The following is a 72,089-nucleotide window of genomic DNA, read 5'->3' on the forward strand; positions in this document are numbered from 1 at the left end:
TAATAGTTGAATAAGTTAATTTAACTTAGTTGACTCAGCTAATTCGATTTGGGAGTCTATCTAGAGTCATGTAGAGTGGTTCCTAAATTTTATGGACCCAAGTTGAGTTCTTTTGAGTTATAATTACTTGATTCAATTTAACTGAGATAAATTCGGTTAAAATAGTTCCAACTGATGGAGGAATTAATGGGAGATCCAGTAATGGAGTGTAACCTGTGGTAGTGGGGTGTAACTAACGCTGCTCGACTAGTAAACTGAAGATACACTCATAATTAACTCATGCATGTTAGATCAAAGAAAGATCCAGCTGAGATGAGAGTTCAGGGACAATGTATTATTAGCTGTAAAATCATCTAAATTAAATAGATGGTGCATGAAATCAAAAGAAGTCCTAAAATAAATCATTCCTTAATTAGAAAACTCCCTAATTTTAGCCATTCGAATTGCCTTTAAAATGAGGAATGAAGGCATAATTTTAATCATTTTTTTAGTGAGCATGAATTGGTGATACCAAGCAATAGGAAGCACAAGTTTGTGTGTGGAGCTTGTGAGAGAAAGGTGTTCCAAGAGAAGCTTGTGTAAAGGTTGGTAGTAATATAGATAGAGATAATGCAGAGGTTGCTCGTGCTTGAGAACATCATTGTAATCTTCTTATAGTTTCTGATTAATGAAATATACAGATAGAAGGGATTTTTAGTTGTGGCTTTCCCCAAAAAATTATTTTGTTATGTGTGATTGAATTCTTTCTCTTTTATGCTTCATGATTTCATCGATCGTTAATTATTTCCACTGATGAGTAGAGTAGAATTAAGTAAATTGTTTTAGCATATTGCAATCTACATTTTGAATCTACAAGGAATTTCTACATGGTATAAGATCTATATTTGTAGAAATTTATACATGGTATCAGAGTTGAAATCACTATAGAAGAGGAGAATACGAGTTTGTGTTTTGCATGAGAAATCGAATTTGTTGTATCATACTTCAGAGCCAGCAAGATGTCATTCTACAGATTGAGACTCAAATATGCCCTTGAGGGTATTTTGAACTATATTTCTTGGAAGGACAGGACAGAGGCAGTGTTAGAAGACAACAGACTTAACGAATTCATAGACAAAGATATTCCTAAGCCAACTAATTTTTGGGATATGGTAGAGTGGAGAAAGTGTGTGGCAAAGGCGAGAAGGATTATCCTAGAAGGAGTTCGAGATCATATTGTCTTAAAACTCCAAGGTGAGGAAACTCCATTTGTAATGTGGAAGGCATTAAAAGATCTGTTTCAAAACAATAGTTGTCAGAGGAAGCTGGCACTAAAGGACAAGCTCAAAAATATCAAGATCAAGAAGCGTGGCACAATCCCGAAGTACTTGACCAAGTTCACCCAATGTCAAGATGAGATTGGAAGTGTCGGTGTTATAGTTGTTATAGACGATATGGTGATCCTAGCACTTCTAGGCCTTCCCAGGAGATGGCACAACTACTAGGACTCAGTTAATGGGAGGGAGAAACTACCAGAGTGGGAGCAGTTGTTGTCTGACTTGGTGCAAGAAGAGATTCGGTAAGAACACCAGAGATGGGACCTCAAACAAAGAAGTGGAAGAGGACTTTGCATTAGTCTGCCAAGAAAAGAAAGCCAAGGGAAAGGAGTCATAAGGTGAGGAGGGAAGAAAGAGGAAGGACTTGTCAAACATCAAGTGTTTTCACTCTCATGATTTCAGGAACTATGCCATGAAATGCCCACAAAATAAAGAAAGCAAGAAGGAGCCTACAGTAGCAACAACAAGTGAAGCTCTAGCTTCACAATTCGAACTTGATTTCACTCTCATTACATGCATGGAAATAATTGTAATGGGAAGCATGTGGTATCTCGACAACAGTGCCTCGTTCCATATGATGGGTAATAGAGATCTCTTCAGTGACTTGGAGGAGAAATACCTCAAGCAAAACATAGAGTTTTGAGATGATGGGAGGTATGGCGCGACCGACATTGGTACTGTTACTTTTCATAGGGAGTCTGGCTCCCCTCTTAGACTCACATATGCGATGTATGTTCCAGGACTAAAGAAGAGTCTTATTTCCATCGTGGTATTGGAAGACCATGGTTACGATGTGATTTTTAACAAAGGAAAGGTTTTCCTTAGACAAATCACCACGAGACAGGTGAAATATATCGATGTGTGATTCAAGAACCTATATGCACTTCAGGTACAAGATGCATGCAAAGCCTTGAGGAGCAAGGCAAAGGTTAGAGGCTTGATGGTTGATAGGGAGCATGAGTTACCTCTCAACATGAAACCTCACATGTAACCTGAGATGGACCCTCAGAAGCAACCTTATCATGTTGTGGAGCAGCCACAATTGGAGAAGTAGAGAGGATACTAAGTGGAGATATCCACTCAAGAAGAGACCTCTAGCAGGGGGACGTTTCGAGCCAAGTGGGAAGAGGGATCACATGTAGCCATACTTATAGGTGAGAGGTGAGGCAATGTGAAGCAACAGTCCCAAGAGTGTATAAATTTGGGCAAGATCCATTGATGTGTTTTTTTTCTTGTGGATCATTACCTTGCTACAGGGGCCCACAGTATTCAGTAGCACGAGGATTAGTGTCAGTCAGATACTGATGAAGTGCACAACAGAGTTGAAACAAGAGAAGGAGGATCAGTTGCAGAGTCAACAATAACACAATTTTTACTAGTAGATAGTTTCAGACCCAATTGATTCAATTTATTTTGTTTGGATGCGTTTTGGTTGCAGATGTTGTAGTAGCAACAAGAACAGTGACAAGAGTTGCATGCAGAACATTCCAAAGGTATTGAATCGAGATAGAGTTGAATTCATTTCTTGTTGAGAGAGAGTGTTAAAAATAACAACAAGAAATGTTAAAAATAGCATAAAGAAACATCCTTAGTTAATTTTTCGTTGAATTAAATTGGGAATTAAATTGTAATTCTAATTCTCATAGCAACCTGTAATAGTTAACTAAGTTAATTTGACATAGTTGACTCAATTAATTCGAGTTGGGAGTCTATCTAGAGTCATGTAGAGTGGTTTATGAATTTTAGGGGCCCAGATTGAGTTCTTTTGAGTTGTAATTATTTAATTCAGTTTAACATAGTTAAATTCAGTTAAATTAGTTCTAATTGATGGGGGAATTAGTGGGAGATCGAGTATTGGGGTGTAATCAACACTGATCAACTAATAAACTAAATATTCACTCACAATTAATTCATGCATGTTAGATCAAAGAAAGACCCAGTGATTAGAGTTCAGGGATAGTGTACTATCAGTTGTAAAATCATCTAAATTAAATAGTTGGTGCATGGAATCAAAATAAGGCCTAAAACAAATCATTCCTTAATTAGAAAACTCACTAATTTTATCCATTCGAATTACCTTTAAAAGGAGGAATGAAGGCACAAATTTAATCATTGTTTTGTTGAGCACGAGTTGGTGACACCAAGCAATAGGAAGGACAAGTTTGTGCATGGAGATTGTGAGAGAAAGGTGTGCCAAAAGAAGCTTGTGCATAGGTTGGTAGTGAGATAGATAGAGATATTGCACAGGTTGCTCCTGCTTGAGAAAATCATTGTAATCTTCTCATAGTTTCTGATTAATGCAACATAAAGATAGCATGGGTTTTTAGTTGTGGCTTCTTGGAAAATTATAGTGTTATGTATGATTGAATTCTTTCTCTTTTATGCTTCATGGTTTCATCGATCGTTTATTGTGTCCGCTGATGAGTAGAGTAGATTCAAGTCAATTATTTTAGCATATTACAATTTGCAGTTTGAATCTACAAGGAATTTCTTTATGGTATCAGAGCTAGATTTGTAGAAATTTCTACTGTATGATAGAGCTTTCCCCCGATACAAAGAAAAATCACAAGAATTAATATAGGACATGGAAATTTAGTGGAAAAAGTGTAGCTCCATAAAACATGTGTTGTAGGGGAAATATCCTACATGTAGTGGGGGACTATCACAGGTACAACTTAAAACCACAGAGTCGAAGTTACCGAGCTAGGAACAGATAGCTAGAAAGTAGGTTTCCATATGATGTTGGAGGGAATGAATACTATTTAACATGTGTTATTGCATGGGGTGTGATATCCATTCCACCCCCCTCTTAAATGTGATGGGAGTTAGTGGGGTGGCAGGCTCCCCCCCTTCTCCTGTTGATCTAAAATCTAACACCCTAATCGCGGATGTTTTTTCATGAGCAAAGATAATTTGAATCGAGCACCCTACCAAGTTAAGTGCATGAAATGCCCAACTATGTAACTTATGGTATATATTTTTTTAGTATGTCCCACCAATGAGCTACTCAAAATGAATTCTCAACTAGAGGTGCTCCCAGATACTTAGAAGGGAGTTAACCTATCTAGAAATCCAATAGATGGGATAAATGTCTCTGTACAATAGCATGACTATTGAAAAAACATATATTTGTTTTCTCATAATTGATCATTGCACTTAAATCATCCACAATTTTTTTGAGAATTGTTCTCAAATCATTACTCTCACCCACCATTGGTAATCCAAAGAGCATAATGTCATAAAAAAACTATTAATGGGTGATGGTGAGATCGACACCAAACAAATGAATCCCTATGCTATTATTTTGAATTCCTATGGCTTTAAAGTATATACCCAATCCCTCCACTACTATTATGAATAGGAAGGGGGAGATTGGATCCCCCTTTCATAGTCTTCTTGATGGATAAAATTTTGGGAAACCATTCAAAAGATTGAAGAAAAATGGAGTAGATATTAAGGATTTATTCTAGGCAATCGATTGACCTAAAAACCTAAAGGCTGGGAGGGTTTGGAGAATATATTCTATTTTAATCAATCATAGGCTTTTGAGAGGTCGAGTTTTATCGTCATCCCTACTCGTTTGGATTCTTTTAGGGAGTGGATGCCTTCCTCACAATCCCATCCAAGATTTGGTGTCCTTCTATAAATCTTGTCAATTCTGGTGATAAGATAGAACTGAGCAGAGGTTTAAGTTAATTAAAATTGAAAATTGAAAAAATCCTATAGATGACATTGTAAAGGGCTATGAGATAAAAAAAAACTAGCATATTCAACTCAGTCATATTTTTGGATTAACATAATAGTAGTGGCATCAAGTCCTAGCCATACTGATTGTGAGAGATGAGATTCTCCTACCAATGCAAGCACATTCACACCAATAGGCTTGGAAAAAGACCATTGTGAAACCATTTGGTTTTGGGGCTTTGTTCTTTGGCATCACCTCATCACCTCTTCCACCTATGCAAAAGAAACTGCATGCATTTGGGCTTCATTTTAGGCTGAATGGATTAAGGTTGGAATGTGAGACGCGATTCTTTGGATGGATTCCACTCTATTTGGTATAGATTTCGTTAATAAGGAGTGATAGTGGGAGACTAGTTCTTGTTCCAATTCTACATGTTTCACTGGGTGTTTCCCATCCTCAGAGGAGAGAGAAAATATTTGTTTGTTTTGCCTACGCTTTACCATCACGTTATGAAAGCATTTTGAATTCCATTCTCCTTATTTTAGCCACCGCACTTTGCATTTCTATTTCCCGAGGATTTCCTCTTGCTTTCTTATGAATTCTATTTGATTAATCAATTATCCCTCTTCCATCACCAGGGCATCAATGCAACCTCCTAGGATAATATGTTATTGCACCAGTTGCATACAAGATTCCAAGGATTGTTTCTCTTTGAGTATGTGGCTAAATTTATTCCTTTTTTGATCTTTATGTTATTTAAATTCTTTGAGATTTAGCTGGAATGTATGCATGTTTTTTCTACCTTGAACTTATATTTCATCCCACCAGATTTTGGATTTTGAGAGAAAACCTCGATCCTGGAGATAAAAGCTTTCAAATCTGAAAGGATTATTATGAAGAGTTTCTTTAAGGTCCATTTTGAGGAGAATATGGCAGTGATATGAGTCGATACATGGAAGGATGGAGGATTTGACAAATATACCCCTTTCCAATAGGGCCCCCTTCAAATAGGGATTTTTGCATTTAGTCTTTCAATCTTAAGTAGATCTGGTGGTATTGGATTTTAGTGTACTCTAGGATCATACTTGGATCTTTATTTTTCCATTCTTCGATTAGATTTAGCAAGATTTTATCATCTATGTTCAAGATCTATATATCCTCCTCTAGATCTATTATTATTGTGTCTGGAATAAGTACCTTCTCCTGAGTTGGGAGTTCTTGTGGGGTTTCCTAAGTCTTCCTTTTAGGTGAGGCTTTGGGCTAGGTTTCCTCTATGTGTGATTCTAGATTCATGACATCCTCTGATAGATCTAATTCTGCATCTTGATTTGTAAGTATAAAGTATGTATTCTGAGTTGGTATTGATTTTTCCTCTGGTTGAGCAAATTGGTTCCTAGGGTTTCTTCTTCTTGTTGTTGCTTGTTGAAAAAATTCTAGATCTGTTGTTTTGGATTCCTTATGAGATTCCTCCTAACATATCAAGTAGTCCTTGTATAAATGGTCATATTCATGGAATCATCAACAATGAAAAGGAACATGCTCATAATCTATAGGTTGATTCCATATTTCATCTTAGTATGAAATTTCAATTCACTGTAGAAGAGGGTGGGAGATATTCATGTAGACCTATATTTTGGCATATGTAGTATATTTCTTATATATATATATATATATATATATATATATATATATATATATATATATATATAGATGTGGTCAAGATAATAACCTCCTCCATAAAACTTTGTTGCTTATTTCCCTCCATTTTTGCATAGTATTTATCTCCACATTTGGTACATCTATGATGCTCAAGTGAAATCCAGAATTGGCCTTTGCTAGTCGAATTGTGTTGGAGTGATTGGATGGTCCAATTTATCCTACAACATCTACTACTGGTGTCTATTGGCATGACAATGCTACAAAGATGTTATGCTACACTAAGTTGTGAATTATTGTTGTTATTGTCATATGGTTAACATAAATCTATCCATCGTTGGAGGATGTTGGGCATGGTTGTTGAGCCTTTGTCTAGGTGGACAAGGACCTAGTGTTATGTTGCACCCAACATTTTTTCTATCTTGTGCACACCCACAACCCACCCATTAAAATTCTCCCATGTAAAATTAGTTGACATGGAGTCCTAGCTCAAACTCCATCCACAAGTTCCTCAAGAAATATAGAGCTAGTTCTCTATTATTACAAGGAGCTTTATCAAATACCATAAAACATCTATTCATCCAATTGTCCTGAAATGTTTGGTAGGTGCACAAGTCAATACAAATGATTTTTTTTTTCTTGTTAAGGCTTGGTTTCTTCTTAGCTCAAAAAACAAAGACAAAAAATCTTGTTTAGTAATGTTGATATCTTACATTTGGCCTTTATTTAGACTAGTTCTATAGTGTTCATACATTCTAGCCCTATAATCAGAAATATTAGATAACTGGCATTGGGCATTAGAGATGGATGATACCATTGAGTTTAATGAAATCGAAAGAGACAATTATGATGACCTTTAGTGTTTTGGAGATCCTATATTAGTGACCCCAATGTAGCCAAGGATGTATCAATTTCATCATTTGGATTTCTTACTTCTTAGTCTAGGTTTGGTTGTTCTAAATTTTTGTCAGGTGACTGTGGGTTTTGGTTTTAATTAGGTTCCATATTAACTATTTTCCTTGTAATTCAATATAATGATTGTGCTTAGAGTATTATTTTGTGTATATTTTCCAATTTTGAACCACATTTAAAGAAAAAAACCCATTGAAATGCTTGCTTGGACTCCAAGGATGAGGTATGATGTTGATTTGAAATAATAGGTTATTCACGAATCAACAAATTTTCTCAATTTCTCCCAAAACCGCATCACATAGTTGAAATATGGTAAAAAATGGGGCCACAAGTGCATAAAATAGAAGCCGCACTAGGAACATGTGCATGTTCCTAGAACATGCACACATTCCTAAGAATGTGTTTGTTCTTCTAACCCATGCTAAGGTGGCAACCTGGTTGACATCTTGGTTGGAATCTCATGCCTTAACAACCTCATATGCCTAAGAATATGTGTACATTATTGTGGACACACATATGTTCCCATGGGCACACATTCCTTATGGCCCCAATGCCACTTTTGGGGCCATCATCTTCTTGCGAGCACCCATATGTGGCTTTTGTGCATGGAAAAATTTAGGTTTAAGGTTAAAGGTTTATGATTAGAGACAGGTTCGTGGTCATTTAAGAGGCCAAAATTTACTATTTGGCTATAAATAGGGACTTATATAACATAATCCATAACACTACTACTAAGCCCATGAATACAAGTCATTTGGTTGGATTTTGGCCACTTGATTATGTCATTGCAAATTTTAATGTCTTGATAATTATATAACATGACTAAGTCAATACCAAATACATTCTCAGTTAGGTCTTCAAAGTTTATATTGTAGCTACTAGCTAAAACAACGTCCTCACCTGGCCAAAAAGGATTAGGGTTGGAATCATGCTTAGAAAAATATCTTGGTTAGTTGTGGTTCTATCATTAAAGTCTCATAATAAGAGGATATTACCTTCATTTCTTACAATATGAATATCTTGTTCTAGTATATTATAAGGGTAATTTTCATCTAGATTGCCTTTCTTATAAATAGTGTAGTTGATAAGTGCAAAATAAAAAATTATGACATAAATCCTCTTAGCATTTATTCTAATCCAATTATACTAATTGAAAGGTTTTATCTATGAAGTTGAGTATGAGGAGAAACATTTTATTATTATTATATAATATGGTATTCCTACAATTCCCTTTCAAGAAGATTTCTTGTTCTATATTAACCCCAAGATGAATCCATGTACATGGAGACCATAGACACATTAATGCTAAAAACCATAGGAATAATAAACTAATTCGCAGTTTAATGCAAAAAGTACTCTTGAAATTCAAAATTACAAAATCTCATAAACACAATAATACTAAAGACCTTGTCACTCCCCTATCTCGCCACCTCTACCACTCTATGTATTTGTTCTTCCCTCCATATATATCTAGAGTTAATATATATCATGATATATTAATATATATTACAATATAACAAATCGAATATTATATTAAATTTAATATTGCATTAATCCAAAGTTATTAAATTTAATAATAATAATATTAATATTATAATATCAATATTAGATTAGATGATGTTTTTCACATGGCATGATAGCAAAATTTATAACTAAACTACATCAAATTAATAATTTCAAATATTACGACTTTGATGTGGAAATATTTTTCTTTAAAGATTTTAATATATCCCTAGGATATGGCTTTTCCTTTTAAAGATTCATTTTACAAATGTTTAGTTAAAAGAAATATTAAAAGATTTTGGGGCAAAATTTTCATTCTTCCTTTTTCCTTTCATTTAAGAAATGACACTGGATTTAGTAAAGAGACAAAATGTTTAAATTTGTACTTAATTTGGAATTTTAATCTGGTAATTTTTTTTGTTAAAGGTAAATTTATGATCGTTCAGATTCATGTATATGATCAAGAAACTATTAAAAGCATGAGATAATTTACTATCCATTCAAATACATAGTTATATTTTAATAATTAATCTCAGTCCATTAATAAGATTAAAAAGTTATATATAATTTAAGATTGGCCAACATTAGCGAAAACTAAACTTTATTATTTTTTGAGTGCATGACATACTTACACATCGGAGTCATACTAGGCTATAAAATGCGCCGCTCGGCGCAACAAAAAATGAAAATGAATATACATATTTGATTAGTTTTAATTATAAGCATTATAAAACATCAATAACCTCATTCTCATGCTTACTCAGTTAGTTATTGATATTACAACAAGTATGAAGCACTCGCAACTATAAATAAGATATTTTGATCTCCATGTGAAATAACATAATTTTAGATGAAATTCAAAGAAAAAAAATATATCTTATATTTTCACGTTTTTTTAAATATTTCAATACTTAAAACATATATAAACTAGCACTTGCACCAAATGTTGCAAAAGAAACACTGTAGGCATTAACATTGGATGTTGAAAATGCAACAAGAAAATCTAGTTTTGACTTTGCCATGGTCAAACTAGATTAAAATTTGAATTTCAATCTCAATAAAATACTTGGAGGTAGTTAACTGAGGTGACATGGCCTTGTAACTCAGTTAACTCAGTTAATTCCAGTTGGAGACACTTGAGTTCAGTTCAGTATGATTGATTGTTAATTTCTAGCAAACTATTTCAATTAATTCGAGTTATTGTGATTTAAACTAGTTCAACTATTAGAGAACTAGTGGAGGGTCTAGTAGTGGTGTACCTCAGTGATCAATCAATTAACTCATCAATTAGTGCAGAATAATTGATGCATGCAGAAAACTTGAGTTACCTAGTTGAGATTGGAGTTCAAGGGGTAGTGTACTATTAGTTGTAGCATATTCTAAAGTATATAGGTGGTGCATGCAGTCAAAGAAGGGCCTAAAGGAATTGCACAATTCTTAATGAGGAATTTCCTAATTAATAGAGGCATAACTCCTCAAGGAACAACACAAGGAACTAGGATCTTAAGAGGTTGATAAATTGGTTAAGTGTTAACCAGAGTTAGTCTGTGAGGTAGTGAGATAGACTATACCAGTGCAGATGTTTCTCAGGCTTGAGCAAGCATTGTATTTCTTCTCTATTTTCTGAATAATGTAATACAAATAGGAAGGGGTTTTGAGCAGTTGCTTTCACCTAGATAAATCTTTGTGCATGTCTATTGAGTCATATCACATCTTTATGATTTCCTTTCTCGATCCTGAATTGATTTCCACATATTAGTAAAGTAGATTTGAGTCTTATTTTTTAGTGAATTACATGAGCAGTTTAGATCTACACATAATTTCTACATGGTATTAGAGCATGATTCATAGTAGAGAAGAGAATTTGAAGTTGTTATTGCAGGGGTATCAAATTTGTAGGATTAATTCTTTAGAGCTAGCAGGATGGTGTTCTATGGTCTAAAGCTTGAGTATGCCCTTGAGGGCAACTCAAATTTTTTTTCTTGGAAGGATCGCATGGCAGTTGTACTAGAGGACAATGGGTTGAAGGAATTTTTCGAGATTGACATTCCAAAACTAGGATCATCAGACCTCAAGGATCTAGCAGAATGGAGAAAGTGCGTAGCCAAGCCGAGGAGAATCTTATTGGAGGATGTGAAGTACCACATTTTATGCAATATCCATGGGAAATAAACCCCTTATGCAATGAGGCAAGCACTATCAGGTTTGTTCCAGAACAATAGTGACCACAATAAACTAGAGCTTAAAGATAAGCTTTGAAATATCAAGATGCAGAAGAATGAATATATTTAGCAGTACCTGAGCAGGTTCACACAATGTCATGATGAACTTGGAGGTGTTGGGTTTACTATTGTGGAGGATGATCTCATGAGCCTAGCCCTTCTAGGCTTTCCCAAGAGCTGGCACACACACTAAGATTCAATGATTGGGAGGGAGAAGCTATCAACTGGGAATGCCTTCGGTTGGATTTGGTACAGGAGGAGATAAGGTGGAATGCCAGAGATGGGACCTCATCTAAAGAAGAGGAAGAGGACTTTGCATTAGTCAACAAAGGAATGAACGCCAAGGGAAAGAAATCACAAGGTGAGGTTGAATCAACCAAGAGGGATTTAAGAAATACTTGTCCAAAATCAAGTGTTTCAACTGTCATGAATTCACTAGTACAAAATGGCTAATTAGTTACTAAAAAAATGACTAAAATTTGCATGTAAACGACCATTTTTTAGTCGGTGACTAATAGTGGCTAATTTACAGTATCTTATAACACAACCAACTTTTAGTCATTTTTAGCTTAGTCATTAATTGGTTGTCTCAATTTTATTGTATAGTAGTATATTTAGTCATAAATTTGGTCATAAATTTAGTCATTCATTTAGTCATTAATTTGCATAATTAATGACCAAATACACAACAAAATATACTACTATATGATCACCCAAAAAAACCAATTAATGACCAAAGAAATATGACCAAAATGTTTGTCGCGTTATAAGATACTGTAAATTAGCTACTAATAGTCACATATATGCAAATTTTAGTTGTCATTTGAAACCAACTAATGACCAAAGAAATATGACTAAATTTTGGTCGTGTTATAAGATACTGTAAATTAACAGATAATAGTTGTATATATGCAAAATTTAGTCGTCATTTCTAAATTTAGTCTTTCTTTATGCATTTTTCGCTTTAGTGTTATTGGTCTCCTCTTTCTTCAATTCCTACTTCTTACCATCAATACTTAGTTCCTCTTCTGAAAATGAAAGAAGATACAATGCAAATTATAAGACATGAAAGATGACGAATGCTGGAATATAAACTAAAGTAGACTATAGAAGATTTTTATGACATATACCTCAACATCAACTATGTCAATGCCACTTTTCCCCAGAAATGCAAGAAACTCAAACTAGTTATATTCAATTGGGCGATAGTAGCCACTATGTTGCCAGATGACCTACATAAACAAAGCAAATAAAGTGTCACCATATAAAAGAACACCTGAAAAATCTGCATACAATAACAAAAATAATTATCTAAATTTTCCCATATATTGACTGATCGTTGACAATACTAATAAGTACTTGTAGCAGAAAAGGGCATATTTACTGAAAATGTGAAATGTAGGCATAATGTCTTCTTAAGCTAAGACCCTTAACATATTGAAATGTCAAAATATCAATGATATCAGACAACTAAAGTTAAGGACTATATTAAAAAAGAAGAAGGAATCAATACACAAAAGCTATAGATGCCTTTTTTCCATCATAGAAAAGATACATTGTCACTTAAAACAATTTTGATATCTCCTTATCATGTGATCTAAATTTATGGCAAAAATATCAATCATGAAACTCAGGAAACTCAAACTAGTTTTATTCAATTGGGCTATAGTAGCCACTATGTCGCTAGATGACCTGCATAAACAAAGCAAATAAAACGTCACCATAAAAATAACACCTGAAAATTTTGCATCCAATAACGAAAAAAGCTATTTAAATTTTCCCATATATTAACGGATCATTAACAATACTAATATGTACTTGTAGCAGAAAAAGGCATAGATTTATTGAAAATGTGAAATGTAGGCATAATGTCTTCTTAAGCTAAGACCCTTAACATATTGAAATGTCAAAATATCAATGAATTCTTTATATCAGACAAATAAATTTAAGGACTATATTGAAAAAATGAAGGAGTCAATACACAAAAGTTGTACAAGCCTTTTTTCTGGCATAGAAAAGATACATTCACTTAAAATAGTTTTGAGATCTCCTTATTATGTGATCTAAATTTATGGAAAAAATATAAATCATGAAAATCAAGGGAATTTTACATATATCACTTGCATTAAATAGTTTATGGAGTGTAGATGACCATTAGCCAAGTCAAACTAGTTTTATTCAATTGGGCGATAGTAGCCACTATGTCGCCAGATGACCTGCATAAACAAATAAAATAAAAAGTCACCATAAAAAAAACACCTGAAAATTTTGCATCCAATAACGAAAAAAAGCTATTTAAATTTTCCCATATATTGACGGATCATTAACAATGCTAATATGTACTTGTAGCAGAAAAAGGCGTAGATTTATTGAAAATGTGAAATGTAGGCATAATGTCTTCTTAAGCTAAGACCCTTAACATATTGAAATGTCAAAATATCAATGAATTCTTTATATCGGACAACTAAATTTAAGGATTATATTAAAAAAATGAAGGAATCAATACACAAAAGTTGTACAAGCATTTTTTTTCTGGCATAGAAAAGATACATTCACTTAAAATGATTTTGAGATCTCTATATTATGTGATCTAAATTTATGGAAAAAATAACAATCATGAAATTGAGTGAGGGGAAATTTACCTATGTCACTTGCATTAAATAGCTTATGGAGCGTAGATGACCATCAACCAAGTCAAACTAGTTTTATTCAATTGGGCAATAGTAGCCACTATGTTGCCAGATGACCTGCATAAACAAAGCAAATCAAATGTCACCATAAAAAAAACACACCTAAAATTTTTGCATCCAATAACGAAAAAAGCTATTAAATTTTTCTCATATATTAATGGATCATTGACAATACTAATATGTACTTGTAGCAGAAAAATGCATAAATTTATTGAAAATGTGAAATGTAGGCATAATGTCTTCTTAAGCTAAGACCCTTAACATATTGAAATGTCAAAATATCAATGAATTACTTATATCAGACAACTAAATTTAAGGACTATATTAAAAAAATGAAGGAGTCAATACACAAAAGTTGTACAAGTTTTTTTTTGTTTTTTGTTTTTTGTTTTTTTTTCTCGGCATAGAAAAGATACATTCACTTAAAACAATTTTGAGATCTCCTTATTATGTGATCTAAATTTATGGAAAAAATATCAATCATGAAACTCAGGGGAAATTTACCTATGTCACTTGCATTAAATAGCTTATGGAGCACAGATGACCATCAGCCAAGTCTACCACATGAATTAGTCTTGAACCTAATACCATTACAAGTACAGTAGAATGAAAATAAATAGTTGCAAATAGACAATTGAAAAAGCATAAACAAATAAATGAGTGAGGAGTTAATGTAGCATATTAAAGAGAGTTTTCAAGAGTCAGAAACATATGCAAGCTTCAAAAGAAATAGGTTCAAAGATCTATGACCTATAAAATGGTCTCTTAAATTTGTCCAAGTATCAATGTTCAATAAGTAGAAAGTATTGCAGTTCAAAATCCATATGTTATAATATATAATAGTCTCATAAATTATCCTAAGAGATTGACTTTGTCGCATACTAATATGACATTTTTGGAAGGATGTTATTCTTCTAGGAAGTTCATGTGTGTAGATTCAAAACCACAAATTTCTATGTCGTCTAAAAAACAAACTTGCATACCTATAAAAATTTATAATAGCATCAAATATTGAAGATAGTATTCTATCCTACCACTATGCCATTCTTTGTTGGGTAATCATTACCATATATGTTCAACATTGGTTTCCTACCATAACCACTTGTTGATGAAAGGCATGAGGTTATTTTGAATTCCCTTCGGATATTCACCAATCTGGCTACTTGGGTGAGCTCCAGTTGGGTTGAAGTAGCTTAGTAAAATCATTCTCCGCTCTAGATCTAACTAATAAATATCATGGGCTATATCTTCAAAGAAGAGTTGAAGAAACATATGGAAAAGGCATTAATTTTTGTAGCTACATGGTCCATCTAACCACTAATAACGAAATTATTTTAAGCGAAAAAATGTAAGAATCTACTTAGAAAATATTAATAGTTATTAACATAGAAATCACACTCAACAACTAAAAATAACAATATGGAGATATAACTATTGGTGCACACATCAAGTTTAACAACATACCTTAGTGCATCCATAGGGATTCATTGCAGAAAGTTGGAAGTATTCTACACAAGGAATCACCTTGGGTTGTCCATAAACTATAGTTGATGATGAAAAAACCATTTGATAAACATATTTGAGTAAAACATGATTACGCTTCAAGTAAAATTACTAAAAATAATTTATGAAATTAACATCTAGTAGTGTCATAATTGAGCAACATACCACATTGATACCCATATCCTTGTATGCAATGGACATACTAAAATGGATCACAATCATCCATAAATGAGCAGCAGACAACACCGATACGCATATCCTTGTATGCATACTAAAATGGATCATAATAATCCCCAACTATCTTACTCACTTGCATCAGCTTCAATGAAATAATTTTATATATTGATCTCAGAGCAACATTGAACAGAGATGTTATCCTTCCTTATAATTTTCATTTTTTTCTCTATTGACCCATTTATTATGCCACTAGGGAGGAATTGGAAGCATCAAGATGATACACATCTTAATTAGAAAAAATAACAAAATATATTATGAGATTCTATATCAAATTAAACATGCAACTTTCACACAATCAAAACAGATGACAAATTTGCTTAAAATCATGAATTTTTGTGCTTGTATGCTATGAAACATAAGATTTTTGAAAATCCATACCATTACATATTTCATATTTGTAATCATAGTGAATCATGTATCACAAAAAATGATGCCATTTTAACCAAATGGATGACTTATTTAGATTTAGGTGAAACAATATAAATTTTTGAAAAATATTATCAAGTCAATTTGGTTTTATAATGCCCTCTTTGAAAAATATTTGGGAACTTATTTATGTACTTGTAGCAAATCAGATAGAATATCAAAATGATGATTTTATCAACTAAAATACCTCAAATAATTCCTTGATAACTCTACTATCATTCGAACTCATGAATTAGCTTGAGCTAGTGCCACAAATAACCACCAAGATAACAAATTTATGAGCCACTGCATTTTGTGGTTGCACAAGTTTATTAGTTATTTCGGAATTGTTTCTAAAGTTGATCCAATTCTTACAAGATAAGAAAGTATCTACTAAAAAATGAAGTTCAAAAAGAAATCAAGAAAATCAAGGATATTTCAAATCCACATACTTCAGCCTTCAAGGAATCAGATATGAATAGAATGAAGAAATAGCCATGGGATCACCATTGTCATCAATGTCCACTAATATGTACATCAAGTACTTTGAAAAGCAGGTATTAGGATCCCTTCCACTAAAACCATATCAAAGGGACCAATTCATAGATGTATGAATATCGAATGCTCTCATGGAATGAAAATCATGAATGAATTTCTCAATCATCTCAACAACCAAAATGAAAGCATCAGATTCATGATGGAGGTGGAAAATAATAGGAGCATTCCCTTCGTTGACGTTCTCATAAAAAATAATTAAGATGGATCCTTATTGGCTTATCCCATCAAGTTTACCAGAATAAAACCCATACCACTAGATACTTGCTAATATCATTTGATAACTCTACTATAATGCCTCTACATTGGCACAATTCTATAATATACACAATTATAAATATCATTAATAGTTGCAAGGTTTAGAATTACCATTTTGCAACCATTTTTGGCCATAATCTCATATAGGTTTGAAGTGCCAACTAGATTGTTCTTATAATAATGTAATGGAATTGCTACACTTTCACCAATAGCCTTCAATCCAGAAAAATGTATCACGACATCAAATCTACACCATGACAAAGCAAAGCTTCTAATTAGATTAAAGAATTTACTACTCATAAGGGTTATGGTACAAGAAATGGAAGGATAGTACACAAAATCAAGAACAGAGAACCATCCACCAACAACTCAACCATCAGAATAAGTAATCTAAAGCTAGATAATATTTGACAGTCTGCAACTATCTCTAATTTATATATGGTGCTAATCAACATACTGAATTGTAGATGAAAAAACACAAATTATGACCTAAGCACTCTTGCAACAAAAGATAGCTACAGATGTAAAAAAAAAGGGCATGCAAATGGAATATGTAAAAGAAAGATTCGGAACATTTTATACCCAATAAAAACATCAAAATAACAACAATAAACATATAACATTCGATTCAGTATCTAGAATGCAGAATGTAACATGAATAACCAAATATACTACTTACTTGGCTAAAGAAAAAACCTTCTTTATATCCTCTTTGTTGCAAATATCTCCCTGCAATCATAAGCACAGTTCACTTTGATTATTCCTATCATTTATAGTAGCATTTTTTCTATCATTACACCCTAACCATAGTTTAATATATATTCAAAGATATAAGTGACTCTTCTAAAAACCAGAATACAACTAATTTGCAAAGGATACTTCACAGTTGCAAATGACATGCAAATTGAAGGCTTGTTGTCCATGATGATGGATGTAATGTCCTCTCGAAATATCAGACATTTTACAAAATTTACACAGTTCAATATCCAGAATTCCAGCATCATGGTTTTTTGTTGAAATCAATGCAATCCAAAGGAGGTGAAAGGTACAACTAGTTAAAATGATCTATCTAAAAAATGAATCTTCCCAAAAACCATAGTAATACAAGCCTTAACAATTTAAGAGTAAGTATATATTTTAAGAAAATATGAAAGATAGGTCAGATCATCTAAGGACTTATGCTCTGTCACCATGCTTACCAATTTGTTTTGTTGAAGTTAAAATTTCCTCAAATTTCAAAGCCTGCAACTGAAATCATAGTGTTTTATAGGAATTCATTCTTTTAACATGACTTTTTTGGGTTATATAAAAGTAAATTAAAATAAAATAAAAATTTGATACCTTCACCTGTCATACATTCTTGTCAATGCTCCCAATACATTCTCCCTTGTTTTTGCTATGAAATCAACTATAATTTGTGTCCCTAAACACCAATGGAAGTTGAAAATTTGTTCCTAAAGAAATACAGTCTGTGCCTTTTCCTGAAGCAATGCAGTTTGTTCTTGTGCTTAAAATACATGTCGCTGTTGAAAATATAGAGACTTGAACAATTCCCTATGGATGTGCTTAAACCTAAATCAACTTGTCAGAACAATGATCTATGTGGCACTAGAAAACACTATTGTAGCACTAGAACTCCACAAAATAAACAACTTCAAATTATAATTCTTAGAAATCTCTACCAAATTTTTGGAAAAGAACCATTTCCTCCTACACTAATAAAACATAACATTGAATCGTTTGAAGCATTCGTTTCCCTATACTAGCTAGAGAGAGAGAATAGTAGAGTGCAATGAATGTGCCATTATTGGCTCAATTCATATCTAAGGAAAATTATCAGGACTTGTCATAATTAAATATTGATTACCAACCAATCCTCAACCTGAGGTTAACTACTTCTTTCACTTGTCATCCCTAAGTCAGAGTTTTATCCATGGCACATTTAGACAATGGCTCACTGTATTATTCTTATTACCGGGGCCACGTGAATATCATTACATGCAGAGAAAGAGGACCCACATGTCGATTTTGCTATTTCTTGTTCAATTTGTGAGCATGACACCCTCAAATCTAAAACACTTTAAACCACAACCATGGAGTTGTTGTAGTAATAATCTTATCCATCCACCCATGTTACAAACAAAAACTTGTAGGTTCAATGCACTCAATCCAATGGAGATGGTAGTTTCTAGCTTTTGAAAGAAAACACCATTCATCTACATGAATACATAATACATAGATGTTTTTTAAAGAGATAGTAGTTTCCAGCTTTCGGAAGAAAACAATATTCATTTATCTAAATATATAGATGGTTTTTAAAGAAAATAAAGAGCTAGTTGTGTAGAGCTAGCTCAAGTTGTTTGGTGAACAATCTCTTTTCCAATGATATAGATTCAAGTATCCATGAACAATTCATTTTCTGGCTGTATAGATTCAAGTATCCATGAACAATCCCTTTTCCAACGATATAGATTCAAGTATCCATAAACTATTTCCCCAACTGCAGAGTTTCAGTCTCCAAAAACATGTGATATTAGATATTTGACATGTGATATATTTGACATGTGATATTATCATCACAATTTTCATCTAAAAGATGTTAGAGATGATGTCTGAAACTAAATTTAAGGAGACAATTTTTATGGGTGTCTACTATAATTTAGTTGTAGGAATGTGCCTATGTGTCCTTTTCAGAGGATTAAAAATTTGGGACTGAACCATGCCAAGGTACTTGGATTTCAGATCTTTTTCCAATGATTCATGCAGTAAAAAATGAATCGAAATTGTTCATTTTGATTTTACAGATGGATTCACAAATAATAAATCTGTAGAGTATACGGATCAAGTTGTTTCAATCCTTGAAATTCTCACTGGATTCCAATAAAAAATATGTCAGTAAGCCCTTCCATGGCAAAAAACCAGTGTGATGTGGGCATTAATGATGGGTAAATTCCAGGTTTGCCACTGGAAAGTCATAATCTTACAGGGATTTTTGGTTTTGTGTAAATGCAGAAAACCATAGGCCTATGAAATTTAGAGTGCCCACACTGCAATACAGGAATGCATGGGATTTTTACATGATAGGATTTGGGGTCCAATCCTATGGAGCCTACTTACATTGCATTGCATGCCCTGTATTTGAACACTTGGCTACACCACCTCAGTGAAAAATATTTGCATTCCTTCGGTTGGAACTCGAAAGCATTTAACTTCAATGAAATCCTTTTCTGGAATACTTTCTGACACAACTGTCTCAAGGTTTATCCATTTTTCTACTGGTTACATAGAGAGGATGGATGAGGCTAAGAAGTTCATGCAAAATATCATGGTCCTAATGATTCTGGATAGGAAGGTGAGTCACTTGAAAAAGAAGCAGAGTTAAGATGAAAACTTGACCCAAAACGAAATCCAGTAAATGGGTATGATTTACTAGTGGCATTTGAAAAGGAAATAATAGGATCTGAAGAGAATGATTTCTGCCCTTTATATGTATATCACCACTAAAAAATTAGGACTAGGTAATGAAATCTGATTAGAATGAGATGCAGATGCAACTGTAGTGATAACTTGATGATCTGTCATGTCATTAAAATGAAAAGGTATTGTAAATGACTGAAAGGCATCTCTAGCAGAAAAACAAGATGATGAATTGAATAGCTCGACCTTCATTCTCAGGTCAGCTATAGGCTAGGAAGATGAGCTAAAATTCTAAGGTAGCAATTCAACTCCACCATCATCAAAAGTGGGCCCATCATTCAAGTCAAAATCTCTCAGAACACATGAAGCTCCAAGGGACGATGCACTGGTGTCAGTCTTCAAAGTCAATCCAAAATTTTCAGCACTGATACCAAGAGGCATTTTGATCAGTTCATTCTCCCCACTATCATCAATGCGATTCAATTCTAAATATGACTTCAAAGGACTACAAGGCCTGGTAGGAGCAAAAGGTTCAACGATTGAAGATATAAAATATTTTCCGCTCATATCTCTGCATCCAAATCTTATTGATGGTTCACATATTTGAGAAGATAAATGTGTTGTTATTACCCCATCTTCAGATTTTTTCTCATAAGCCACATTAAGATCAATATCTAATGAATCTCTATTTCCTTTTCCAATTGAATTAAATGCATCAGAATATGAAATTGGTATTTTGGAGACAGGATGTTGAAGATCAATTATTTCTCTAGTATTTGCTGGTCGAAAAGCACTTGTTGCTCTAGATCCTTTCTAGCCTAGTTCTCCTATGCTTTGCACTAGATTTATTGAAGGAATGAAAGGTCCCTTTGACCTAGCAACCACTACAATTGGTGTTGCTAAGCTAGTGCATGATACAGTAAGGGGAACATAAGCACTTGTGTAAGGCACAACTGATAAATGAGATGCTAATGTGGATAGTGTTGCATCATAATGACCTGCTTCATCTAGTTCAATAGATTCATTTAAGTCAAAAGCAAGTATTTCTGATGAATCATTGCTTTCATCATACTTTTCTAGAGGGACAGTTGTTTCCATAATTTGGTGAAAAGAATGCAATTCATCTCACCACGCACTCTGTACTATTGTTTTCAAACAAAATTCTTGATGTTCTACAAATGTTGAAGATACAACTGTAATTCTTTGTGGACCTTCATAACCAATATTAGAAGATACCTTTGAAAGCTCATTATGTTTGATTTGAACTTTCCTTTCAATGTCACAAATATCAAGAACAATACAAGATCCCTTCTCTGTAGTAACATTTTTCTTGTCATAACTAGTAGTCACACTGATTCCTTTATTTGCTACTTCTCTAGATGCCACAGTCTGCTCTGGTTCCATGCACTCTCTTTTTTTGATCAGAGTTTCCTGACTTATATGTGATGCTCCTGGCAACAAGAAGATGTTAATTACCTTTGTGTTCACCCTTTCCTTGGTCTTCATGTTCAAGTCCATAGGTAGAATGATATTCCTTGGCATCAAGCCCGTCAGTACTTTTATTTTGTTCATAAGACAAACTTATATCCTCTACATCTTTATCAGACAACTTATTATAGCTAGAGTGCTTGTCATGGCCCTCTTCTTTTGTCAACCTTGTTTGCCACCTAATGTGTAATTTTCACAAAATCATTGTCAGAAAGGCTTGCATGATAATTATTTGGCTCCCTAACATCAGAATCAGAGGCCCCTGTGCATGGAACATATCCTTCACTTGGATTTTCTTGGTTTTCATTTCCAACCTCTTTTTCCTTTTCCAAGCAGTGTTCACTACTTCCTTGGTTGTCTCCTTGTACACTAATTCCCTTTACATGTACCTTTTGTTGTTGTAAATTAAGTGCATCCTGTATTTGGTGTCCACCAAGTACCTCTTGTCTGTATCTTCTCTCTAGTTCAGATTATTTTTCATAGTTGAATCCAATCCATCTTTTTCTTTGATGTACAGTTCTTCAACATCATAATAGAACTCATCCCTTGGTTGTTCCCCACCCCTGTTTGAACATGATTTCTCTTGTATTATGTCTTCAATAAGGACCTTTATACCATCCCCTACCATAGCAACATTTCCAGTTTCCAAACCCCTCATAGAGGAATTCAAAGCATCCTCCTTTTCTAGTAAATTCCAAATTTTGAAATGTATCCAAGTTAGTTCTAGAAGCATCTCGATGATCCATGGAATAGTGATCATTCTTGTCTTTATTCATATTCAACACATTTTTACCTACTACATCATCACTCCGAGGTGAATTGAGTTTGGATCCATAAACTGATAAACTATCTTGACCTAAATTCTCTCATGTTCTCATGAAAGTTGTTACAGAATTTCCTACGACATTTGCATTCTCATCTTTTGAGATTTTAGTCACAACTATGCTTGCCAGTAAATTCATCTCGCATTCATCCATGCTACTGTTTTTGCTTGAGAATGGATAGAGAATCCTTCACTAGTACCTTTTGAGTTCTCACTAGGTTCACAATATTTTCTTCTTTCTATCTCAATGGTCCCCTCTGCCAAGTCTTCCTTTCGCTCTTCCCTTTCACCAAGGTCTGAAGACAAAATTTGAGCTGTATTGCACATTTCCAACATTTTTTCACTATTTTCACCATTAATGTTGCATTGCACTCCTCAATAGGTATAACACTTATGGATTTGGTTTTATTTCTCTAGAAATCCTCTGTATTAACCTCTGGAGAGGAATTACCATAAAAAATAATATTCAGTTCTTTTATCTTCCCATAGTGCACATCCTGTTTTTCTTTCTTTCTAGGAGAAAGCCCATGGTTCCCAGGAATTTCTTTATCTACATTCAATCCACAATTTACACTTCTAGTAGGGCTTCAGGATGGGTTAGGAAGTCTTAGTGTATCAACCTTTGAATGTTATTCCCTTGTCAGATAATTTTCCAAAGTGTGAGTCTTTCTCACCTGATGCATTTCTACTACGTAACTATGCTTTCCCAACCATGGATTCTTCGTGGCTCCCTAATAGAAGTGAACTTTGGACACTTTTGATTGAAATATTACATGGTGAACTAGAAAAGAGGACTTATTACTAACTAAACATACCATAGAACTCTGAGTATCTTCTTTTTTGAACTGGACTAGAAACTTTTGCAAATATATAATGAATCAAATACAAACTTTCCTCTTAACTGTAAAATCGAGCAGCAAATTTCCTTTGTTATTTATGAAAAGAGCATCGTTGGAGCATGAACAAATTGTTTTGTTCATTTAAAACATTCAAGGGATATAGGATCAACCATATCATTAAAACAATAACGTAAGAAAAAAAAAAAGAAAAAAATAATGACAAGATGTGGTAAGTTTCAGTGTCTTTACCAGATTGTTGTACTACAATCATATCAGCTGAAGCAATCAATAGAAACCGTACATAGTGGCACAAGAGTTGTGTCCCATCTTTACCAATGGAATCTTGTTTGCCCCATGCAAAAGGAAAAATAGATATTCCCTTAGTCCACTATAACATAAAGTTGCATTCTTCACCCATATTTATTTCTAATATTTTTCAACAACACCTTTAATGTCATTTTCAAATCAAGAACTAAATACAATTACAATTGTATTAAAGTTTGACTTGTTTAGGATGTAGAAGTACTCAAATATAGAGTAAATGAGTACTAACTGAAAACACATTTATAATAATAAGGTGAATGAGGCTTCATTACACTTTTAAACTTGAAGAATATAGAGAATAAATCAAAAGTTCCATATTCCCAAACCATGCCAGTTTAATATGAACTATAAACTCAACTAGAAAATTGGAAATTTCTGGAGAGGGAATGAGAGAAATTTAATGCCACATGACAATATCCATCCAACACTTCCCTCTGAGTTGATTAGAGGAAAATATATGCATAAAAAATTCTGAAGAGACACACAATTTATTTATCTATAAATAATGGAATGCCACTGATGAAATTTGAAATAAATTCATAGTATTACAATGTCCTTGCAAAATGAAATGACAAGGTAATCCTTGATAATTGATTTCAAATCCATTAGATGAACTTGCAATTTTTTTTAGGAAAATGCATTTAGCATACCAGGATCCATATGTTGAGAAAGCCAAGCCTTTCTTTTGTTCCAGCAAAATCCTTCATAGCAGCAACAGGTAGCTACAACATCTTCTTTGCTAAACATAGACACCCAGTTGTTGTCTTTGCGTTTCCAAACATGTCTTGAAGTAAATCATATTTTCTAAAAGGCTTTTGTTCCCCATTAAGAGATCATTTTCAAAGAACACTGGAAGTATCTCCTACATCAAGCCTTATAATCATGCCCCTCACTTAACTTCTTTTACTATTAGACTACATTTGTACAACAACCATAGCCTTAGCCTCTGCCATGGAGTCGTCCCTGTTTTCTAGAATGTCAATGCTTTAGACAGATTCTTGAATACTACTCATCAGTGCACCACTAACAATATCAAGATGTTCTTTACATGTTTCCTCCTTAGCAAAGAATAAACAATTTTCTACAGGCCTACCCAAAACATCGTAGTCCTCTCCAGAAGCACCAAAGACAACATAAGAATAAGCACCCCTATTGAATTGGCCACCACCTCAGTTTGTAGAAACAAATGCAATGGGTTTTAGTATAGTAGTTTCTCCAAACAACTTTCAAAGGATCATGACTGCATGTTTAACATGATCGGAGGTTTCTAAATCCTGGCCATCTATTGCAACCTTTACAACAACAATAGAAATCAGACCTAGTGCACCAACTATTTTCTTCAGATTCCAAAACATAAAACATCACCCCCATAGCTCTGTTCTCTTTGCAGTTTCCCCAAAATAATCCATACTCTCATCCAAAAATACCTTCGGGAATCCCATAACTACCTTGTTCAAGACACCAAATCCAAGTTGTTGAATGGAGGCTAATTTCCAATCTGGAAAATCTAGTGAAAACTCTTTTGTATTTGCTTTCAAGCAGCTAAGGGGTACAATTATTAGAACTACATCACCAACAACTCCTAATTATTCTCAGTGCAAACTTTGACCTCTCCCTCTATTCCACCTTTTGACTTTGGGTCCTTTGTAGAGTATGAAATCTCTGTTACAAAATGACCTAGCTGAATATTAAGACCTTCAGATAATCCCTCCATAATAGTGCTATAACGTCCTTTAATCATATAATGAGCTCCTCCAAAACCTCCGTAAGTATCATCATGATTCCAGTAAGGGAGTGAAACCCAACTAATTTTTGCTGCACAACCATACTACAAATTAGAAAAATGCCAATCCATAACTCATCTCTCAAGTGGATTGAGGCTCTGCTATTCCATGCTAGAATTGTCAGATAAATTTAGTTTATTAGGTTGAGATTCCATGTTAATTCCATTTTCCATACCTGCAACTATTAAAATGTTACTTTCAGAAACTGCCTTTATGCTAGAATCAACTGTTGCACTCAATGCCTCTAAGTCTCCTGCTGAGGAATCCAAAATTGTGCTTTGACAATTAGAATTGTTAAGAAGACCTTTACTGCTTGCCAACTCTGAACCAGTTGAGCTTGATCGAGCAATGCATCACTTTTTTTAGAGCATGTTCTAACCCCTCATCCAGAGAAATGTGCATTGCTACATCTCCATTCTGAGCAATAAGAATCACCATATCATCAAGTGGGATGTTATACTCTGCTTCAAGTGCCTCATCTAAGGTGGCAAGAACTTTTGACCAGTCACATAATCATATAGAGGGAAGTAACTATTTAACACTGTCAACTCTAGGCCAAGTTGTGTACAAAGCAATGCAGATGGATTTAGTTTTCTTTCTGTTGTCACATCTACCTCAACACCAGTAATAATGCTAACACCTAGATCCATTGGCATTGAAAGTGTTGAAAAATCTATATAAACTCTTCCAACTACCCTATCTCATGCTTCCAAAAAAATTACATGACAATTTACCCACTGCAAATGCCTAGCAACTGCTAGCTCAGAAGTCCCTGCACCAATAATAATTATCCTTTTCGGACTTTTTGAAACAGAATTTCCATCATTGGCCTGTGATGTTGCATTTCACTTGGATTCTTGTTTATCAATTTGTCAGTCTACTTGCAAATCATGTTTACGAAGATTATGCAAGACATTTGCTCTGTCAATATCACTAAACTCATCTTCACCATAAAAAAAAAAAAAAAAAAATTATCTGGTCCAAAGCATAATGAACTTTGAGTAATGGATCCACTTCAATTTTTACTCCATGATCCTTTCCTAAAAAAACTTCATTTTCAGTCTCAACCAGAAATGTCTCTTGTTCCTAGCTTATCATCTTTGTGGGCAACAACAGATTCAATTTCCACCTCATTTTTCACAACAGAGCTTCTTACAGCCTCCACAGTTAAATTCCTTGTTGTATTGGGTACAACTACTGGGGATTTGTCTATTTTCATAAGAGAAATACCACATTCTTCATAATCCATTTTATCTGATTCTGTTGACCAAGAGAAGTTCTCTGGAAGTTTGTTTCTCTTCACATATTCCACATTAAGCAACATTGTCTGGTTTTCACCTTCTACCTAAATTTGATTCTTCCCAGGTGAAAGGTTTTCCTCATAATCCTTAATATGACCAAGAATGAAAGCAACCTCCTCTTCTCCATCAATCCCTTTGTCGCCACAATTTTCTGTCTACATACTCTCTTTTGAAAGCTTCAGCTTTGGCTCAAAATCATCTTTCATTTTTGGTTTTTTCACTGCAACACCAACATTTATATACCACTGCGGTAATAATCATGCACATTGCGCACCAAAAATTCTCTTCTAATTAGATTTAAATTTTTAAAGGTTATAATAGATGAATGGAAATACATTAATGACTACAAAAGATGCAACTCCTTTGAAACAAGACAAAGGCAGTAAGTTTATCAAGAATTTTATCATAAATCAAAGAAGAAATGAATTTTTCAAATAACTAATAAGGATCTAATTTGCGAATCTTGAATGGAAGACGTTTTCTGAGAGTATTTCTTCAGGCTATGAGACAACAAAATGCTGACCTAAGTGCACCTTCTGCGGCCTTGTAGAGTGGATTCATAGGTAGAGTTTTGAGACAATTCTGGGCATTCACACATTGATGATTTGGTATGGATTTTCGATAGCATTTCAGACCTCCTTTTTTCTAAGCATGTCTGAGATTGATAGGCTGGTTATCTATGCTCTGTGACCTATCTCAGTGATTGAAGGCACATATCTATGCACATTGAGCTCCAAAAATCAAACAAAAATTTGGGTGAAGGTGGTTGACTGATTTGTGGTTGAAGCAAGCTTTTGAAGCTTATTTCCTAAGGCCAATCCAAGAATTGAAGGCTAAAATGTGATGCCCTAACCAGACTCCCACCAAATAGGGCACAAAAAATGGTATCATTTTGAATGTTCTTAAGGACATTTGGAAGGGAGATCTGTGAGACTTCTTGGCATGACTTTGAGGTTAAATTCCTAGCATAATTTTGAGGATAAGTCCTTTGTTGAACTCTTGTCAAAAGCATGGTATATTGGAAGGATGTTGCAAACAAATACCACAGATCCAAGCTCTTCTTTTGACTTACAAATCTGAGGCAATTTCTGTGACAAAACTTGGCACTATCTAACCAAATATCTGAGTGAATTTTGTGTGCACAGTTCAAGCTTATTCTAAGTCAAACATCTGTGGCAGTCTCGGTCTACTAACTGTTCTTTGCTCGACATTTTCATGGCATTTGTTCATTTTTTTTTAAGCATATTTTGCAAACTAATTCAGGCCCGAAGTCATTTCTGAAGTGAAGCCATGAAGAACCTCTTGCAACCTAGATTTCTAGCCTCTTATTTTTTGATTATTAAGCTCTACATTCCGGCACCTATCTACATCCTTTCTTGAGGCTGCCTATGTAAAATTCGTTTCGCAAAACTACATGTTCTAGAGGTAGGCTATCTGATATTAATGACTGTATTTGAAGGACTAATAAAGGTCATGAACCTGTAACTTTAATATTTCCTCGCATTGATCTAATGATGAATTTATGGGGCACCTTGGAAGCAATATTAAGATTGTGATTGTGTGAACAATCGTCCTTCTTTTGGCATGTCTGTGCAAAGTTGAAGTTGACAGTGAATCAACAATTACAGTCCATTTGTTATAAACCAACTAAGTGTCCTTGTGCAATAAATTTTTCTGATATGTGTCATGAATCAACAAGGGCCACTATGTTAAAGAAGACAGAAGAAAAGTTAATGTCCTTAGGGTTTGCAAATGTATTTGAATAAGACCAGCAGCAAGTAGATACAAGCAGAGGCAACAGACAGTAGCAAATAAAGGCAGAAGAAATCCTGTACCTCACTGTACATGTAAAGTTGGGCTTTGGTCATCGCTGTAGTTGTGAATTTCTTCCAAAAGAGCGGAGACAGCATGATTTGGGTGATGTATAGTTCTTGTATTGAATGGTTGATGCCATATGGTTATGAAAGGGTGTCTTACCATTATTACTAATGCCATGTGAAGTAGAGAATGTAAGTGTTTATGTTATTTTGTCATAAGAATTGCTACAGGGATGTATGGTTGATGCTATGTCTATGGTTGTTGATTTGATGAGTGAAAAACATGATTGACAAGTTGTTGAGTTTGTTGGTAGTGGAGGAAGAATTGTTAAATAAGAAGATTTGTATTCTTCTCAGAAGATTAACAATCTTGAAGATCGAGGCTCAACTTGCAAGGTTTTGAAGCTTCCTAAAATCTAAAAGTTAGAAAACATTAGTGTGATAAGATCAGTGGACTGACATAGGGTTTGCGTACTCCAAATTGAAGAAGTAATTCTAACACTGTTCAGTAATCTTTCAGCCTCAATTTACAATAGTCTAGGTATGTTTCTGAAGTCATCCCTGAGAGTTCGTGTTACTTATAGCAGTAAGGATTTATACGAAGAGTATATATTGCTACTACACTGAAGTAGTTTTAAATCTTGATTATATATATGATTATTGGAAGCTTGTTGTAGTCTAATCATTATAAGCTAGATTTTGAAGATTACATAACTCTTTTAGCACACTAAGAGACTCGAATGTGAAATCTGGAATTAGAAATATGAGTACGCTATGGACAATAAAGAACTGAAACTTTTGTACGTATAACTGAGATACACCATGCATTTCATCACGTAGTTAAAATGGTAGTAGCTTATGTAGTTCCTTCAGACACTCATATAGAAGTCCGTCTAAGCTTCTTAATTAACTAACCTAGAGAAAATCACTGTGATCATGTAGAAGGGAAACAATGATTTCTAGAGCTTGATCTCTGCTTGAAAGGAGCACTAAACCCCTCGCTGTTAACAAAATTGTCTAATCTTTATTATATCTGAATTGTTGTGCTATCCGTAAGTGAAAAAGTGGTTGGTCAGTCGATACGAAGAAAGAAGGTCTAATTGAAGATCTTTGTGCCTCAACATTAATGACCATTGGTTGGGTTCCTTGCATAAATACACTGTTGCTATTGAGCTGTCATTATTTTTTCTGATAGAGCTTATATATATTGTCAAGTTGGTATTTTGGAGAAGCCAAGGTTGTATCATTGATGTGCTACCATCTAGATGCAGGAAAGTTTATGGTGACAGAATTACAACAATGAATTTGAATACAATAAATGACCCCAGCATTATGTAGTCCATCTAGAGTACAAAGATATTTAGATCAGTGACAATAGGGGCTATGAATAAGGATTTCTTAAAACATGTTAGCTCACTTAGATTTGTAGCAGTCAGTTCAAAAGCATCAGAGCAAAATTCAGAGAAAGTCTCTTGATGTCTTCACATAATTGGAATCCATTAATTTACTGTTGAATGGTTATAGCATGTGTGAAAGTCTGATAGGGCAAGTTTTGTTGATATAGTTGCAACAAGCCGAGGAACAGACTGATGAAGAACCAACTGAAGTAAGACTTCAGAGGGAGCTCTGACAGAATAACTTGATGACTCTTCTTGGCAAAGATGACTCTGATGATGCCTTGATGACCATGGCTCATGAACAAGGGTCTATAGTAGAAAAAGGGCAGGTTACAGGTGGCTCAATGATTGTGTTTTTAAAGGGAATTATGACCCTCTCGTTTGTTAATATAAGAGGGAGTAAGATCAGTCGTGTATGAATATATGCTGTTGGATGGAGCTATTAATGATTTGGTCAGCAAAATCATCACTCAGATATAGTCGTGATTTTCAGAAAGTAGCCTGACTCTATCCTATATATAAAGGGATCTTTAGTTAAGATTGAATATTGAGCTGTGGGAGCTCTTGGGGGCTTGGGGTAATTTTTGAGCTATGAGAGACCATAGAGTGAGTGGTTCACCTTCCTCTGTTGATGCGTTGTGTACAAGGTGAGTGGTTCACCTTCCCCTGTGATACCCCATGGTGACTGAAATGTGTGTATGGTGAGTGGTTCACCATCCTCTATGATTGCGGGCACATGTATGTAGGGTGAGTGGTTCACCTTCCCTTATTGTTGATGACATATGCATAGGATGAGTGGTTCACCTTCTCCTATTACATATGATCAGGATGAGTGGTTCGCCTTCTCCTGTGGATACCCCAGTGTGAGATGCATATAGGCATCTATTGACAAGTCAGTGGGACGTGGTTCATCATTTCCCCACATGTAGGATGCTCATTCCCTATGATTATTGGTTGACATGTCGATGGGATGTCATTCATCCTTTCCCCATGATTGATTTTTGTGATGTGTGATTGTAGGATGTGGTTCATCCTTTCCCTACGTGTAATTGTGATTGTGATTGTAGGATGTGGTTCGTCCTTTCCCTATGTGTGATTGTGATTATAGGATGTGGTTCGTCCTTTCCCTATGTGTGATTGTATTGTAGGATGTGGTTCGTCCTTTCCCTATGTATGGTTGTGAGTAGGATGTGATACATTCTTTCCCTGCTATTGATTCAGTATCATCCTACCCATGTAGTCCAGGACACATGGGAAGTACCTCTCATCTGGCCAATGAGTTAGGAAAACTGGTTAGGTACCATAGCACTACCGATGGACGCATTGGGTACTGCGGTACTCCTTATGACTAGGATGCATGGTGTTGTTCATATTGATCTGGGATCAAGTCTGATTGAAGATTTGCCTCTGGACTAACTTTTGTCAGTAGAGAGTGGTAAAGTCTTGTGACTCACTCTCGATCAATTCTTCTTCATTATTACATCAATGTTCAACAAAGAAAAGCAGAGCAAAGACGGGATTCAGAGATGGTTCATGGTGTCAGGATGGCTTTATGATCAGTGACAGTGGTTGATGGTTTGACAGGTGGAATTCTCCCTAGTTGAGAGGGAGTGTTAAAATTGGAAACTAGGGCCAAATTCCACTTTGATCTCCTCTTTTGAAGAAGATTATTGTGGCATTGAATTCCTCTTTTCGAGAGGTCCAAAATCGACCTTAAGATCACCAAATTTGGATAGGGAAAAATATTTATTTACTTAAAAGAAATTCTACAAGTCATGACCTTATTAAGGCGGGAAAAATGAAATTTGAAATTCAAATTTGCCTCCAAAATGTTAAGGTCGGCTTCACCTCCATAAGGACAAATTGTTATATATATAGGTGTCCTCCATTCTCATTAGACATATCTTAGAGACATCAAAAGGCTTCTAAGGTAGCTGAGTTCTTGAAGGAGAACACAGTGCTTGTTGTTTTGGGTCTCTCTTCTCACGTAGGGCTGAGAATTTCCAGAAGGGCAACCGTAGACTTTGAGGGAATTTATGGAATGTTTATGTGGGTTAAATTTGTCCTTGCAAGATCAAATTATAGAGAAGAAAGGTTGGTTGTATTCATGTACTTCTCTTGGGTTAGTTTGTGGATGTTTTGAGACTGATCTTTAGATCTACCCCTCTAGGGCAGCCGCAGGTCTGCATCATCACAGTCAAGGAGACCGAGAATACTATCATGGGTCGAGATCAACCCTAAGGGTCAGTGATGGTCTTCTTCATGCATGTCAGTGGAAGTTGCAGTAGAAAAGAGGGTTTTTGGATCAAATGAATGGAATCATAGTGGACAAGATGCAACCTTAACCGGATTACAATTGGCTGAATTTTGGTATTATAGTTTGAGTCCTACACTTGTTTAAGATATTGAATTTTCAAATTGTCAAAGTCATTTTGACTTTGGATTATTGTACTCTCTCTCTGTTGAACATTTGATATTAATTATAAGAAGAACTGATATAGGGTTTTCCGCATCTTGGGGTTTTCCCTGGCTTGAGCCATATCCTTGTGTACTCTTGTCTTGGCTTGTCTTTTGCATCTATCTCTTATGTTCTTTATTTAGTCATTGTTAGTGTGATAATGTTTCACGAGATTGCTAATGGCTATAAAATAGACTAACGAATGAGATTATATGAAATTTTGAAGTGATTTTCCTAAGCTCAGAACATGTTATCTAAATTAACAATTTTTTCAAGTTTGTCAAAGTTTGAATGTCTTGAGAAAAACCTGTGCTAATGACGATCTACAAAATAATAAAAAAATAAAATCTATACGAATTCTTGAAGGCCAATTGTGAGGAAAATATTAGGCATTGTGCATGCACCACTGACCCATGCCATTTGAATGAAATTGCAGTCCAACTTGTGTAAATATACACTGACTTTAAACAAATAGAGAGTTATTGCAATGATGTAAGCTTTTCGAGACTGCTAGGAAGCACAATTAGACTTTCACAAGAACACAAATGGAGTTCTTAAAGACAATTAAGGTAACAAGTGTTTTTAGTTTTCGAAAATAATATACATACACTTTTCTAAACACAACTAAACTCATTATAAAACCAATACATATAGAAAATTTATTTATATATAAAACAAAATACCAGTGTATATATAGAAATTCTAATTTGAGTTCGAAAGGGGATAAACTTTGTCGTTAATAGCCACTTGTCACTCAAATCCCGGTGGCAAATTTCATTTAATGTGATTGTATACAGAAGGACGATGGGAGCCGTGAAGGGAGGTTTACCTTGTGGAGTATACAAAGTAATGTCTGTGATTTGTTTTGAAGCCGTGAAGGGAGGTTTACATTGCAGAGCATACAAAGTTTGGGAACATGTATGTAATGTGATTGTATATATGTTTTATGTAAATGTGGTTGTACTAGTATATAAAACGAAATATTCTGTATATATAGAAATTCTGATTTGAGTTCAAAAGAGATAAACTTGGTCATTATTAGCCACTTATCACTCAATCCCGTGGCAAATTTCATTTAATGTGATTATTTACAAAAGGACGATTGCGCATGCTGAAAGTAATGGTTTACAATAGGATGATTGCGCATGCTGAAAGTAATTTCTTTTCTTGGTCGTGAATTAATTTCTACAGATGAACAGAGTAGATTTGAATCTTATGTTTTAGTAAATTACATAAACAATGCAGATCTACACATAATTTATACATTGGAAAGAGTAGGATTCACACTGAAATTGTTATTGGCAACATTTAGAGAAAAATTCAAGGATGAGCTTAATACAAAAAGCCAATTCAATAGTTTGAAACATTGTGAAATCATACAAAAGATTAAGAACATTGTTTCTTTGTTGTATTAGTCAAATACAAAACAAAAGGGAAAAATACAAAAAATTAGTAAATTGAAACCATAATGCATATGGACGAACAATATTGCAGTGCATAATGTAATCCTACAGTGACAAACCACAATTTGTATTCCTCATATGGATTAAGTTCTCATTCTTGGGTTTAATATTCATTTCGAAGCACCAATCATACATAAACTAAATTAAATATTTCCTAAATAAAACATAATATTTCAAGGTTATCCGTAAGCGATCCCAACAAACACACCGAAATTTGAATTCATAACTACCATTTGCAATTTCCCAACTTCCTACTATTAGCCTTCAAAGGTAATTTATTAAATATCATCAATGTAATACATTGAAGTACATGCCATTAGCTTACTTTGATTTGAATGAGTGGACCTATTTTAAAATCTATATAATGGAATCAAGGATAAGTCTCTAGTTAAATTTTCCAATGTTAAATTTTTAATATACTTTTGAGTTTGTTAAGTCTTATGTAGATTTTTGCCAATTTACATGACTAAACTTTTTTAAAGTCCATTTACATGAATAATCTTTTTTTGAAGTGTACACATTGGTTCATTGAAGAAACCGAACATTTCTACCAATCAAATACTCCGTGATGCCACTCATGGGTATTCCACTTTCAACAATTTTACCTAATTAAAAACCACATAATTTTCCAAAAAAAATCTAATTGAAAATTAAAAACCACATAATTTTCCAAAAAAAACAATTGTAATTGAAATCTAAATAATGACTCCAAAATAATACAACACTTTTATTAAACCATAAAAAAGTCCCCAATGAAACCGAAATTTGCTTTCCAAAGGTAAATCACCGCATGTTATGTTGAGAAAGAAAAGGCAGCGTCACCTTTCAACAAGGTCTTCAATGCGGTTCTAATGAAAGATGCAGTGATCATGGATATTGTTTAGCTAGATCTTGAAGAAATTGGTAGATATTCAAATCATTATGATTGTATGTGGAGGTGTGTTGATGTACATAAAATGAAAGTGGTTTTCCTGTGTTGGGGGATAAATGGAAAAATAGGACCTCGTTCCGCGCTGAAGACAGTTAAGCTTCTAATTGTGATAACATTCGACTCCATTATGTGTTGATATCACCTGGAGAATATGCTCGTTACAAACCTAGAACATCAAAAAGGATGGGTTAGCAACATGAAATTCTGATCTTAAATAAACGAGTTGGGTATGGCAATTCTAATTAGAGATTTATGCAATTTTTTTAAGGCATTTTCCTAGGAAGAAAGCAATTTGCAAGAAATATATATATATATATATATATAATTTGACATTTTTTTGCTAAAAGAAAACATAATTAGTTATATAGAGAAATAGAACATTTATATTTGTTTTTAGTAAAATAAAATATTTATTTTTGTTAAATCCAAAGGTACAAGTGTCTTTGGTTTTCCCAAATAGTATACATACATTTTCCTAAACACAACTAATACACTTTTTTAAACGCAACTAAACTAAACGCAACTAAAACGCTTTTCTAAACACAACTAAACTAATTACTGTATTATTAGGTTATCATTACAAAATAATAAAAAAATATATCAGTATATATAAAATAAAATAAAACCAATATATATAGAAAATTTACTTATAAAAAAAATATAAATTTACGAGAAATTTTTCAAAACACAACTAATTACTATATTATTCAGCTATCATGCGATAGAATCTATTAGTAATTTTTATTAAGATACTGTATAGGTCGAAAAAAAAAAAATGTAAAACATATATATATATATATAATTTGTTTATTAAGTCAACAGGCCTCCCTCCTATGGGCATTTTAATCCTTTTTCTAATTAATTCTTTTGATCTGACGGTCTAAATTAAAAGGTGTCAGTATATTCTCGTCGTGGCCACTCCATCAATGGATGAAATTAAAAGCCATAACTTCCTTCCATATCTAAATCAATTATTTAAACCCTACTTAAATTAATTTTTTACCAAATGATGATTAAAATTTTACTGTGCCAATCATTTATCTCCATGTATAAGAATTGACAAAAATGATATTAAAAAAACAATAAAAGTTATATGAAACAATATAGAGCATCAGTTTGGCACATGTTGTTATCCCATCATTTAATCATGAAACGTTTATCTCCGCGTATAAGGATTAACAATAATGATATGAAACAATATAGAGCGACAATTTTCCTTCTATATAGGCAACGTGGCGCATGCAATTATCCCATCATTTAATCATGAAACGTTCATCTCCATGTATGAGACTCCATTATACAGACACAAGGTTCCTGGACTCAGTGCCATCACTGGAATCACTCAACTTGTTGCAGTGGTTTTTATAAGAAAAAGAAATATCAGCGTGCCTTCACATAAGCTTGTTTTACCAGAAGGATGCGGATGTTGAGTTCATAAAATCCGGTCCCAAGCTACTAATGCACACAGATAATTTTCAAGAAGTTTTTACTAAGTTTCTCACAAAAATTCAATGAAAACAATTTAGCTGCTTTTAACAAAATTTGGAAGAAAAAGCAATCATTATTATTTTCATATCTCCTTTTTTCATTGGCAATGTATTAGGTTTTTAGACAAAGCGGCCATAATGGTACCAGAATCTCCATTATTATTTATGCTTTTGTACGATTTAAAATATTTTATCTTTATCCAATTTACTTTTTATTTTCACGCCCTTTTCTAATAATTGAGTCCTATATTATATTAATTGAAGCTAGCCGATATTTTATTTTAACTCATGTATGTAGCCTAATATGTTCTGTGGGTTAGATTTAAGTTCTAATATGTATCTCTACCTCATGGCCTGCCTTCTTCGTTATATATATATATATATATCAAATCCCCTCTTCGTAAGGGTCTTAATTTTATTTCTTGTTCATGTTTCGGTGATATTTTCTGAATGTCATTAAAATAAAGACACTTAAATGATCTTGATTGTACGATCATGAAAATAATTAAGGTGCAGAAATGATTAGAAACCCAAAAACTAGATAATGAAAATAATTAAGGTGTAGATAATGAAAATAATTAAGGTGTAGAAATGATTAGAAACCCAAAAACTAGATAATGAAAATAATTAAGGTGTAGAAATGATTAGAAACCCAAAAACTAGATAAAATGCTTTCAAATGAGCTCGACGTATCTCTAACAAAATCTAATAACGCGGAAAATAAATTCCCAAATCTGTCCAGTGTAACCTCCCAAGTTTCCTTTGTAAACCATTGGGAATCAGAAGAAAGTAATATCAAGAAACATATCGTGCCACACCCTCGTTCTTGTAAAATTAAATTTCAAATTCATTGCATCTCTTAATCATTAAATATAATAAAGTTAGAGTTATAAATTACTCCTACAGCTGAAAACTAAAACATATAATTAGTCAATTACTCATAAGCTAAATAACTCATAGTTATTTTTAATATTAATATTAATATCACTATCAATTATTATATCATATTAATATTAATTATTAAAAACATTCTAGAATTTAAAAAATAAATTGGTATGTATTAGAATTTTATTAGCCGGTATTTGTCATTTTTTTTAATTGAAAATTTTGAATTTATCAATTGTTAGTCTTAAAGACCGCTCTATTAAATAATATTGGTTTTACCACTATTTTTTTAATCATTAAATATAATAAATTTAGAGTTATAAATTACTCCTAAAGCTGAAAACTAAAACATACAATTAGTCAATTACTCATAAGCTAAATAACTTATAGTTATTTTTAATATTAATATCACTATCAATTATTATATCATATTAATATTAATTATTAAAAACATTCTAGAATTTAAAAAATAAATTGGTATGTATTGGAATTTTATTAGCTGGTATTTGTCATTTTTTTTAATTGAAATTTTTGAATTTATCAATTGTTACTCTTAAAGGCCGCTCTATTAAATAATATTGGTTTTACCACTATTTTTTAATAAAATTATTTTTGTAATTAAAAAACTTTATTTGTATAATTAGTGTTGGATTATAAATTTACATTAATTAATCATGTGGTTAACATGGTTTTAAAACCAATTTTAAAATGGTGATAATAGTTTTACCTTTTACCAATATTAATATGGTTTTGATTTCTTTGGAATGAAAAGAAAAGACTTACTATATTCATTTAACCAATATTAACATAGTTTTGATTTCTCACAAATGAGCAAAAAGTTATGATAGTAATTTTACCTTTGAAGATATAATATTGTTTAACTTTTAGTAGTGCTTTTAAGTTATAATATATAATTTACGTAGGTTTCATTTGAAAATTCATTATAGGTTATAATATATAATATAAATTTGCCTTTTAAACTATTTGAATTTGAATTTTAATATTAATATTAATATTAATAAAAAAAATTAAGCTTGGTAGGATTACATCTTCATCATGTCTCATATATCACTTCAATACAAGCACGAAATTGAACCAATGACTTCACATCAAAGAGTGCTTTCATAGAGCATCTTATTACCATCTATCCAAACACTACGGACAAAATTAATATTAATATTGATTAATATGAATACCAACATTAATATTACTTTTAATATTATTAATATTTATAAATGTTAATTTTAATATTAGTTATTAATATTTATAATTATTAATTATTAATATTCATAACATTTAATTAACAATATTAAAATTATTAAAGACATTAAAATTATCATTATAAATAATATCATCAACATTTAATATTAAAAATAATATTAATTTTTTTTAATTTACAATCCTATCTATTATTATTATTTTAATTTATTAATATTATTGATATTACATTAATTAATTAATATATATACCATCAACATTAATAACGTTAAATATTAATAAAATATTAATATTAAGTTTTAATATTATTTATAAATGTTAGACATTAGGCTTTTGTGATCCATGTTGTAAATGAGAGTGCCTTTCGGATTAATCACATTATTAGGATTTGGTGGACATTTTGAACCAACTAATGTGGATGAACCACAGCTAATGTGGATGAACCACATCTAATATGGATGAACCACATTAGTTGGTTCGAAATGTCGACCAAATCCTAATAATGTGACTAATCTAAAAGGTACTCTCATTTATTTATAAATATTAATTTTAATATTAATATTAATTGATATGAATACGAATAATAATATTACTTTTAATATTATTAATATTACTTTTAGTATTATTAATATTTATAAATATTAATTATTAATATTAATAACATTAAATAATATTATCCTGGTCAACCATGGTCAATAATCATGGTTACATTGTCATGAACATTGTCTTTCCCTCCAATGTCACATTATGAAAACCATGGTCATTCATGATCAACCATGGTCCAATGTTGCATTGTGACAAAGATCGTCTCTATATGAAAATCAACCATGGTCCTACGTCGCATTGTGACAAATATTGTCTCAATATGAAAATCAATCATGGCCAACCATGGTCCAACATCACATTGTGACAAATATTATGTGAATATGAAAATCAACCATGGTCAACGATGGAAAACCATGTTTATTTTAGGCTTTATAATATTTATTCAAATGCCGCATTGTCACATAGATTGTATATAAAAATCAATCATGGTCAATTATGCTCAACCATGGTCAATCATGGTCAACCATGGTCAATATGAAAATCAACCATTGTCAATCATGGTTAGCCATGGTCCAACATCACATTGTGAAAGAAATGTCTCAACATGAAAATCAACCATGGTCAGCCATGTTTCAACGTCACATTTTGACGAAGATTGTCTTAATATGATAATCAACCATGGTCAATCATCGTCAACCATGGCCATTCATGGTCAAACATGGTCCAGCATCACATTATAAGAATTATTGTCTCAATATGAAAATCAACCATGTCAACCGTCTTCAATCATGGTCTACCATGGTCAAATGCCGCATTGTGACAAATATTGTCTCAAATGAAAATCAATCATGGTCAATCATTGTCAACCATGGTCAATATGAAAATCAACCATGGTCCAACGTCCCGTCATCACAAAGATGTCTCAATTTGAAAATCAACCATTCTTAATCATGGTCAACCATGGTCAATAATCATGGTCACATTGTGACGAAGATGGTCTCTTGGTCCAATGTCACATTATGAAAACCATGGTCAAACATGGTACAATGTCACATTGGGACAAAGATTGTCTCAATATGAAAATCAACCATGGTCATCCATGGTCCAACATCACATTGCGACAAATATTTTCTCAATATGAAAATCAATCATGTTCAATCATGGTCCAACATCGCATTGACAAAGATTGTGTCAATATGAAAATCAACCATTGTCAACGATAGTCAACCATGTTTATTTTAGGGTTTTTAATATTTATCTTAGGGTTTATATACCTTGGGTTTATAATATTAAACCCTTGGGTTTAATATTATTCCCTTGGGTTATAATCCCTTGGGTTTTTAGTATTAATCCATTGTATTTATTAGTCCCTTAGGTTTATAATATTAATCCTTTCGATTTATTAATCTAAGGGTCCATATTCCTAGGGTATAATATTATTAATAGGGTTTATAATATTAATTCTAAGGTTCAATATAAATCCCTTGGGTTTATAATCATGGTCAACCATGGTCGACCATGTTTCAATGTTACATTGTGACAAAGATTGTCTCAATATGAAATCAACCGTGTTAAACCACTGTCAATCATCGTCAACCATGGTCATTCATGGTGAAACATGGTCCAATGTCACATTATAACAAAGATTATGTCAATATGAAAATAAACCATGGTCAACCATGGTCAAATGTCGAATTGTGACAAAGATTCTCTCAAAATCATGCTCAATCATGGTCAACCATGGTCAATCATGTTCAATGATGGTCCAACGTCACATTGACACAAATATTGTCTCAATATCAAAATCACCATTGTCAACCATCATCAACCATGGTCAACCATTACCAACCATGGTCTAACGTCCCTTGGGTTTATTAATCTCAGGGTCCATATTCCTAGGATATAATATTATTTATAGGGTTTATAATATTAATCCTAAGGTTTAATATAGATACCTTAGGTTTATAATCTATTAGTTTTATAATATAAATTCCTTGGGTTTATAATATTAATCCTAAGGTTTTATAATATTAATCCTAAGGTTTATAATATTAATCTTAGGGTTTATATTCCTATGGTTTAATATTAATCGTTGGGTCTAATGTTATTCCCTTCAGTTTATAATCCCTTAGGTTTTTAATATTAGTCTAATGATTTTAGTAATCGCTTTGGTTCATAATATTGATCCTAGGGTTTTAATATTAATCATAGTGTTTGTATTCCTAGGGTTTAATATTAAACCTATGGTTTATAACATTACTCTTAGGGTAGCCCCAAGGGTTAGCTCAGTTGGTCAAAATCAGTGCCTCACCATCGGGAGGTCACAGGGTCCATTCTCCTCGAAGCCCTTGGGGTTAGGCCTTGCTAGTGGGCTGCGAGGCTAGATTCCCTCTGGGGTCAATCAGCTCAGATTTTTCCGTGGACATAGCGCCACCCGTTGACCAGGGTGTCCGTGAACCACAGGAAAAAAAAAAAAAAAAAAAAAAAAAACATTAATCTTAGGCTTTAATATTAATCTTTTTAGTTTATAATCCCATTCGTTTATAATATTAATCCCTTAGGCTTATTAATATTAGGATTTATGTTCCTAGGATTTAATATTAATCATAAGGTTTAATGTTATTCCCTTGGGTTTTTCATATTAATCGCTCGGGTTTATTAATCAGATAGTTCTCTTTGTCCAACGTCGCATTGTGACAAAGATTGTATCAATATGAAAATAAACAATTTTCAACCATCATCAACCATGGCAATTCATATCCATGGTCCAACATCACAAGATTTGAGAAATATTGTCTCAATATGAAAATCAACCATGGTCAACCATTTTAAACCACATTTAACAATGGTTGTATATGCAGTTTTAGTAATGGTCTACCATGGTCCAACATCACATTATGACAAATATTGTCTCAATATGAAAATCAATCATGTTCAACCATGGTCCAACGTTGCATTGTGATAAAGGATTTAATATTAATCCTTAGGTTTAACATTAATCCATGGTTGATTAATCCCTATTAATCTTAAGGTTAAATGTTATTCCATTGGGTTTTTAATATTAATCGCTTGGGTTTATTAATGAGATAGGTTTATAATGTTAATACTAAGTTTTATAATATTTAAATTTCTTGGGTTTATAATATTAATTCCTCATGTTTAATATTATTCCTACATGTTTGTAATCCCATGGGTTTATTAGTCCCTTGCATTTATGATATCAATCCCTTGTGTTTATAATATCATTTTTATGAGTTTATTAATATAAGGGTTCATATTCCTAGGGTATAATATTACTGATAGATATTATAGTATTAATCCTAGGGTTTAATATAGATCCCTTAGGTTTATTATTCCCTTAGGTTTATAATATTGATCATGGTAAACCATTGTCAATCATAGCCAACCATGCTTGAATGTCACATTGTCACAAGGATTGTCTCACCATGAAAGTAAATGATGTTTATTTTAGTGTTTGTAATATTTATATTTGGGTTTACGAATGTTGGGTTTATAATATTAGTCCCTTGGGTTTAATATTATTCCCTTGGGTTCATAATCCCTTGGGGTTTTAGTATTAATCCCTTGGGGTTTTAGTATTAATCCCTTGGGTTTATTATTCATTTGGGTTTATAATATCAATCCTTTGGGTTTATTATTACCACATGTTTATAATATCAAACATGGTCAACCATGGTTGAATGTCACAATGTCACAAGGATTGTCTCACCATGAATAAATCATTTCTATTTCAGTCTTTATAATATTTATACTTGGGTTTACAAATGTTGGGTTTATAATATTAGTCCCTTGGGGTTTTAGTATTAATCCCTTGGGCCTAATATTATTCCCTTAGGTTTATAATCCCTTGGGGTTTTAGTATTAATCCCTTGGGCCTAATATTATTCCCTTGGGTTCATAATCCCTTGGGATTTTAGTATTAATCCCTTGGGTTTATTATTCATTTGGATTTATAATGTAAATAAGTTGAATTTACTATTCCCTTAGGTTTATAATATCAATCATGGCCAACCATTGTCAATCATAGCCAACGATGGTCAACCATGTTTGAATGTTGCATTGTGACAAGGATTGTCTCACCATCAAAATAAACCATGTTTATTTTAGTGTTTGTAGTATTTATATTTGGGTTTATCAATATTGGGTTTATAATATTAGTCCCATGGGTTTAATATTATTCCCTTTAGTTCATAATCCCTTGGGATTTTAGTATTAATCCCTTACTTTTATTATTCCTTGGGGTTTATAATATCAATCCTTTGGGTTTATTATTCCCTTAGGTTTATAATATCAATCATGGTCAACTATGGTTGAATCTCACATTGTGACAAGGATTGTCTCACCGTCAAAATAAATCATGTTTATTTTAGCATTTGTAGTATTTATATTTGGGTTTACCAAATTTGGGTTTATAATATTAGTCCCATGGTTGAACGTCGCATTTTGACAAAGATTGTCTCACCATGAAAATACACCATGTTTATTTTAGTGTTTGTAATATTTATATTTGGGTTTACCATATTAGTCCCATGGTTGAATGTCCCATTTTGACAAATATTGTCTCACCATGAAAATAAATCATGTTTATTTTGGTCTTTGTAATATTTACATTTGGGTTTATGATTGTTGGGTCTATAATATTAGGCCCTTGGGTTTAATATTATTCCATTGGGTTCATAATCCCTTGCGGTTTCAGTATTAATCCCTTGGGTTTATTGTTCATTTGGGTTTTAATATCAATCCCTTGGGTTTATTATTCCAACAAGGTTTATAATATCAAACATGGTCAACCGTGGTTGAATGTCACATTGTGACAAGGATTGTCTCACCATGAAAATAAATCATGTTTATTTTAGACATTGTAATATTTATATTTGGTTTTACGAATGTTGGGTTTATAATATTAGTCACTTGGGTTTAATATTATTCCCTTGGGTTCATAATCCCTTGGGTTTATTATTCATTTGGGTTTATAATATCAATCCCTTGGGTTTATTATTCCCTTTGGTTTATAATATCAATCATTGTAAACCATTGTCAATCATAGCCAAACATGGTCAACCATGGTTGAATGTCGCATTGTGACAAGATTGTTTCACCATCAAAATAAACCATGTTTATTATAGTGTTTGTAGTATTTATCTTTGGGTTTACCAATGTTGGGTTTATAATATTAGTCCCATGCTTGAATGTCACATTTTGACAAAGATTGTCTCACCATGAAAATAAAACATGTTTATTTTAGTGTTTGTAATATTTATATTTGGATTTACGAATATTGGGTTTATAATATTAGTCCCTTGGGCTTAATATTGTTCCCTTAGGTTCATAATCCCTTGGGGTTTTAGTACTACTCCCTTCGGTTTATTATTCATTCGGGTTTATAATATCAAAATTTGGGTTGTTTAATTCCCTTAGGTTTATAATATAAATCGTAGCCATGTTTGAATGCAGCATTGTGACAAGGATTGTCTCACCATCAAAATAAACTATGTTTATTTTAGTGTTTGTAGTATTGATATTTTACTTTACTCGCTGTGAAGTTTATAATATTAGTCCCATGGGTTTAATATTATTCCCTTGGGTTCATAATCCCTTGGGTTTTAGTATTAATCCCTTGTGCTTATTATTCATTAGGTTTATAATATCAATCCCCTGGGTTTATTATTCCCTTTGGTTGATAATATAAATCATGGTAAACCATTGTCAATCATAGCCAAACATTGTCAACCATGGTTGAATGTCGCATTGTGACAAGAATTGTCTCACTGTCAAAATAAACCATGTTTATTTTAGTATTTGTGGTATTTATATTTGGGTTTACTAATGTTAGTTTTATAATATTAGTCTCTTGGTTGAATGTCGCATTTTGACAAAGATTGACTCACCATGAAAATCAACCATGTTTATTTTAGTGTTTGTAGTGTTTATATTTGGGTTTATAATATTAGTCCCATGGGTTTAATATTATTCCCTTGGGTTCATAATCCCTTGGGGTTTTCGTATTAATCATTTAGTTTTATTATTCCTTGGGGTTTATAATATCAATGCCTTGGGTTTATTATTCCGTTAGGTTTATAATATCGATCATGGTCAACCGTTGTCAATCACAGACAATGATGGCCAACCATGGTTGAATGTCACTTTGTGACAAGGATTCTCTCACCATGAAAATAAACCATGTTTATTTTAGTATTTCTATTATTTACATTAGGGTTTACCAATGTTGAGTTTATAATATTAGTCCCTTGGGTTTAACATTATTTCCTTCAGTCATAATCCCTTGGGGTTTTAGTATTAATCCTTTGAGTTTATTATTAACTTGGGTTTATAATATCAATCATGGTCATCTTTATGTTTCTCTTGTGTTTGTAATATCAATTCCTTGTGGTTCTTGATCCCTTAGGTTTTTAATATTTATCCGTTAGGTTTACTAATTCCTTAGGTTTATAATATTAAAGAGTTGGGTTTATAATATTAGTCCTTTTTGTTTAATATTATTCCTGTTGGTTCATAATCCCTTGGGATTTTAGTATTAAACCCTTAGGTAATAATAAACAAAAGAGACTAATATTATAAACCCAATGTATACAAACCCTAAGATAAATATTAAAAGTACTAAAGCCTAATAATAATAATAATAATAATAGTTTATATTATTATAATAATATTCATATAATAATCATAAATATACAAATATATACAAATATAGTTGCTATTATTTGTATAGTTATTAATTATCATAAATAATTGGTATATATATATATATATATATATATATATATATATATATTGGTAGGTAAGCACCCACGGGGGATTTGAACTAGTGACCTATCACAAGGAGTGCCTGAACAGTGTACCCATTCGTCATCAATCCAAAGCCCCATGGACTATTATAATAATATGGATTATATTATTATAATAATAATAATTATATTTGTATATTATTATAATAATATAATAATAATATAATATTATTATAATATTATAATCAGATATTATTATTATTATTATTATTATTATTATTAATTATAATAATAATACAATATAATTGTTATTATTTTTTTTTAGATTTCTATTATTATATTATTTTAATAATATATTGATAATCTACTATTATTATGAGCTATTCTTATTATTAATTAATATATATTAGGAGTTTATATTATTATTATAAGATTAATATAATAATATATGTAATTTGGTTGTTAATATTTATATAGTTATTAATAATTCTAAATATCAATAATAATTAACTCAATATATACAAACCCTAAGATAAATATTAAAAATACTAAAGCCTAATAATAATAATTGTTTATATTATTATAATAATATTAATATAATAATCATAAATATATAAATAAATAAAAATATAGTTCCTATTATTTATATAGTTATTAATTATAATAAATAATAAATAATTGGTCTTTATTGTTATTATTATAATAATATAATATTATAATCAGATATTATTATTATTATTATATTTTATTATAATAATAATACAATATAATTGTTATATTGTGATTCAGTATTCGGTGACCGTGGGCTGGTAAGTCTGGTCAGCCAAGCTGCAGGTTATGGCGAGCGCTCTCTGGTCGATTCGCAGCGGTCAGTGGCCGATCCTCTGGCTGACTCGTCAGGGATTAAAGAACCGCAGGTAAGCTCTGATGAGTTAGTTTGCCCCCGTGGCATTGCAGCTGTTGGGTCAGCGGATTCGAATTTACGCGCAGACTCTGATGGATGCTGTTCGAGAATTAAAGGTATGTCCTTGATTCGGTGAATAATGATAGTAACCTGATCAGTGATAATGATTTTGGTATTAGCGTGCAATTAAATATTGAAAATAAGCAATTAAATATCGAAAATAAGCTTGGCGATCTCGGTAAAGAAGCTGCATTGTATAAATGTAATAATATTAATAATAACCCGATAAATATTGGAGACCCCAATCCGGTTAACGATATGGGTGTTAGCGTTAAGGGTGCTGGTGTTAGCGGTAATTTGATTATTGAAAAGAAGCATAACGATTACGATAGAGAAGCGGCATTATATAAATGTAATAGTATTAATAATAACCCGATAAACAATGGTGACCCCAATCCGTTGAATGATTTGGATGTTAGCGTTAATTTAGTTATCAATAAAAAGCATTATGATATTATTAACATTGGTGATTACGATAATAATTCTACGATGTATAAATTGAATAATAGAAATAAAAAAGTCGAGAATCCGAGTGGTGATAAAGTATTCAATAATAATAATGGTCGGTTCAATAAAGTGTTAGATGGTGTTGATAGCCTTAATCGTAAAGTGGATATTGAGGGTTTGTCGGTGGGTAGGTCAGGTTCCTTTCCTCAGGACAATAAAGTGGTGAATCTGTCGAGTTTCTCTTTTCCGCCCGCGGTTTTTAGTCTCTTAAGGAAGGGTCTCAATTTTGCCTTAGCTCCGAGGAAAATCCCAGTTGAAGACATCATTTGTGATGTAGAATATGGCATTAAGAACCTTCCTGATAAGATTAAAGACACGATTAGACAGGATTGCGTCGTTGCCCTGAGGAGGGCTAAGCCTCCCCGTAGCAATATTAGCAAGGCTGAGTTTGAGGCTCTGAAGACCTTGAACGATAATCGGGACGTTGTGGTCTTAAAAGAGGATAAAGGTGGGGCTGCCGTTATCCTGGATAGAGAGGATTACAGGACTAAGATGCTCGACCATCTCTGTAACAGTGGGAGTTATAAGAAGCTTTCGAAAAATCCCCTCAAAAAGGTTTCCAGAGCGGTCGCTCGTGCGATCAAGTCGTGCAATTCCACGATTCCTCTTGCCCAGAAGCTTATTGAGGGTAACCCCATCACTCCTAGGATTTATGATCTTCCTAAAATCCATAAGGATGGGGTCCCCCTGAGACCCATTGTCAATACCATTGGTGGTCCAACTTACCTCCTGGCCAAGTTCCTCGCTGCTAAGTTGAGACCCTTGGTTGGGAAGACTGAGTCCTTTGTCAAAGACTCAGCTTCTTTTATTGAGGATCTTAAGAAAATTGAACTTGAGCCTGAGGACATTCTGGTAAGTTTCGACGTGGTCTCTCTTTATACTTGTATTCCTATCAATGAGGCCATGAAGGTAATTAATAAGCTAACTGACCCGGATACGACTAAGTTAGTTGAAATTTGCCTTACCTCCACCTTTTTCAGCTTCGAGGGAGAATTCTATGAGCAGACTTGCGGAGTTGCCATGGGCTCCCCCTTGTCCCCTGTCGTCGCTAATCTCTTCATGGAGGAGTTTGAGTCTAAGGCTTTGGCCTCCTCTCGTCTCTTACCGAAGCTTTGGAAAAGATTCGTTGATGACACTGGTGTTGTCTGGTCTCATGGTCCGGTCGAGCTGGATCGTTTCTTCAGTCACCTCAATAACCAGTCCGCCGCCATTAAATTCACGATGGAAAAAGAAAATAATGGTTGTCTTCCGTTCTTAGATGTTCTCATCTCAAAGAAGGTGGATGGTTCCTTTTCTCATCAGGTGTTTAGAAAGAAGACGCATACTGAACAATACTTGCATGCGTCTTCGCATCATTTCCCCGCTCAGAAGTTAGGGGTCCTTAGCACGCTTGCCACACGTGCTGTTAGAATTTCGGATGAGGGGAGCCTGGAAGCGGAGAAGGCTCATCTCCTTGATGTCAAGTTGAGAAGAATGGTTATAATAGGCACCTAAGTCATAAAGCCTTCCTCAGGGCCAAGAAGGAGCCTTCCATCCGAAAGGTTCCCAAAGACCGTACCTTGGTTGTGAATCTTCCTTACATCCAAGGGACCACGGATAGGATTGCGAGGGTTCTGAGGAAGTATGATGTGCCCGCAACTTTTAGACCTCTCCGCACTATCCGTAGCTCCCTTAGGTCTGTAAAAGACCCTATTGACCCTAAGGACATGAAGGGCGTCTATGTCATTCCCTGTTCCTGTGGGACCCCTTACATTGGTGAGACTGGTCGCTCTATCAATCAACGGATTAGCGAGCATTCGGCTGACTTAAGACATGGTAGGACCAAGTCCTCAGCCTTGGCTGAGCATGCGGGTAAGACTATGCATCATGTTTGTATAGAAGATGCTCAAGTCATTGCCAAAGTTGCGCAGTTTCACCATCGCAAATTTAGAGAGGCCCTGGAGATTGAGAAAAGGCCGAACAATCTTAATAGGGATGATGGCTGGAAGATTAGCAGTTGCTGGGTCCCAGCCTTGTCTTCCTAGCCTCCTCCTTCCCTTTTGTTAAGTCTTAAGGTTTCTGTCTTCCCTCTCCTCAAGTTCTGGTTTTGGCGGGTTTATCTTATTATTATGGAGTGCATGGGGTATTAATATAATTTCCGGCTTATTGTATTAACCTTATTCCAAGGGGTATTTCAGAATTAGATTTGATTTTTACCTTTATATCGAATTAATAAAGACCCCCTCTTTTTTAAACCTTATAAGTAATAAGATAATTAACTAATAACATAGTTAATAAAAATAATTAATGAATATAATTATAAAATTAATGATAAAAGGTGATCTAGTTTTACCAAATGACCCTTAGGTTAAATGGTAAACAAGAAATTAATAAAAATATATGATAACATGAGATAATGGATATACTTTTAATAAACTTGTACTTTCATTTTACCTAATGTAACTATATTCTAGGAATATTAATGGTTTAACTAGAATACTATTTATTGTTTTTAATAATATTAGAACTATAAATTATTAAGAAAATATAGATTATTGTGTAGAACTTATTATTTTAATTTCGAATGGGCCTTTACATTTAAATATTAAATTAAAATGATTTTTTGGATTTAAACTTTTACCTATGATAACTAAATCCTAAGAACAATTTAATAATATTTAATCGTATTTAAATAATTTGAATAATAATAAATATAGGTTTTATGAAGATATAGTTGATTAATGACCATTATATTTAGTTTACCATTATTAATTTACCATAATTTATTAATGACCATTATATCTAGTTTACCATTGGGTCCCTAGATATAAACAATTATTATTAAATAAATACACAGATAGTAATTTAATACTATTTATTTGTAATTAAATAATTTACGAACAATTAAAAAAAATATAGGTTTTTAATAAATATGTAGATTTAATGACCATTATATTTAAAACAATAAATTTATTGTATTATTCAATTAACTAATAATAATATGTCTCTATTAACAATAAAATTATTAGGTTGACTTTGGTCATCAGGTCAAAATTTGCAACTCTATTTAATCAAGCTAAGCCAGATTAGTTCTTCATCTTGTCCTGACGATGAACCACACTGGTTGGTTCGAAACGCGTCGACATAAGATTGATTATGTGATTTTGCCGAAGATTACTAAACAATGTTATGGATCACAGAAGTCTAAATTCCTTAATTATTTTTTTTTATAATTTTATATTATTATATTATTTTAATAATATAATGATAATATATTATTATGAGGTATTCTTATTATTAATTGATATATATTAGGAGTTTATATTATTATTATAATATTAATATTATAATATATATATAAATAATATTGTTGTTAATATTTATATAGTTATTAATAATCCTAAATACCCATAATAATTATTAATGTGATTGATATAAGCCTATTTGTATATCAATTACATTGAAAAATGTGATTGTATACATGTTTCTTATAAATGTGATTGTGTTAGTATATAAAACAAAATATTAGTATATATATAGAAATTCTGATTTCAATTCAAAAGGAGATAAACTTTGTTGTGTTTAGCCACTTGTCACTCAAATCCCGGTGGCAAATTTCATTTAATGTGATTCTTTACGAAAGGACGATCGCGCATGCTGAAAGTAATGTCTGTGATTTGTATTGAAGCCGTGAAGGGAGGTTTACCTTGCGGTTGTGGGATTATGAGCATACGATGCATGCAATGTAAGTAGGTTGCCTCTAGATTTACCTCGTGAAGCTTCTAGATTTACCTTCTCGTCGTGGGATTATGAGCTGGTTTGGGAACATGGTTTACCAAATTTCGTTAAGACCTTTCTCAAGCTTCTAGATCGATTGAGCCACGCAGAATGGCAACATTGCTCCACCTGGCCGACATAACCTCGGCCGTCTCCATCCATATCAAATAGAACATTCGTGGAGCATTTGGCTTTAATTTTGCACATAAAACATCATTCTATATTTAACTCCCCCTGTCACTTAGTGTAACCATCAACTTTAAAATATCGCGAAATTCTTCTCTGCTTTTTACCCCTCATCCGTCGCTCAATAGAAGGTGTTTGAATCGAAGGGACGAAATAAGAACAGAGGAGTGTAAAAATTAATTTTTTTTCTCTGACTTGTTTAGTGTCTTTTCATTTCGCATAAAGTAATATTTAATGAATAAAGTATTTAAATTAAAAGAATTAAATTTAAATAAAAAATTGTAAATATAAAACATGGTACACTGAATTGAATCGAGAATTGACTCAAAACCTTTTCATTTAATCTACTATACTGCAATAAAGTAATATTCAATAAACCAAATAAAAAAAACACTAAAAAAATCATTGACTTAGTACACCGTACAAACTGCCACCTTTCCAATTCTAGCGATGATGTCATCTTTTTTACAATTTTAATTCTTATTTTAGGAGGACAGTGTCACAAGACTCATCTATAAAGACTCATCTATAAATGGAGTTGTCTATAATGTGATTTTTTGAGATTCCGGTGATGGAATCCGGCGGAAGAAATTGAGATGAAATCATGATTTGTTGCAGTTAAAATGGTTTTTTAACTGCATATTCGGATTCAGCACCCTGAAAAACCCCTGGGACGGTTTCATTGTGCAGAAATTAGCTATCAAACTTGGATTCCAATAAATTACTGCCGAATTTTCACCAGAAAAAATCGCCGAAAAAGTATCGTAGGCCGTCTGGTTTCAATATCCCACTAGTTTTTTAGAATCTACCATGACCGATTCTTCAGCGGCTGCAAGGAAAGGAGGGCAGTCCCCCCATGCTCCGCTTATTGAGAGAAGGCAACGCAAATCCTCACCGCATCATCATCATATAATGTGCCTGGACGTGCCTCAACCCAACACTCTACCCCTAAACGCGCTGCCAAAGTTGGAGACAGTCTCAGCTGGGAAGGAATTGGCACAGAAGGAGAAGAAGAGCAAAATGGATCCAGAATTGGAAGAGTTAAAAGGTTTTATGGATCTTGGCTTTGAGTTCAGGAAGGACCAGTTGACCCCGCGATTGCTGCTTCTTCTTCCTGGCTTGAAGCGATTAATCGGTCATGAAAATAACACCAAGATTCTGGAGTTTCAAGAATCGACCTTGCAAAACTCGCAACTGCCAAACCCAAATGAAGAAGTGGATATGAAAGAACATCTGAAACTCTGGGCGCGTTCTGTAGCTTCAACACTAAAATGTTAATCAGTCGAGTATACAAAAGTTTTAATATTTTCAGATAATGATATTTAAGTTTAGATAGAATTTGCATTGATTTATTTTAAATTACTGATTTAATATGAGTAGAGAAGGATCTAATTTTTTTACAATAATGATATTTAAGTTTAGATAGAATCTGTATAGATCTATTTTAAAATTAGGATTTAATATGAGTAGAGACAGATCTAATTTTTTGACATGTAATTTTTTATTAATCTATATTATTTAAATGTTTGAGCAAAATTTCAATTTTGATAACAAATCTACTTTATACATCTTACTGGGCTGTAAAATAAATCTCTGGATTTAGTAACCATAGATAATTACTATTCAAACATTTGTTTGGTGAGAATCTTATATATTTTGAGATTTTTTTGGGGGGCACATTTAGCAATCTGGATTGTAGTTTGAACTAAGGTGACATGACCTTGTCACTCAGTTAAAACAGTTAATTTGAGTTAAAGACACTTGTGTTCAGTTCAATATGATTGATTACTAATTTCTAACCATCTATTTTAATTAATTTGAATTATTGTGAATTAAACTAATTCTAACGGTTAAGTCAATTAACTCATAAATCAAAATTATTACCAGAATTATGTCCGCTGACGAAATATCTTGGGTGAGAAAAAAAAAAAACCCCATTGTTACGGCAGAATGCTGACTCATGACAAACGTTGACGTACTGTGCTGTTTGTCTTTGTCATTGCACGTTTACAGCCAACCACTGTTTGCATTTATTGAAGGCCTGCAAAAAGTGGCAAGATAGTGACTTCACTAACAAGGAATACGCTCTGGCAATACCTTTTTATGGGCGGTTCAACGTGAATCTCTTCAGGCTTGTGTGGAGGACAGCCTTTGTGGTGACCACCACACTGATTTCCGTGTTACTTCCTTTTTTGGGCAAGGGCTAACCAGCCATATATTGTGTCATTAATGCCCTTGCCAGCTATGTATGTGGTGCAAACTTGGGATGGCATACATATCCATAGGCATCGGACTCCGGCGGCCACCTCGCGTTTCCGATGACCCACGCGGGACCCACCCCGTCTCGTTCAATAACATAATTCTGAGAAATACTTTCGCGCGCCAATTTAACTCTGCAACCAGAACCCGTTTGCTCTGCAACCCAGTGCCCGCAGGACTGAAGCGCTGCGCGCATTGAAACTCTGCAACCCAGTGCCCGCCGGACTGAGCTCTGTTACCTCCTGGTAAATTCCTGCACCGTCTCTGCAGTCGTCAAATCGTGGTTTTAATGCCCTTCATTTTGTTTTAAATCTGTTTTAAAGACTGCTAAAACCCTCGCATTCTCTCAACATTCTGTAATTATAAGTTATAAAATGGTCACAAAAACCTGCCTACCTGAAGTCTTGCAGAGATCCTCGCCGCACCGCTGAGGAAAAACATTAAAATCAGAATATGTAAACCCAATCTACACATAGCAGAAATTTGGAATTAATTCAACGAAGCATTGCGTGTTCTCCTCTTTAGCTGAAAACTATGGAAAATGGATCTTTAACAGTTTTGGAAAGACCATCTGTCATCTCAATCCTTTTCCTGTTACACATGTTGAAAAAAGATGGTAAAATTGTTTTGTGATGAACTAGACTTCCTCAAAATCGATCTTAACATTTGTCTTTCCATAGTGCATGCACTCTTCATCTAGTTTATTACCATTTATGAATCACATAAATTTGGATGTTGTTTACACATTTTTCCATCAGCAAGAAAGAGAGTCAACTTTAAGGTCACGAGCTTTGAAAATTTGTTAATTGAACTCTGAAATTTGTTAATGGTTAGTTCTTTCTCTAGACCGGCTTTAGACTGAAAAAATAAGCACCTCTTAAAGAAAATTATTCCACCAGCTCCACTGAATTGAGGTTGTCCCTGAGCAGCATCATCAAAAAAAATTCCTAAGCCATTGATTTATCAATTAGTTGCACAACAATCTATCTTGGGTAAAATATCTGGGGGGTTTGTTATCTTTCAACTGTTTGAAAAAACTAAGATTGTTCAGTCCTTGCTATGTAGATTGGATTATTAGGGTTAATTTATTCTCAAATAAGCTAATTAAACTCCCCAGGCAATGATAGTAAGTAAAGCTTCAAACCTCTTCACAGTATGATTTTCACACCAATGATTTAATCAGTCTTCTGCAAGAGGACTCCTACAAACATATCTTGCAAGCCCCTCTATCTCTTTCCAAAACTTGAATAGCGAGAAAAGGACAGAATATAAAACTTGAATAGTGAGAAAAGGACAGAATATAAGCAAATGATGCACACTCTCTTCTTCAACCTTGTTCCAGGTGAAAACATTATTGTCCAAGTTCTAGCCAGTGGAAAACCCTTAATTGTAATGAACATTTCATTTTCCATATCACCTTGAAGTACCATTTAAAGCCCCAAAAACCCTACTTTCACCCAAAAAAAAATAAAAATCGAGACCCAATATTGGGAATATAATGCTAACCAACTGGTCTCTTTGACCAAATAATCTCGTCTGGCTAACCTTTAATCCTTACATGAACATCACAGGGATGCAATATATTTCTCTCATTCCAGGGCATCGTCCCCATATAATCCAAGCTCCTAAGTAGATTTCCATGCTAGGCCCCAATTGACATATTCATAGATATGTTCTCTGATTGAGAGTAATGAACCTTTTATCGTGCAACATAAAAAAACTAGTGTAACGTAATACACTATTCAACCATTTTGATGATTATGTTATAATTCAATTTGTATCATTTAAAGACTAGTCAATATGATTTTGCAAACTTAGTAGAAAATCCATGACTCCTAATTCTTGTTGTGGCTGCCCTGGTTGAAGCTGTTGGTTCCAGCATGTGATAGTCGATGTTAATTTCAAGTATAAATGATAAATCAAACAGTAGTAAATGACATTTAATCAGGATTGTTCATGATGAGTGCAATCCTATGAGCAGGAGAAATTATTACAATCTTTATAGTTTAATCATTATTAAATAACTAACTAGCTGAACAAAGGACAGGAACTCTGTGAAGGGATTGGTTGATTTGCAGACATTGTAGAAATGCATAATTGTAATGTGTACAATTGTTAGTAATGGTTCTAACTAATAGGCCACAACACTGAAAGTAATAATATTAGCCATTCATGCCACCAAAGGCTGAGAATGACAAAGAATGACATAATGGGGTTTGGGTTCTTTTTGAGGCTGAGCTGCTTTAGCTGGGCTTTAATTTTTAGCTTCCTCACTTCTTTTGCATCATCAATCAGAAGCTCTTGCAATAATATTATTGATGTGCTGGATGGCATTGCCCAAGTAGCTAGAAGTTTTCTCCTTAATTCTGTTGGTATTAATCTTGTTTAGTTACATGCTTTGATAGGTAAGTGATACGAACAAAACTATTTTTCTTCTGTATTTCAAGCTAAAGCAAACTTTTGTTTAAAAACATACAAATGTACACGGCCTGTTGTAGTGGAACATGTGTAAATCCAATAACGACAATAAAGGCATATGTTATGTGCACTGAACAACTTTAGCTAATATATGTAATTATCTCTATATAAACGATCTTCTACACATATCACAATCGGTAATTTAGTTGAAGTATACGCATTCCTATCACCATGAATACAAAAGCAAATTGCTATAATAAGCATGAACAAATAAATAACAGAGACATTAATATTGCAGAGGGAGATATTTCTTGAACTCTCTGTATCCAGTACTCATAATAACATGATGATTAAGAATGCAAACTTGATTTGTACAAAGTTGTATATGCCAGATTAGAATGCAAACACTAAGCAAAATCAGAAACAGAGATACACCCATGAAATGAAAGTCTGAACTGGCTAACATGTAAAGTCATTTGCCCAACAATAGGCTAATAGCTGTATTTTAATTGCAAAGTAGACTGATATCAAAAAAAAAAATCTACATAAAACAAGATAAAGTAATCCATAATATGAAAATGAAGGGTTACATATAACAATTCTTAGCAGTAAAAAATCAAAAACCATGCCCTTGGTTATTTAATCTCAGGCTCAACAAAAGAACAATAATCAATGCCACTTTCCAAAGTAAATTTTGAAAACTAATCCGAGCATACACAGCAATATAATCAGAGCATTGCTGGTGGTGATCCTGGCATCTATAACAGATCAGTACTTGGAGAAACATTTACATTTCATATCTTTGATGATAAGTGGACCTCTACCACTCGGGAAGGGACAGTTTACTGCCCCTGTTGTAGTAATATATGCACTGCACAATTTTACCATACAAGTATAGTAAAGGGGCAATTATACATTATCTGGGTTGTCTGTGCTTTTGGTGGTTTTTATTCAAAATTAATTCCAATTAAGTTTATCCTGCAACAATATGAACATTATGATTCTGATTGGTGATAATAACTTACATTACTGTTAGTGTGAATTCTCTCGAGAATTTTTCCTTTTGCTTTTGGCTAGAATATCTTAACCAGGAGTCTCAGTCACCTGCCCTCACATTCTGATCTCTCACTTATCTTCAGGGGCAGGATAACAACCCAAATGACCTTTCTTATTCTTTTGCTCTCTCGTTAACTAAAAGATAAAGTATTGTTTCACAAAATAAAACTTAATGCCTGCTGTTGAGTTTTTAATCTCTTCAATTGCATGCCTCTTTTATCATATCCTGCCAAACCAAATCAGTTACCATGAACCTTTTATGTCTTCAAAACATGCTTAAAAATTTATGTCTTCAAAACATGCTTAAAAATTTGGATTTGTTTTCTCTTCATGGGACGAGCTTGTTTTTTCTTGATGGGACGATCTAGTGGTTGACACAATGGGATATATTATCCCCTTTATCCAGTTTCAAAATTTCAAATCCTCTTTTCAGTGGTTGGCACAATGGGATGTTATCCTCTCCACCCGGTTTCAAATCACACAGGGGCATCTTTAGCTCCTTGTGATAAGGCTCAAAGAGTAGGCTCCCCCACTGTCGTGGAGTCTCAAATCTTGCTAAATCAAAAATTCCTGGTATATTTGGCTATTGAATATACCCTTGGCATTATAATGGCAATCCCTAGATTTGATCTTAGGCCTCACCTAGAAATTGTACTCACTTTTGAAAAATCATCATTTCAATTAAATTTGTAAATTAAGTGATTATTAATTTGCAGAAACTGGCCACTCAATTGAGAGGAAAACCAGTGTTACCGAAAATTGACAACAGATTGGTGCTGTTCATGTCTACCATTGAAACTGATCTCTGATTTAATGTGTATACCGTCATCTCAAACTGATGTTCCATTCAACAGTTTTCTTTAATGGAGCACACCCTCTTGAAATCTCCTCCAATGTGCTTCCAACAATTTGTTTTGAGAAACTGACTGATGCTTCTTCCTTTTGCGTTCCATTCAGTTATTTTAATTAGATGGGATTTCTATTCCCTCCATACAACGAGAAATATTAGTACCCAGGGAATAACCAAATGTCACATATAGTGAAAATTGAAATGATTCAAGAACAGGTGAGTTTTTCATCAACGTGAATCAGCCATTTACTGTGTGCCAGTTCAACTGAAATTCAGAACTTTAATCATGGTTCTGTTTGGACCTATGACAATTTTATATTCGACCATGTCCCAAGGGTTTTCAGGGTCTCTGGAAGAACCAATCTGACATAAATGGTTAAACGAGCTGTGATAATCATGTCCATTGATGCACAACAATGGGAAGCCCGTTCACTTTGTATGCCTCTGAATGTTTCAAAGATCCCACTGTCCTCATTTCATATAGCAATGGGAAGCACAATTTCTTTGGTCATTCTGGAACCTTGCAAAAATTCTGTTACAGTGATTCAGGCTTCCAATAGAATGTCAGAGTTGCCATAATACACTAGTTCTTATCACACCAATATGACACTGGTATCGTTAAGTTGTTTCCTGCAACATCATATGCAGAGATGCATAGACTTTCTAGTCAACCAAGAGATTAATGATGCCAATCATTTTACAGTGCTGGATTGTAGTTTATATTGCTGATGGTTGTGCCTACCGAGAGTTTCATAGCATGAGGGTACTGTCAAGGAAGCATTATCTTCCTCAATAATTACAAAATTACTTCCTTATCAACAATTCCAGAGTTTATTAGGTTTTGTAATATATTGTCTGCCTTGACAGCTTCAAATGCTATATTTTAGACATTTCTGTGCCTCTCAATCTCCACCTGAATTATGGTGTGCTATCAATCCACACTTCTTTTAAGGCCTGAAAATATGGATGGAAAAAGAGGTTTGATATAGATTTGACGACAATGCTGACAGAATAGACTAGAAACAGTGCAGTACTCCTAGAAACTTGCTTGGAGAATCACAGGTCATCAGCAGCCAAAGTTCAGGACCAAGTGGGAAATGTGTATAATTAATGAAAACAAGAAAAACTCAGAATTTGAAATAATTAAAAGAGTTCATGAATTTTTCCCTTAATAATATTAACAGAACTGTTTCAATGGTCGCAAAAATGCAGAGCTTTTGATATTACAAAGACCAAGTTGGTTTGCCTGCGAAGGAACCACAAGCATAGTTAAACATACAAATAGAAGGAAACCAGTTTCAATGCCCTAACTAGCCAACAAATTTCACCAACCACTAAGAAGTTCAAGTTATTCAAAACTGTCCCAAGAGATTCACACATAATTATGTTCCCTGTCAACCTTTTAAATGCTCAATAAATCAAAGCTGGAGGGCCAAATCAGGCTGTGAATCAACCAGCATTCCAGAAGATTGCCTAACTGGAGACCTTGGAGACTGTTTTCTACATTCAAATCTGGTGGAATCGAATTTGAAAATTCAGATGTCTGTTGAGAACGCTGTTTTGAAGGTAAAGACTTCCATAGTTGTTTTTGAGATTGGGATGTATCAGCTCCCATTGGTATCTGCCTGCAATTAAAAGGACTCTGTGTGGTTGAATTCGGCAATTCTAACATCGAGTTTACACCTCTCTGAGAAGTGGCATGAGATGACAGATTCTGAGGATGCATCCAGCTCAGCTGTGAACGCATATACAGAGGCATGTCCATGGGTGCCTGCTGTTGAATAAATTGAGGAACACTACTAGAAATGCCTGATAGTTTTGTATCACCATATGGTTCCCTGGCCACACAATTGGAATTACCATCCAACCTTCTATCAAAACCAGTGCTGCCAGAAGTTGTCGTCTGGACACTTGAAACAGGTTGCACATGTTCAGCTGGTTTGGCAGATGCCCATTGCATAAGTCGGTTACTTCTGGAGACAATCTCAAGCAATTTTGACTGGGATACATCTGAGGTAAATTTTGCACCTGCCAGATTGACTTCACTGGATTTAGCAATTGATGAAGCTGATTTCAACTCACTCTGTTTGACTCCTTGCAAAGGCGTTTGAAAATTTATATTGTTGGCTGACTGTGAACTCATAGATAGAGGAACATGTAACCCAGTAGATTGAGACAGAGATACTAGTCCTGTAGATTGAGCAACTGTTGCAACTGTAGATTGAGCCAAGGTCTGTTGATCCTTGATCTCCTCACGCAATAACAAAGCACCAGGAGGAGCTTCAGCTGTAACAAAAAAGAAAAAAACACGTTGTTATGCAATCGCATACCCGCCATGGCCTTATATAACAAAACGAGCCAATTATATATATATACTCTTTGTCAGCTCAAAATTTATAACCATATTGTGTATGTAATTGTGGTTATCCATATATCAGTTTAACTTGAAGTAACCATTTTTCCTTTTTCTGTTACTAGTCTCATAATTCAAGAATGCTTACACAGCCTTGTGAATGATCCGCATTAAGTAGCCAGAACTTATTATTATTAAAAAATGTTAATGGAAACCTCTAATTTATTGCAGTGTAATAGAAAAGAGCATACAGTTTGTATATAGAAATTTATAAGCATATTGATGCACTTTTACTGTTCAGCTTCATCTCTCCTTCAAACTTTCTTTCAAATCATTTCAAGGATAGTGATCCAAAAAGTGCTCATAACCAAAATCGCTATAAGTTAAATCAAAAGTGACTAGATGAAAGTCCAGTTCAGAGTTAATGGAAACCTATAAGTTAAATCAAAAGTGACTAGATGAAAGTCCAGTTCAGAGTTAATGGAAACCTCTAATTTATTGCAGTGAAATAGAAAAGAGCATACAGTTTGTATATAGAAATTTATAAGGATATTGATGCACTTTTACTGTTCAACTTCATCTCTCCTTCAAACTGTCTTTCAAATCATTTCAAAGATAGTGATCCAAAAAGTGCTCATAACCAAAATCGCTATAAGTTAAATCAAAAGTGACTAGATGATAGTCCAGTTCAGAGTTTCCAAACTATTGTGAAAATTTGGATCGTGAAGGAATTGATAGTTTTAGGGGTAACTCAATTAATTATGGTTATAAAAATAAGTGTTATATATAAGGAGGTTTGAGATTTAAATCTTGTCTGCTGAAAAAGCATATGTACGTGCCTAAGTTATAGTAGCAACAATTAGAATCAATTTTGTGTAATACAAAACAAAACGAGCCAATTATATATATATACTCTTTGTCAGCTCAAAATTTATAACCAAAAATAAATAATCAAAATACAAGCATTATCCAAAAGGAAAAAGTGTACTGTAGATGTTATGAAATCAGAGTAAACAATCTCAGGGATCTGAGCAATTGTAAATAGTGTGATCTTATGAAATAAGAGTAAACAATCTCAGGGATCAATGCTCAGAGCACTAGTTTGGTGACTTGCGGGCCTAAATGTTAAGTTCTAGTAGATTCGGACAAACAATCAAGGGTGAATGTTCACTCCTAACAGTCCAGGCCAAAAAAATCATAAAGCAGTCGAGGCCAAAAATAATCATTTATACAAGTCCCTGGGGGAGTAGCTTCATGTGTCTACAAGCTGGTGTTGCACATCCACTTGCTAATATTGTGTATGTAATTGTGGTTATCCATATATCAGTTTAACTTGAAGTAACCATTTTTCCTTTTTCTGTTACTAGTCTCATAATTCAAGAATGCTTACACAGCCTTGTCCTATATAAATATTTGTAAAGCTTATTCTCTGTTGGAAAGTCCAGTATCCTCAACTAAACTAACCATTTTAAATCATCTATAGTTTAGATGATCTCTTTTTATCTGTCATGATTTGTTGTTTATGGTTAATTCAATAACCAATATCTTTTTCCTCCTCCATTGCGGATGCAAGTATCATTAAGGGCTAATAGTAGTATTGTCAAAGAACTGAGCTATTACTGTCAAAGAACTGAATTCTAAATTTACAATGGCAGGTATGGGAAGTGAAGCTTTGGAAAATCTTTGCCTCCCTGTTTTCCTCACAAATAGATCCTTCCAATTTGCCTGAGAAATCCCTTATGGCAGTTTCAAGGGTAACATTCTTATCTGGTATGCCGGTTCCAGAATCTGCACAAGGGGCTACTGATCATTCACATAAGTTTATGTGAAACCAAAATTTTATCTATTAAGTAGATGCTTATCCTCACTTTCAAGTTGACAATCCAGAATTTCATCCATAGAGTACAAGTTTAGCCTTACCTTAGCCTTACCTTAAAGTGGTAGGATGGCCTCCTATCCGGAGCTTCAGAAAGAATTTGGCTGCGCAACCCAAAGTAGCCGCGGCCCCCTCTTACAATCCTCCTCCACCTCCACCTCCAGCAGTAGATCCAGGGGAAAAGAAAATCAACACCATGTTCGTCAAAGTAAATGTGGATGGCGTGCCTATAGGCCGCAAAATTGACTTGAAGGCCTATGACAGTTACGAAAAGCTCACTGCTGCTCTGGATGAAATGTTCTGAGTCGCCATAAATGGTTTGTTTCCTAATCTCTCAATCTTGCACAGAAATTATGATAGAAGTATTCTGAATCTTTCGCTTGAAATAAACATACAAGTTTTCTGAATCTTTCGCTTGAAATAGACATAGAAGTATTCTGAATATTTCACTAGTTCTATTTGCAGCTCAAACATCGGATGCAAATCCTTTACCTGAAAATAATAATAACCAGGCGAGTCTCTTGAATGGAAGGGACTATGTTTTTGTGTATGAGGACAATGAAGGAGATCGCATGCTTGTTGGAGATGTGCCTTGGGAGTAAGCATCATATGTTATCATCCCCTTCTCTTGTTTTATCATCGTTACAGGCAGATTTCTGAATGGAAAAATGCTTTTATTTTTTTCAGCATGTTTGTGAAGTCTGTGAAGAGATTGCGAGTAATGAAGAGTTCAGATGCTCGTCGTCTAGGTGAGAATTCAAGATTTTTTGCAGAACGTTCCATCTTAAATGTGAGTTGGATATATTCTCATAACCCTTATTTGTGAATTTATCAGCAGCAAACAGGACCCAGTGATCCAACTGCCTAATGCTGCTGGAATCAAGAGGGGAACCCTAGCAAGTTTATCTCACAGTAACCCTAAGAAAGAAGATGAACCCAATGTTCCTTTTCTCTGAGAGAGTTCATGTGCCAGATTTCGCAGCAGACAAATAGCAGACTTGTCAAATGTAGTCAGAGAAATACCTGTGATCGCAGAGCAGTCGTAGAGCACGTAGCAGAGGACATGCGAAGCAGGATGCAGCGGTTGTTAGCAACGGATGCGCAGAGCAGGTTGCAGAGCCATCGGCGTTCGAAAATCAATTTTAATGAAATGGGCGCGAGGGAAGAGTTTCATTTGAAAATGGATCCCGTGCGCTGACGTGGATAGCGGGAACGGAGGGACGGGGCGGGCGGGCCCTCGTTGGTGGGTCCCGGGTATGTCACCGGAAACGCGAGGTCGCCCGCCGGAGTGTTTATGTATGCCATCCCAAGTTTGCACCACATACATAGCTGGCAAGGGCATTTATGACACAATATATGGCTGGTTAGCCCTTGCCCTTTTTTTGCAACAATGTTGTGGGACTTTTGGGCGCGTTGGCATTCTGGCCGTTGACAGTATAATTTCCAGTGACGATATATATTGCACAGAATAAAAGGCAAGAGCTAACCAGCCATACATTGGGTATTAAATGTCCAATGTAGGCTGGTCCATCTATGTATATGTCATGGAGCGCATCCATGTACACCATGTCTGACATCCCGATCCCCGGCGAATTCCCGGCGACTCCACCTTTTCTATTCAGCGATAGTTTATTTAATGCGGTTTAAGAGTATTAGTGAAAGCAGCATGATTTCCAGTACTTCTCATTTATTATCAGCAGATTCCCATTTATATTTCCCACTTCCGGAGGCCATTTGAATTTGAAATTTGTTTTCCCACTTTGTTTTGAAATTTGTTGTTCCACCTTGTTATCGCAGGGCATGCTCTCTTTCATACACTTGCGGCATGCTCTTTGGCAGACCCTGTGGAGACGAGATCACGAGATCGACGAGTTCTTGCTGTGGCCATGGTAACGGGGCCTTGGATGGCTGGCATGGCAACAGCGAGGCTTCCCGCGCCGGTTTTGGCAACGGTGCTGGCTACGGAGAAGCCGGGAGCGGGTACCCGCGTTCCGGTTCGGGTAAAGGAGCAGAGTACTATTCAGGAAATGGTGTTGTGAACGACGATAGTGGATACGGTGAAGGGTCTGGCGACGACAGTGGCTATCGTCAGTCACCTGGCAATACTTATGCCCCATACCCGCCTGGCTCTAATGGTGGCTAGAGAGAAGGTGGTAAATACGGCTCAGCCTACGGTGAGCGTTGGGAAAAAAACAGTGCCTACGGTTCAGGGTACAGTGGTGGCAGCTATGTCACAGGCTCTGGTAATGAAAAAGGCTACGAAGCTGGCTCTCGCTATGGCGCTGGATCTGGCAACGGCAACGGTGAATTCGGTGCCAACAATGGTTACGATAAGGAAACTCCTTAACTTTATATATTTGTCTCCGCAGCGCGTGCCCCCGGAGTTTGTAATAAAGCAATGTCTCTTAGTCAATTATAAATATTAACAATTTAGGCACGGTGAATGCAACAACGAACGCCTTACTTTTGTCTTTGTAACATGGTGGTGGAGTTTGTAATAAAGTCGTATTTCTTTATCAATCTTTGCTATTAACAATATAGCACAGTGAATGTAGGGGTCACTCTTTCGAGAAAGAAATAAGTCAGTCTGATTTGGTATTGAAGCTATTGGCAATGACTAAATTTGGTAAAGATTATGGACTTCTGTGTTGTTTAATGCGAAGACTGCCTAGCTTCGTACTTCTTACGATGTTGTTTACTCTTTTCTAAAAGCAACGACTTTCATCATACAACGATATTGTGTTATCCTCTGATAAGCTTTTGAAATTAATGTGTTACATTTACTTTGTATTTTTCCTTTTCTTGTATTTGAGATAATAAGATATATCCTATTTAATTTTTATAAAATATTTTAAAATACTTTAAAAATAATTACAGATCAAAAGTTTTCTACTACTTTTTCTCAAGTAAATTGATCATATTAATATGTATATAAAAATGTTTTGTGTTTTATTAACCTGATTTGTGTTTTTGGAGCCTGCAATATCAATAAATAATGTATTATTGGATATTGTAATAAAATATATTTATAAGTTAAGAATTTTTATAATAAAATAGTAATAAAATATATTTATAAGTTAAGAATTTTTATAATAAGATAAATATTAAATAATTTTCATAACATAAAATAAATCATAAAATAAATATTTTAATATTTATTATTATTTAATTTATATTACTGTATTAATAAATAAATTTTTAAACATAATTATTATTAAATATTAATTATTTAATTCAAAATAATTCATCAATAATTACATTTTTATTTTCCATAAATATTATAGATAATATTTGAAGTATTATTTGTGAAAATAGATTGAAAATAGTATTATCAAGCTTCCATAGAAAAATAGGAAGAGCAAGAGGACGAGGAAGAAAAAGAAAAGGGTAAGAGAAAGAGGGAGGAGGAGTGGAAGGAAATGAATAGGTAGAAAAATATGGAGAGGTTAAGGGAGAGAGGGTGTGACGCCCTCGAGTCTCGGGCAGGCGTGCACGATGGGCGGGCGCCTCGGGGCACGACGACGGGCGCGTTTTGGCACAATGACGGACAGTGCGACGAGCGGATGGGCGAACCTCTGACACTTGGGCGACGAGCCGAGGCGCAGGTGCGGTCACCTGGCAAGCCGACGAGCCGGCGGTTAGGCACGGCGAGCTGAGGTGCGGTCACCCGAGCTGCGGATGGGCGGCGAGTTGATATGCGGGTGCGGCCACCCGACGAGCCGGTGCGATAGTTTAACGGGCGACCCGTGGGCGACCCGCGCACAATGGGCGGGCGACCCGTGGGCGACCCGCGCCCCATGGGCGGGCGGCCCGAGCGACAAACGATGCGGTGGACAGCATGGTTGGACGCGGGCAAGGTTCGACAAGACGGGCGCGATGCGGCAAGTTGGTGGACGCGGTTCTGCGGTTCTACAGGCGGACGCGGGCACGGTCACCCGACGAGCGGGTGCGACCACCCGATGATGCGACGAGCTGCAGGTACGGTGCGACGAAACAGCGAGTCGCTTGCGACGAAGGCATGACAGAAATGCGACATTTGGAAAATGGCTAAGTGTTTATAGACGTTGTCAAATGGAGTAAAGCCGACATGTTATTATGTATGTTGTGGGCGTATGTGGTGAGTTATAGGGGTCAGCCTTAAGGCTAGACACCCTTCCATAAACCCACAATGGAGTACGTGTAAACATAAAAGCCTTGGGCTCACTTGAAGCAACGAATAAACACATAAACATATATTATATGGAGATTTGTACACACATATATATATATATATGTGATTAATTAAAATAAAATAATATAATGCGTGGGCTTATGTGTTAAAAAGTGGAGTCGGCCATGAATTGGGCACCCCTCTTAAAACATAAGGAAGCATACGTATATATTGGTGGAGATGGAGCTCATTATCTCCATCAATCTTCGCTCAAGTGTCTTCGCATAAAGACAAGAGGAAAAGTGCGAAGGTCTTAGAGAAATGCGCATTTCTCATGCGCATGAAGAATAAGAAGGTTCGCATATCTTGGGGCACTACAACAAAACCAGCGATTAGCGTCCCTTTTTACTTCTTTTTTTGCATCTAGAGCCCATTTTTGGTGCTATTTGCATCCATTTATCAAATATGGTGCAAAACTTGACACAAAATTTGCATCAAGTTTTGCACCAAATCTTACACCAAGTTTAGCACCAGATATTGCAATAGGTTTTGCACCACGTTTTGCACCAAATTTTATGCCAAGTTTTGTGTCATCCTTTGCACCAGGTTTTGTTCCAGGTTTTGCATCAATTTTGGCATCTATTTTTGTTTGACATACTTTTGCATCCTCATTTGCATCCACTTTTTGCACCTACACTTGCATCAACTTTTGCATCCTTTTTAAAATCATTTTTTGCATCCATTTTTTCATCCATTTGTGCATCACTTTTGCACCACGTTTTACATCGAGTTTTGTGTCTAGTTTTGCATATAATTTTGCATCTACTTTTGTTGCATCCACTTTTCCATCTTGTTTGGCATCCCTATTTACATCCTCTTTTGCATCTATTATTGTACCCACTATTGCATCTAATATTTTTTGTGCCACAATTGGCACCTAGTTTGGCACCTCCTTTTGCACCCACTTTTGATTATAATTTTGCATCCACGTTTGCATCCTCATTTGCATCTAGGTTTTCATCAACTACTACATCTATTTTTGCATCCCTTTTTGTATCCAATTTTGGACCAGGATTTGCATCGGGTTTTGTGTCTCGTTTTGCATCTACTTTTGCATCGACTTCTATTGCATCCACTTTTGCATACAATTTTGCATCCACTGTTACACCCATTTTAAATTTCACTTTTTGCATCCCTTTTTAAATCTTCATTTGCATCATACTTTGATTCTTTTTTTTCATCTATCATTACATCCACTTTTGTTATGCCATAATTTGCACCATGTTTTGCACTCACTATTGTATCCACGTTTGCTTCCAATTTTGCATCCATGTTCACATCCTCTTTTGCATCAAATATTGCATCTATTTTTGCATCCACTTTTGTGTCAGGTTTATGCATTGGGTTTTGCATCTCGTTTTGTATCTACTTTTGCATCTACTTCCATTGTATCCATTTTTTTCATCCAATTTTGTTTTGCCTGTTGCATCAATGTTTGTTTCCACTTTTACATCCATTTTTGCATCTTATTTTGCATATTTTTTGTCTATTGTTACATCCACTTTTGTTGCACCATATCTTGCGCCTACCATTGCAACCACATTTGCTTCCACGTTTGCATCCACATTTGCATCAGATATTGTGTATGTTTTTGCATCCCCTATTGTATCCACTTTTGTTTCATCCATTTTTGCATCTACTTTTGTGTCCGTTGTTGCATCCACATTTGTTTCACCATAGTTTGTGCCAAGTTTTACACCTACCATTGGACCCATGTTTGCTTCCACTTTTGCCTTCATGTTTGCATCCAAGTTTGCGTTGACAACTGCATCTACTTTTGCATCCACTTTTGTGTTAGGTTTTTCATGTTGTTGTGCATATACTTATGTTGTATCCACTTTTCATCCAATTTTACTTCTATTGTTGCCCCCATTTCTATGTTCGCTTTTGCATCCCTTTTCCAACACTCATCATATTTTCTGCATTGATGATATTCCTTATGGCATTGACAATTATGAACAATTGATGACAATGTCAATAATATTGACAATGATGAAAATGAAGATGATGGCGATGACATGAATTGTGATTATGATGATAAAGACGATAGTGGTTACAATGACATTAATGATGATGATGGCAATGAATATGATGATGACGACGCTAATGACCTTGGTGAATCTTCCCAATTTTAGATGTTGTCATTGTCATAATCATAAGCATTATCTTTGGTGTCATCATCATCATTTTCATCTAGGTCATCATCAAAAACAATAATGGCATGAATGATGATGATGATTACCACAATGTTGATAGAAATTACATTAATGATGATGATGGGGATGATAAAAATGACAATGACGATGATAATGGTGGTGATGATGATGATCATCGATCATCTCTCAAAAATAGAGTTGTTATTTCTCTTACGTATATCAATGTGTCCTAAACAACCATTTTCTAGCACTGATCACATTTTTTGGGTTGATGATATTTCTTACAACGTCTATAATTATAAACAATTGCAAACAATGTCCATAATGATGATGATGATGGAGCTGATGATGATGGCATGAATGGTGATTATGATGATAATGTAATGATGGCAATAACGATGACAAGGATGATGGTGATGATGATGACAATGATTATGATAATGAGAATGAGCAATTACTAGTTTCACTACCATCTTCTGGATACATATTACTATCATACTTTTTAAATTTTCTGTCTCTCTTGAGGTATCTTACTATAATGGTGTTGTCAACACTAGAAAGATATCTTGTTGTAATGGTGGTTCTAATGTTAGCACTAGCAAAGTTTTTGTTAAATTTTGGTTAAAAAAAATCGATTTATGCAATTATTTTGACAATCTATGTAAAAAAGTAAATAACATCCAATTATTTTGACTGTAGTCCCATTGATTATCATGAATTCACCAGTCTGAAGACCATCTTCTACATACATATTATTATTAAACTTTTTGCATTATATCCCTCTTATATCTTGTTGTAATGGCAGTATTAGCACTAAAAAAATATCTTGTTGTAATGGTGATGTTAGTATTAGCACTAAAAAAATCACTAAATTTTGGTAAAAAAAAGTTTATCATTTATTTATTTTTAATTTGGGAAATTTTTGTTTTTATTTTTTTTGTTTTTAATTCTATTTTTATACAGTAATATTTTTTTTGGTTGAATTTTGGTAGTAACTAGTATTTGGTCGAATCATATGTATTAACCATGTTCTTTATGCTACAAGTCTAATTGTTGGGACAAAATTGCTCTTTCAAATAAGTTGCAAAAGCTATTTTACATCCATTGTTGCACCCATGTTTACACCCACTTTTACATCCCTTTTTGCATCCTATTTTTCATCTTCATTTGCTTCTTTTTTTGCATCTATCATTACATCTACTTTTGTTGTGACAAAATTTGTTCCATGTTTTGCACATACTATTGTACCCACGTTTGCTTCCAATTTTGCATCCATCTTCACATCCTCTTTTGCATAAAATATTTCATCTATTTTTGCATCCACTTTTGTGTTGGGTTTTGCATCTCATTTTGTATCTTCTTTTGCATGTACTTCCATTTCATCCATATTTTGCATCCAATTTTGTTTCTCATGTTGCACCCGTGTTTGCATCCACTTTTACATCCCTTATAGCATCTTGTCTTGCATCTAAGTTTGCATATTTTTTTGTGTCTATTATTACGTCCACCTTTTTTGTGCTATTATTTGTGCCATATCTTATGCCTATCATTGCAACCCACATTTTCTTCCACTATTGCATCCATATTTGCATCCTCTTTTGTGTCCAAGTTTGCATCAAATATTGTTTATGTTTTTTGCATCCCATTTCGAATTTACTTTTACATCCACTTTTGATTTTTCTAGTTTTGCAGCTAATTTTATGTTCATTATTGCACCCATGTTTGGCCCATGTTTACATCCCTTTTTTCATCCAAGTTTTCCTCCTTTTTGCATTCAAGTTTGTGTCCCTTTTTTTTTACATTCATTGGAGTATCCACATTTGTTTCACCACAATTCATGCTAAGTTTTATGCCTACTATTGTGCCCATGTTTTCTTCCACTTTTTCATCCATGTTTGAGTCCTATTTTGTGTTCAAGTTTGTATGAACTATTGCATCTACTTTTTCATCCACTTTTGTTCAATTTTTCTGTCTTGTTCTGCATCTACTTATGTTGTGTCCACTCTTCATCCAAATTTACATCTATTTTTACCCCCATTTTTTTGTTTACTTTTGCATCCATTTTCCAACACACATCATATCTTTTGCATTGATTATATTTCTTATGACATTGAAAATTATGAACAACTGATGACAATGTCAATAATTATAACGATGATGATAATGAAGATGATGACGATGACATGAATTACGATTGTTATGATAATGACAATGATGATAAAGACGATGGGAGTTACAATGACAATGATGATGATGCTAATGACCTTGGCCATTCCTCCCAATTTTTAAATGTTATCATGGTAAAAATCATAATAATTATCTTTTGCGTCATCTTCCAAGTCATCATCATCTGATCATCATTATCATTATTTTCATCTTGGTCATAATCAAGAACAATAATGGCATGAATGATGATTATGATGTTCATGATGAAGATGACAAAAATTATGATAAAACTTATATTAGTTATGATGATGGGGATGATGACAATTATAATGACGATGATAATGGTAGTGATGTTGATGATCATCAATCATTTCTAAAAAATAAATTGGTTATTTTTCTTTCATATATCATGTGTCCTAAGGTTGGCGATATTTCTTATGATACCTACAATTATGAACAGTTGACAACAATATACAAAATCATGATGATGATGATGATCATGAAGAAGACATGAATGGTGATTATGATGATAATGAAATGATGACAATAATGATCACATTGATGGTGGTGATGATGGAAATAATGAAGATGATGACCCTCCCTCTAAACTAGTGAGGTACTCATAATGAGACAAAAAAGTACTCTCAAGTTGAAATATTCATATAAGAAGGGATCTAGATTGATAAGCATCAATGATGATTTACATCATCATAGCCAAAATTTTCAAAATAGTAAGGCCTTGACTAACAAGTTTATCTCTCCATTAGATCAGAGCACAATGTTGGGAGGCATAAATTTGGACATCACTGCCTTTCAAGGCACTTACCCCACCAAGATGTTTACCAGGTATGTCCTCACATGATCATTTCCTAATCCACTATCATAATATTTGACACCAGAAAATGTCAATCCTCATGACTATTCTTATCTTGGATTAATGTACTTGACTTATGGTGATTAGTCCTAGTCAATGTCCAAATTCTCAAAGAATATTGGTCCCAGATGTTTATCCAATCCACCATTATCCCTACTAGTGCCTTTACTAGGCTTATGATTGTTAATCCTAGCCATAGTACATGACACATGGATAACATGGTGTCTACCCTCACTCCCTCTCAACCAGGGAGGAAACATCCACAAGCATAAGATTTTCTCAATAATACCCATCATTTTCGTAGAGAATAACATCATTAATTTGTTTTCATCACATGACGACTTTATGATTAAGCATTCATAGATTTGTGGCAAAATATTTCCCCTTTTGTATTTGTGATGAAATACAATAAAAAAGTGAAAGCCAAAATCATTAAACATACACTATATTTATTTATCTAAGTCTAAACTCTAAGGTTGAAGTGAAAATTCATGTAAATCTTATATCTATGAGTTGTGCCAAACTTATGAAAACCTTATTCCCTAAGTCCTATATATAAGAAAATGAAAAA

General features: G+C 34.0%; 3 protein-coding genes and 4 pseudogenes across 4 annotated transcripts; 2 read left to right on the plus strand and 5 right to left on the minus strand.

Moving 5' to 3' along the window:
* Positions 1-13,959: 13,959 nt before the first annotated feature.
* LOC149192789 (UDP-glucose 4-epimerase-like) lies at positions 13,960-17,902 on the minus strand (annotated as a pseudogene).
* Positions 17,903-20,265: 2,363 nt separating this feature from the next.
* Positions 20,266-21,457, minus strand: LOC149192790 (uncharacterized; annotated as a pseudogene).
* A 1,626-nt stretch (positions 21,458-23,083) lies between these two features.
* Positions 23,084-28,786, minus strand: LOC149192791 (lysine-specific histone demethylase 1 homolog 3-like; annotated as a pseudogene).
* Positions 28,787-53,526: 24,740 nt separating this feature from the next.
* On the minus strand, positions 53,527-54,670 carry LOC149192792 (uncharacterized). Its single transcript, XM_089407112.1, has 2 exons — positions 53,956-54,670; positions 53,527-53,823 (listed from the first exon to the last, which is right to left on the minus strand). Exons 1-2 carry the CDS (start codon positions 54,031-54,033, stop codon positions 53,527-53,529), a joined length of 375 nt encoding a protein of 124 aa, XP_089263238.1. The 5' UTR covers positions 54,034-54,670.
* Positions 54,671-59,016: 4,346 nt separating this feature from the next.
* Positions 59,017-63,370, minus strand: LOC149192793 (uncharacterized). Of its 2 annotated transcripts, none has more exons than XM_089404717.1 (2): positions 63,136-63,370; positions 59,017-60,169 (listed from the first exon to the last, which is right to left on the minus strand). In XM_089404717.1, exon 2 carries the CDS (start codon positions 60,024-60,026, stop codon positions 59,286-59,288), a length of 741 nt encoding a protein of 246 aa, XP_089260843.1. In that variant the 5' UTR covers positions 60,027-60,169; positions 63,136-63,370; the 3' UTR covers positions 59,017-59,285. The 2 variants fall into 2 exon arrangements, with proteins under 2 accessions (XP_089260843.1, XP_089260844.1); XM_089404718.1 differs by lacking the exon at positions 63,136-63,370 and adding an exon at positions 62,168-62,256.
* Positions 61,885-63,129, plus strand: LOC149192794 (auxin-responsive protein IAA26-like). The gene is made up of 5 exons (XM_089407113.1): positions 61,885-61,891; positions 62,175-62,409; positions 62,537-62,710; positions 62,800-62,861; positions 62,948-63,129. The coding sequence occupies exons 1-5, from the start codon at positions 61,885-61,887 to the stop codon at positions 62,965-62,967; spliced, it is 498 nt and encodes a 165-aa protein (XP_089263239.1). The 3' UTR covers positions 62,968-63,129.
* On the plus strand, positions 63,077-64,797 carry LOC149192795 (uncharacterized; annotated as a pseudogene).
* Positions 64,798-72,089: the final 7,292 nt, after the last annotated feature.

The sequence above is a fragment of the Pinus tabuliformis genome, chromosome 2_2 (assembly GCF_031772625.1).
Source record: "Pinus tabuliformis cultivar Carrire ecotype Pingquan chromosome 2_2, CPIR1, whole genome shotgun sequence".
NCBI classification, from domain to species: domain Eukaryota; kingdom Viridiplantae; phylum Streptophyta; class Pinopsida; order Pinales; family Pinaceae; genus Pinus; species Pinus tabuliformis.

Excerpts from the sequence above, each read along its gene's own strand:
- LOC149192792 (XM_089407112.1), bottom strand. The coding sequence starts at position 54,033 with ATGTGTAGATTGGGTTTACATATTCTGATTTTAATGTTTTTCCTCAGC. Across the intron at positions 53,824-53,955 it reads GGATCTCTGCAAGACTTCAG|AGACGGTGCAGGAATTTACC; the intron begins GTAGGCAGGTTT and ends TGACGACTGCAG.
- LOC149192793 (XM_089404717.1), bottom strand. The coding sequence starts at position 60,026 with ATGAGTTCACAGTCAGCCAACAATATAAATTTTCAAACGCCTTTGCAA.
- LOC149192794 (XM_089407113.1), top strand. Across the intron at positions 62,410-62,536 it reads ACTGCTGCTCTGGATGAAAT|ACATAGAAGTATTCTGAATA; the intron begins GTTCTGAGTCGC and ends CGCTTGAAATAG. Across the intron at positions 62,862-62,947 it reads TTCAGATGCTCGTCGTCTAG|CAGCAAACAGGACCCAGTGA; the intron begins GTGAGAATTCAA and ends TGAATTTATCAG.